The sequence below is a fragment of the Prunus mume genome, linkage group LG6 (assembly GCF_029339155.1).
Source record: "Prunus mume cultivar Tortuosa linkage group LG6, ASM2933915v1, whole genome shotgun sequence".
NCBI lineage: Eukaryota > Viridiplantae > Streptophyta > Magnoliopsida > Rosales > Rosaceae > Prunus > Prunus mume.
In genome coordinates, this window is record NC_142703.1 from 9,552,900 (window position 1) to 9,613,847 (window position 60,948).

Sequence of the window (60,948 nt, forward strand, 5' to 3'; positions counted from 1 at the left end):
GGATGTCTCCTCTGTTGCCTCTGTCGGTGGAAGTGGAGTATTGTTCGTCCCCTTCATTGCCTCTGTCGGTAGAGAAGGAGCATTATTTCCTGTTGTGCTTGGGATAATAGTAGGTCCTACTGTGTTCTCCTTTGCTTTCTGTTCATTCAAGATTGTTGGTTGGAGCACATGTGCCTTCACCTTTGCCTGGATGCTAGACACAGAATTTGTATCATTCACATTCGCTGTTGCAGCATCAAGAGTTCCAGATGGATGATCGTTTGCTTTCAACTTACTCGAGATTATAGATTGCAGCATACGTGCCTTCAATTCTGCCCTGAATGCATCTTGAGACATGGACTCTTTCTGTTTAGTTTTCTGAGCATTAATGGTTGGACCATCTACATGCCCAATATTCTTCGGACGATGCACATGCAGAGCCAATCCAAGATCATCTTTGCCCCATTTGAAGACTGCATCTAACTTTCCTTCCAAAGCTTCAAGCAGTAGATATAAATGATCGATCTGGTGACGGTAGAGGAAAACCTTGTCACTCCAAGCACAAGAACACAGTTGCTTTGCGTGTAACAGACATGAATATCTGTCTGCAGAACAAGGACAAGCTGCTGCAGAAAAATGCAGATCACGGAGACAAATGCTGCACTCCTTTTTGCTTGTAGCATCAAAATTTGATTTCATCCTCCGTGACTGTTTGGACTTGCAAAGATATTTCCGGCAAATGGCTTCAGAACTGAGACGTGACTGCATAAAAAAGAAAGGTGGAAAAGAGTTTAAAAAAGAAAAACAATCAGGTCATCGACTTTAACTATGTTTGAAGATGGTTAAATTATCTCACTAAGTGCAAAACATAAACCAGAGAAAGCAGGGGAAAAAGCAAACTTAAAAGTACAATCCCTTTAATTAAAAAAATACAACTGCTATATGAATCAATAATGTCAGTCCACCATTGTTCAAAATCATGTAGGATACAAGCAGGATCTGCAGTTGACAGTAATATGGCGGGAAATATCTGAGGAATTACCTTGAATACATGTGTTAAGATCCCATCCTTTCCATAGGCATCTTTCCAGAGGAAATGATCTGAGGTGTTCTTCCTAAACAATGAATCCCACTGTGCCCTCACAGCTTCCCTAGCTGCTCCAAGCAGCAGCTTATCATGGGATATAGATGTTTTCCTCCCCTGTTCGCAGTAAAGTTCAACAGCCTCCTGTCCATGAGGCAACCAGTCTAGGGGAGCAACACATGCCGTCTCAGAAAAATTAAAGCCACAATCAAATCCCGAATGATAAGCCCCTGGGAGGACAAGAACAAACTCCCCAGGAGACTGAATGCAACGAAAGACTGGTATTCCCTGTGATTTCAGTGTGGAGGGCGGTAATTGTTTAACCTGTACCCAAAAAAAAGAAAGATATAAAAGGTCTCTACTAACAAAAGACAACAGAGAAGTTAACATCTCTTGAAAAATATTTTACTTAAAATAAAGTTTTAACTTTAACACGAACTAGTGAATTAGGCAGGATCCTTTTGTACAGAATAACAAAGCAAAGCAGTCAATCTTGGAAAGGGAAGAATCATAAGTTTGTCAGCTCACCAGCCCATTTTGCAATTCAGGCTGTTCTGATGATGATTCTGAAAATGAGCTCCTCATGGCTGCCTCAAAATTAACACTATATTTCCCAGGGACACCATACCATATTTTAGGAGCACCCAGATGTGTGTAAGCCAATGAGTATAAATGGTGCTCTTCAACTTTCTGTTTAAAAGGACTCAAAAAATCAAAGCATGATCAACAAACTAAAAATAAGACAACCAACCACAGACATTATCCATAGAAAAGTAAAGATACTTAAAATGCATCTCAAAAGAATACAAGTTTGAGAGCCATTGATTACCTCATTTAAAGTTTCAAAGAATATATTATCCGACTATCTAAAACATATATAACGTTTTCTGCAAAAGATGCAACATGTGAGCCATATCAAATCTTACCCAGTGAAAAGATGAAAAGCACATTCCCACACGAGCCTGAGATACCAAATTATGAGAAGTGTCATGGCTTTCAAAAGAAAGAAGAGAACCAGGCAGTCTGGGTAGATTATTTAAGTTCCAGCCTGATGCTAAATATTCAGGGTGATCTGACGTTGCCAAAGGATTGGAATCTTTAGATACTGTTGGAAATCCACTGCCAAGAGCTTTAGTCTCCAAATTATCACCACAAAGCACCTTCACAGTACACCAAGACGACAATTAACAGCACAAACTGCCTCAATAGAAAAGAAGAAAATAAAGAAAAAATTAAAAAATGATCATCCCAATTTCTGAGTGTACCTCAATCTCTTCAGTTGGGTTCTCAGTAATACGTTTATATTCAGCTTCAATATTCTCCAGTGATGGAACCCACTTCTCTTGTCTGCCTGTGACTTCACTTTTGCAGAAATATTGACTCTTGAAATCAGCTGCATATCTCTTAAAATTCTCAAGAGTGAATTCTCGACCAGGTTCTGGTTCAAAGCCTTTGACATATGAATGTCCTGTTTCACCTGGACTTGAGGTAGATCCACTGTCCAAACCCACTCTCAAGATTCTTCTCTTCTTTTTTGTGCTTTCATAAAAGCCAACCATTTTCCTCGGTGAACTCTGATTTCGTAGGCCCATCAATCCGCTGAATATGGGTAGAAAATGTAGATCTTTTCCATATGGTGTATTCCTTAATAAGACATGGAGGTTTCCAGGAAGGAGGAGGAACAATACAACAAATACCATATTGCTCTGCTCTTGCACGTATAGTTGCAATATATTTAAGCATGTCTTTAAATTCCTGCAGGAAAAACTCAGACTCCTTCAGACTGATATTTTATAAGCAAAAAAGTGAGCATTCAAACAAAAGATCCAGACAACATCTATGACTCATGAAATAATGCAGTGTCACAGAAATCAGAAAAAGGTTAACCTCTTCTGTTGGGTGGAAAACAGGTGCTTCTTCAAGGACATCTATTCTTGCATCTTCAGGACGCCAACTTCCTGTTACCTATTCCAAGAATTCAATCAATAATCACAAACATTAAATGAAATAGAGAACCTGACATGGTAATGATTTTAGAAAATCAAGGGCAAATGGAAAGGTTGAAACTAGTACCTAATAACTATACAATTCAAAGGGAAGATAATCAACTTAGTGAATGAAAATCAACCTTCAGACAATCACTGCAATCTGGACATCCATGAGTAACACCTTTAGGGAGACAAGTTTTTGCAGGGGGGTCCTGGAAAAAAAAAGGGGATATAATTATAACAACTTCTAACCAGATTCAGCTGGTGATGAATCATGCAACATGAAATTATTCCTCTTTAAACATATAAACAAGCTCCTCATCAGCAGCTTATTTGCAGCATGCATAACGCAAGTTCAGATTTAAGTGCAAGCTAGTTTTATGTTTGACAGCAGCAAAAATACATTCACACCCAGACAAACAAAAAGGGAAGAAGAGAAGAATAGACCATATCAAACTGTTCAGATTCAGGTTCCTCTGAGTTGTAATCACTTTGGTCGAAAAGTATCCATGGCCTATGCTGAAGAGATCTTTTCAGTTTATCCATGTCAGTCAGGTCAGATGTGGAGTCCATCTGGATTGGCTCTTGTTTAGAAGCATTGACACCATTAGTTTCTTCAACTTTTTCCATCCTCTTCAGCACGAAGGATGTACGAGAAGCAAAACCAGGTGGAACTGAATTAAAAGCCATATTCTCACAATGGAGATAAGCCCTTGATGGGTTCTGCAACCACCGGTACTGCAAAAAGGAAAAGTGAAAACTGAAGCATTAGAACAAAAGAAAAAAGCACACCCATAAAAATGATTAGTGGATACATTTATGAACAATCTAAAATTAGCATAACGAGAAAACATCGAAGCAATAAACAAATTGTTCAACAGTCCATACAAGCTGCACTGCACCTGTTTCTAATGGATAACAAGAATAAATTATCTTTAACAAGCTAACAAGGAACGCGAACATGTAAGCTAGAACCAACTGTACTTAAGTGAAAATCAAACAAATTCAAAATCATCATTTCCATCCATCCCATGCAAACAACACTTCGCTGCCCATGTTCCCATTTGATTAAAATAAAACCCAGAGGTTTAACAAATCACTTACCCAGGTAACAGTTCTGCATCACAACCCGTCACAGAATACACCCAAAAATAAAAAATAAAAAAAATAAAACGACACTCCTATATTTTTCAGGGAATCAAATTCATGCTTACCCAGAGGCTGAAAATGCTGGGATTAGTCTGCGCTTCACTTGAAAGCCAAAATTTCCAGTGTCGGGCAACGAACAAAGAAGGAAGACGAATATGGAAAATGAAGAAAAATGTTCAGGGCTCAGCAATTACAAATTTAGAAGGGCATCCATACCCGAATGGGTTCGCAGATATTTGATTGGGTCACTGAATGCGGTTTCAATAGACCCACAAGATTGGTTTGGGTTTGGGCGATGGTGGGCTTCTCGTTTTTTTACTAACATGTATCGGCCTGTGCAGCTTTGTTCAGTATTCTCTCTCTCTGTCTCTCTTTGGGAACTTTTGCTTATCAAAATGTTCGTTTTATTCACAAGTAATAGTATAAATTAATCTAATTTATGGGAGCGGTACTTAAATTTGGGTGTAAGGGAGCGGACTCACTACTCTCAATTGGCCTTAACCCACATATGCTAAAAAGCACAAGTTTTAATACAAGAATTTTTGGCATCAACAAAATGCATGACTTATTTCTGACCGTTAGTGCATGGTGGTTTTTTTGTGGGATCTATATGCATTTATGATCATGAATTACCCAAGCTCGATTTGACAACTAATCTTGGCAGGACCTCTTGACATAAATAATTTGAGTTCTTTTTTCAATGGTTATAATTAATTTGAGTTCTTCAAGGAAAATTGTGTTGCTATGTAAAACATGGAGGATGAGAACAAAAGAGGAAATGAAAGGAGGAGCATCCAAAACTCACTCATACTCATATGCAACAATGGTAGTTGAGTTGATAATTAAGGGGATAAACAAGATGCTCTATCATTAATTATTTGTTGGACGTGCGTTGAATATGTACATATGTTAGTCTGAACTCTCTTGTGGGATTAGCAAATTCATAATTATACTTTTGAAAGATAAGTATATACGTTAATCTCCCTTTGTCATATCTCGGAGTTTGTCGCTTAGAAAAACTTGGATCTGTCATGAACAATCTTCGGTATTAATTGCTATCAAACCTAAGAAGAAGATGAAACAAGAAGATTTTTTGAATCAAATTTATTATTCCTTCGAATTATCCTATTTGTATATTTTTCGTATAATGCTTCGAGTTGTCAAAATCAACAGAAACAAAGATGGCTGTTGTTTTTAAGTTTTGAAGCAATAATTATAAACAGACAAGAGAGCCATGGTCCATTTGTGCCAGACATTCAGAATAATACTCCTGCAAACAGCAAGTCCTGAACTGTCGACTGACTGATGAAGATGGCACGCGTGAATAATATCACAGAACTTGTTACTTGGAGAAAAAGCACTGGCTAATATTAAAGAATTTATATTATTCATAATATTTATACAAATGCCAATACTGTATATATACAAGAGAGAAATATAAAAAAAAAAACCTAACCAGACTAGTTGCATGCACAAACTTCTAATTGCATTCCCAATCAAGCCAAATATATACCGCAAATATAAATATAAATATATGTTACAAATCAACAAATCGGGTATGTGTCTAATATGGAGTGTAGAATATATGTGTTCCTTCATTTAGAGCAAAACCATGCTGTTGTGATCCATCTCAAATCTCATTTCGTCCATATCTGGAGCCACCCCATTTTCGAAGCTAGTTTCTTCCAAGCTCATGTCCCATAAAAACCCATATTCGTCGTCGTTTTTAGCGCCTAATTCGGGAACGGAGTTGTTGCTGTATTTTTCCTGAGGAAAGTGGAGCAGATTCAGCAAGGAGTTGCTTTGGTTGTGGCTGTGGCGGGGTGGCGGTGTGGAAAATGAGGGGATCGGGTTGTACCCACGAGGCATGGTTTGGTCTTGAGTTGGAGGAGATGAGTATTTTTCCATGCTCAAAGGAACAGTGCAGGATGTGGTCTCCAACATAAAATCATGGGGGCTGAGTTTGGTGTTCTCTTCTCCCTTGCCTTTGTGGAAAACTCTGCACAAAACCCAGTCTTCCTGTGAAAACAAAAGGCAAAATATTTAGCTTAGTTAGCAAAATAAAGGTGAAAACATGATTAAAATCATAATCTGAGTGCTTTCGATACACCACATCAGTATGACACGTACGTAATATATTACATTTACACGATAAAATGATGTTACTATGAGTTCTAGACTCATAATACACCAATTCATAATTTCCTTCCAAATTTTGGACTATATCTACATTTTCCATGCATGATGCATGAAGCCCATACTTCCTTCCCTTCCAGTCGCAACTGGCAACATGGTGGAACAAAATGATAGGGGTGGCAGCACGTGCATGTACTTGGACATCACGTGACCGAATATGAAATTTTATATAGAGTATTTGTGGCGTGTGCATGTAGGAATAATTCAATAGTATTATAAGGAAATTAGATGTGTAAATAATAAGCTATAGGAATGTTAATGAAATTACCTTAGGAGGCATGTGTGGGGTCTCCAGCCGAAACTCATGCATAATCCAACCAGTTTTGATTCCATTGGGAGCCCTGTTCCGATAGAACACCAAAGTCTTTCTCATCCCTACAATCTCCCCTGTTCCTGGCTCCATCACCATCCGATCTTTCCCCGTTGCCTTCCAGTACCCAGATGTCGTAGCCCGATTGGTTCGAAATCCCGTGGCATACTTGCGGTCACGGAAGCTGAAGAAGTACCACTCGTTGGCATTCAGCTTTGCCACCTCTTCAATAAAATAAATTTCGAGATTAGGGTATATTAGCATACTAAGCCAACGCAATTATACATGCATGCATGTTGCTAATTAGCAATTAGGTATATAGCATTATCATTCTTGTCATTAATACCAACTTACGGCAAGAAAAAGAAGAAAAAATGTTATGAGCAAGGTCCTATCCTATCAAATGAATAACGATCGGTTGCCTGAAAATTTGTCAAAAGCAAGTGAAGTGACATTTGCTATGTAATATATATTTCTTTCAACGAATCTTAGGTTTCACATTACAAATATATATATAAAAATAAATAAAAATAAAAAAAAATTACTGTCGGCTTTTCCTTCTTGTGAATTACCAAATGTGTTGGCAAGTCAAGATCATCACTCGAGTTATGAGTTGTGTCTACGGAAAGTAGCCAAAGAAAGTGGTAGGCACCACAACATTTTAAGGAAACAGGATGCTCTAATTAAAGACAATTAGGGTTGAAAAGCAAAAATCATTCTGATTCTCTGAACTTGGAAATTTCCATGAATTTGCTAAACATTCCTGCCTAGCTGGTAGCTAGTGTGTGTGAAGTGATATGCATGCCTTGAAAAAGAATGGTCATATTTTTACTACAACGGAAAATTACGTGTAACAATTTACTTCATTTACCCCAACAAAAAAAAAAAAGGAAAAAAATTAACCATTTACCCAATTTTGTATACTGATAAATTCTTCCTTATCCGAAACTTGCCCCATAATAATTAAGGTATGAACACAATTAAGGTATAATTTATTTAAAGATCCTGTCAGATCAGGGCAAAGCAACTATATATATAATTAACGTACGGATGGATGGTAGGTGGATGATTAATCCTAATTGAAATAACAAGGATAAGGATAATTATAATTAGCCAGAAATTATGAACAGAAGATCGATCACATCTACAACTAGCTAAGCTATGTAGTCATGAACTGGAAGTCGTGGTGCACATCTGGGCCGTTCATAACTCAAGCAAGGTCCCACTTCAAATGGACGGTTGGGATGTGTGTGTGGGAACTAAAGACGAATTTTGCACATGACAGTTGGCAGGAAATGATCAAATCATAGCCACACGATTTGCATGAGAGAGAGAGAGAGAGAGAGAGAGGGGGCTGTTTTGAAATTAAGGATATGAGGAATACTTACGTATATGAACACTATCTCTCCTATATTTGCAATAAAAACTTGTATTGTGGTAACTAAACAACCTTCATAAGCATGCCTAGTGCTTGCCGTTTGTGGCAAACCCAAGAGATGAAATAAACGCAATTGCTTTTGGGTCCCTTGGATGACAAAGTACTAGAAATTCCTATAGAAATTCTTCTAATAGAAGTTACATCGATGATGGAACGAGGAAAACTCATATGCATCACGGTGTATATCTCTGATCCTACGCTTCTTATTATGATATATGTTGTAATTAATTAAATTGCTATTACCATGACTACCTACCCATTGTGTGTGTAAATGTAAATGCCTTAAGTGAAACTATAATTCTTAATATAGACGTTGAGATTGAACATTATGTGTGAACTTTGGACTTCAAAGTGCTTGAATTCTCCTAATATTTCTTGCCATTTCTATAACGAATTTAAAGGCAAGTGATTGAAGAACTAAGTCAGTAAAAAGAATTGGGAAAATAAAACAAAAATATAGCAAGAAATTGCCATTTTCTCTCTCTCTCTCTCTCTCTCTCTCTCTCTCTCTCTCTGTGTTCTGCCTAGCTAGTCCTGAAAACTCAAACACCTTCTGCTTATACGACACCCACCACGACAAAAGCACCAACAACATAAACAAATATTTGTCTTTCCGACCAACCCCCCAGCCCCCAAAAATATTTGTCTTTGGAGATGATTTGTTTCAGAGAATGATCTTTAAACGGAGCAGTTTACTTTATTGAAAAGTAGTAAAAACCATGGCCATCTCGACCAACTTGATGATATGCAAAAGATGAGAGAGGTGGTGGGGGAGGAGCAAAAAGATTCAAGAAAAAGAAGAAGAAGAATAAGGAGGAAAGCGCGTGGAAATTAATTCATAAAAGGTGATTATGGAAATAATAATGAATTAATTAACCTTAACCTACATACGTACCAGGAAGCTGCCATGGCTCGCAGATATGCAAGTCAATTTCAACCAAAGTCCCCTTCAAAGCTTCCTCATTCGTGATCTTCTTCAACAGATAGTGGCAGACCAGCTCCTCGTCGCTGGGATAGAACCGAAACCCAGGAGGCAGTGTAGCTCCAATGTCTCTAAGCCCCATAATTACACTTAATCAACTTGATTTTGTTTTAATTAAGGAAACTAATCTCAGAAAGCTAGAAAGATGGAGCTTGGAAACTAGTTCTTCAGAATGATCTTGGAAACTAGTAGTTTTGGGAAGTTGGGAAGCAAATTTAGGTTGTGTATGGTGGGAGAGAGATGGAATGTAGTAGCTGATTTAAAAAGAGGGTTTTGATTTCTAGAGGGCCAAAGGAGGGTTGGGGATTATATTTATATGGGCAAAGGGATGATATATATAATGTCCTTTCCCTATGATGGCCAGTTAAGAATTTCTTACAATATCTTTATTCTTTCTATGCAGCAGGTCATGCTTGTGTAACTAGTTAGTTATAGTAGGAAGTTTCAAGAAAAACCAAAGTTACAAGAAATCTAGTTATGGTGGGGGTCATGCCTCAAGGCTACCACACCAATGTATGGACAAGGAGCCAAATAATTTTATTGGAAACCCTCCAAAATACCCCTTTTTATTTACATTATAAAAATTGGGTACTTTCTGAATTTTTCATGAAAATGAACATTGTTATTACACTTTAGTGATATGCAAATTTTCGTTAAAACTATTTCTATCATATTTACCGATGTACCGTATTAGTGAATCTAATCCTTTTCATTATGTATTACTTTATATATACGGAGATGCTATTGAAGTTGAAGAGCGTTTAGTGGCTGCATGCCTTGTTATGATTCCCATAAAGAAGCTTTTCTGCATTGTCTTATGCTAATGACGTTGGTCCACAACATGATTTGTTAAAAATGGTAATAATTATGAATAATTAATTGTTCCGGCCGTGGCTTTAAGGAAAATATAATATAAAATATTATATATATATATATATAATTCCTTTTTATAGAAGGATCCCTCGAATGATTGAATGAATTTTTTGTAGAAATAATTTTTGAATGAATGTCTACAAAATAGACAGTTTGAATTAGTAAAATACAATGCAAACTGAGCCTCCATTATCTCTCAACGCAAGCTATATATATATATGTATATATATATATTATATAATTAGCTAAAGCCCAATCAAATTACCAAAGGCACGTGAAGAATTTCATTCATTTGGGATCGAAAATGGACAGCTCAAAGAGAGAAAAATAATAATTTAACTCGCCAATTGCCGGAAGAAAATGAAAACTGGTACTACATGAATGATGAACTTGGAAGAGTCCCATCCCATCTGTTCAAATTTCGATCACATAAGAATATTTTGGATGGATGTGAATGTGATTGTGGGGCTCACGGGCTTTTGTCTTTGAAAACTGGGTCCCACTAATGATCTACGAACGACATCAGGCCCATCATACACACTGTATGCTTATCTAAATTAATTAATTTGATTTGTTATTTTTGTTTTTAGGTTTGTATTTTTATAAAAGGCCAATAATAATTATGAAAAATGTGGACAAAAGTGCATTTGTCACAACATGTATCATTCTAATTATAATTGGTATGCTAATAATATTGTAGATGATGACTGGACTGGGGTCCAGCTCAGCATGGTTTTGCCAGCACGAACACATCCAGAGAGGAAAAAAAAAATAATGGAGCTCAAAATTTCAGTACGTGTGTGAGTGTGACTTCAAAACCCTAGGATAAATATGTTAATAAAAGGACAATTATGCCCTTTAAATTCCCATTGTAGGATTACTTGTGAAATCGGGACCTCTTCGGATGATATGTCATATTCTACCTATATATGTGGCATGAAAAAAACAAGAGAACGATGCTGACAGTCACCAAAATAGTGGTTTAATTTATGATCCTGTCGGGGAAAACAGTGATTAATTAACCCAAATTCAATAAAGTTCAAAAATAACAATGGAATGTGCGTAGCTAGATTGGTTCAAGTTTTTGGTGTGCTTTCGAATGATTATGAGTTCAAGTCCCATAATATCTATATGTGTGAGTTTTCCCCATTACCTTCCTGACTTTGGGCCAAAAAATAAAAGTTAAAACATAATCCCCGAAGATTTTCTTGTTTTAGTGTATTTATATTTAATTAGCCACAAAAGAAGGGTTATTAATGGAAAACCACCATATCTTATATATGAAAATTGAATGAATAATCTAAAAACAAAAAAAAGACAGTGATGGGTCAAGGTGGGTCCCTGACATTTCTTGCTCAAAACGTAGACTAAATTAATTAATCAAAATCCTAAAATTGAGTGCAAAAAAGATCATAGGCCAACTAGGGTTCAAAGTAGGCCAATTAGCTTATAATAATGGACACCATAAACCTAAATTAACGGGAGTAACCGGGAGACATGTGAAATCACATACTAAAGGGACACGTCACGAGGAGGGTGACGTGTAAGATTATTAATTTCAAAATCATATGATGAATATATGTATATCCATCCAAAAAAAAAACAAGGAAAGATAATGCAAATGATTGTGAATGCTAGAGTTAGGGTTTATTTCCAATGAGGGAATTTTGTTAGGTGAGGATGATGTTGGAGAATGAGTGACGGCTTGATCTTCCTCCAATGCTTTCTTTCTTGGCCCCCTCCTCCCTCCTTTCATGTATAGTGTCTTTTTACTCAAATTCACTTCCATAAGTTATGGGCTCTTTATGGGATAGCTATGCATTTACGCATATTTTACAATATTGTTTTTTGTTCTTTATAAGAGGATGCATGAAAAGATAATAATGTTTGAATATACCACTTTTCGTTTACCATGTTGGTTTCTTATCGAAAAAGAAAAGGTCGCATATTAGCAGATGACATTATGTGACGTTGATGTATCAATATAATCAAGAATATAATCAAGATAATGGTATAAAATTAGGGAAAATATCAATATAATCAAGTTATTTAAATATTTTTCTCAACCTTTGCGTTTAGAGTGGATTCTACGCGGGTTCAACAATACCAATTAGGGGGAAAAAATTATGAAAAGGAGTAGAATTTTCATGGCATATTCCTTATGTGAACTAACAACAAAATAATTGATGTAAGAAATACACATCAACCATGGTATAATAAACTAACTAATGTGATTAAAGAAAATATACGTATAAACCTTAATTGCTCGTAAATTCATAACTACGTAGGGCCTAGCCCTAGTTTTTGTGCAAGGCTTAGATCCAGTCTACATCTTCCAATCACATCCCTTCTGAATCAGTGTCAAGTGTGTATTGAGTTGATGCATACATGGCAGTCTCTTGTTTTCTTCGACAACTTTTCTTCTTTGTGTGTGATGTATAATTGGATATATATTATTAATCAGTGATCGACATCATTTCATTGCCCTACAAATTCAATACTTGAATATTCAAAATATATCATTTCAATGATTATCCTAAGAATTGCATAGTTTTCGTTGAAAATAAGTTTTTACCAGTTTAAGCATATTATTATACAACCACCATTCGGTTTAACAATATTGAGAGTATCCGACATCGAACGATAAAGGATATTGTGCATCCCCGTTACGTATTATATAAGAGAATTTTAAATACAAATTTATAAATAAACCCAATTCTAAACATATATTTATAAAAAAACCCAAACACTATTTAAACATAGAAACACACCCAAAATCAACAATTGTATATTTTTTGGGTGTGTTTATAAATGGGTTTTGAGTGTGTGTAATGATAGGTTTTGAGTGTGTTTATAAAGTGTTTTGGGTGTTGGATTTTTTTATAATTTCAACCCCCATTTTGGGTGTTTTAGTGAAACTCCCAATTTTAAATCTATAGCGAGGGAGAGATATGCGTCGCATGGCTGCTTCCGTAGTTGTAGCAGAGAAGTCGTTGTCTATGGCCAGATCGCCAATCCAAAGTCGTGCTCAAGCTAGAAAATTGGGTTCTTCGACAACTTTTACCTTTAATAAAATTGGCCAAACTTTTGTTCTTCGATTCCAGAACCACCTTTTAGAAAGATAAGTTTTCCTCTCCTAGCCTCACTTTATTTATACACTTTAGAAAAACTTGCAGTCTAGGATGAGACCTGATTGTGCTACAGCTAAACTTTATCACGTAAAATTTTGCTTTTGGAAGAAAATCTCTGTACTGTGTATGCATTGATTTGCATCTCAAGGAAGTGACAACTCGAACGAGTCATTTTGAAACCAACGGCTGCAGTTATTTCGGTTGTAGTTTTGTAAATTATGAAGGGTTTTTATATAAATACTTGTGCGTAATTAAGAATCTCAGAAGGTTGGCTTCTCTAATTAATAATGAAAAGGCCCTAGGGTCATGCAGATTGTCCTCACGTACATGATTGGAATTGTGGATGTTACAATCATAATTTGAGTGGTGTAATTTCTATATACATATATGATCAAAAGTATACTATATAAATTATGAATAATTTCAAGATGGCTTTACCCTTTATATATATATATATATATATCCAGAGCTTTCGTATAGAATTGCATGTTAATCTGTATATATCATTAAGTAACATGATTTAACACAAGCTTCAGCTACAAGATTAATCCTAATTAGGCAGTGTGATGGTAATTAACCTGATTTGATTCCTCTTTGTCAAAAAATATACGGCTGAGCGCTTCTGTGCATAGATGCTCGTCTATTCCTCTTGATTATAGTATAAAACTTTAGTTGTACCTTTTGCTTTCTTTCATAATAATATATTATTATCTCTCTTCTGTCAAAAAGAGAAAAATATATGACCATCATAGGAAATTGAATACAGTGTATTTGATTCTGTTCTGAAATAAAATGGGATTTTCAAAAGTTTATGTGATTAGAGTGTAACATGCACAATTATAAAACTTTATGTCTTTATCATACAAACTTTAGAAAATTTGTATTTAAAAAAATGTAACCAAATCAGAAAGATTCTGCTGATAGCTTGAAAACGCGGGAAATTGTTTTCTACAAGTATAAGCATCGTTGAACACGCATAGGTCGATGTGATTGGGAGTTAATCATAAATATTTAAAGATTAATTGTAGATCGATGGAGCGCAGTTAATTTATGACTATTGTAAATGTAAAAATTGATATATCATCCTCCATCCTCCATCCTCATGGTGTTTGTGATGTTAGGTTAAAGTTTCGAGTTTATATTCGTATGATGAAAAATGTTATCTTATCAGATATACATGCTAGTTTGAATCTAAATTATACGTCGAAATATATTAAATATTGTCTCTTAAAGCTTACTCACCATCCCAGGGTTTGCAACCAGAGCTAGCTAGTGATCAAGGAAGTGGGCTCTAGCCTAGTGCAAAGTTTGGGAAAAAGGAAATTTGATGCTAATTTTTAGGCACTACAGCTGATTTTACAAAAATTAGCCCAATTCATCCAAGCAAAAATTAGCATGTCCTATCCAAACAGATCTCTATTTAGCTTCAAATTTTCTCCTATGAGAAAATAAATAGAATTTTATATGGATCTTTATCCATATAAAAAATAATAGCTCACCTCTATAAAAATTTCTAGTTCTGTCATTGCTAGTGATGACTTATGTTTCTATAGAATCCATGGTGGAGTTGGTTTTGATGGCTGCTCTTCCATGAAGCTTAAAGGTCGTGAGTTTCGCAATACTAAACAGTGTGCCAACTACGTCGGTGAGGAAGATGACAACAACAACACGAAACAAATATTTGTTGGTGCTATTAACTTATTATTATTAGCAATTAATTAATTATTATTTATTGTGGGCTAAACTTCGGAGACACTCGGACACAGAAAATAATTGTGCTTCTTTGGATGTGACTCAGCACGCATCTTATGGCAACAGGTGGCAGCAGAGACTTCTGATTCTTAGAGAGAGAGAGAAAGAGAGAGAGAGAGAGAGAAAGAAAGCAGAAAGCGTGTGAGAGGAGGGTTGAAATTGAAGTGTTAGATTCCAAATTTGCATAATTCAAATCATATTCATCATATATGCATGCCTGTTATTGATTAGCGCCGCCAGGGACGAGTGCTCCCACACTCAGCCCGCGTATGTAGACATAGAGGCAATTGGAAGAGAAAAAAGAGCCATGCACAATTATCACATGAGGCTATATATAAAAAATTATTTAGGGCAATGATTGACTGATACTCCATACGAATCTACAATATTTGGTACGTTATTAATACTTGGTGGTCGATATTTTATCCAAATATCAATTAAGTATCGACAATATAAATAGTATTGTGAATTCGTATCCAGTACGTACTCATCATTCTTTTTCCAATTATTCGCACATCGATTATCATCTCAATGATACACACATCACATAACCCAAAACCACACAGCTTGTCATTTGAGTACGTGGATGCTGCTATTGCTCCATGCATTATTTCCTTGGAAATCCGGATTTTTTGAAGCCCTGCCGGTCCCTCTCTTTAAACCCTAGACCATGATCTGCAAGGCGTAGTGTGTGTGCTTGAGAGTAACTAGTGGTTGAAAGCTCTAGTTTAACTAAACCTTCTTTTAGCCTCTTCTTTTCACTGTTTATAAAAAAATCAATCTTTGAAATTCATCGACATCTCAATCTTGAACTTGGCCTTACAAATTACTTATTGTTTGTTTCCCATTTTCCCCCTTTCACCTTCCAATAATAGAGAGAAAGCAAAAAGCAGTTGCTGTCACCGTGATACCGATCCTTAGAGTCCGTGATCTTTAAGTTAAAGGCAGACATTAGACGTCTTACAGATCCCATAACATGTCAGCTCCAATACTATTTTGGAGCAAGCAAGTAAAAAACTTAGCACCTATATGAATTAAGATGACCGTTTTAACTTGGTTACAGATTTTAGAGATTATACTTTACCTGTTGTGAGACGAAGAGACACGTGCCCATCAATCTCTGGTATCATTAGCAAATCACAAGAAATTATAGAATAGTATTAAAATACGGATGGACACATATTATAACTTGTACACGTGTTATACTGGGTGGACAACTGGGTTGATATTTCAATAAATATTCACTTATATTATAACAAGTGAACAAGTTATACTACTTGCCCGTATTACGATAAATATATATTAATTTTCAATCATGTCCATATATTTATCAATCAATATTCTGAGATTCTATATATGTTTGGTGGGCTACACCCTCGTCTCGTCCCCATCATTAGCAAATAATTAATGATTTGTATGCCTTCAAGTTCTAGAGCTGCACTGCATGCCAATCGTACTGTTCGATCGCATGATTAACCAGACAGACTCGCAGTTTTGATTGGGTTTTGGAGATGGCACGGTTGCTGGGAAGCCACATATCATATATGCCTTCTCATGCCTTGCTATAGCCATGGCTGTGGCTTTGATTAAATCCAATCAATAATTTGCTCAGAATGATTCCAAAGCCAGTTTTTGTGGTGGGCACTTGGTCTGCATATATGTATGGATAGATAACTGAGCCAGAGTATACTTGCATCGCTATCAAATCCAATCTAGTACGTGAAAGTAACAACATGAACTTCAATGTGTCTAGTTTAGCTATCTGCGCTTTGGATTCCAAACTGATCGTCTTTTTTGGAGATTGGATGGTATATTCGACTTCATGCCAACTGATGATGGTGTAATAATAAATCTACTATTCATTATTGTCGTGTTAGGGATTTCTTTAGTTTCATATATTAAACGTTGAAAACGGAAACTTTCTATTTTAAGCCAGTTGTATATAACGTATACATACTAATGTAACGTTACGAATTCACTCAAATTATTATAATATCTCGGTATAATTTAGGACTAGTATTAGCGATTGTACACATTTTATATCGGGTCATAGAAAAATCTCTCCAGCTTTATATAAGTGCAGTCAGCTTGTTTTTTCTTTTTCAAATGAAAAACCTGAAAAGCGAAAAAGAATGATCTAAGGGAATAAAAAGTAGGGAGATTCACTATTATACCCAATATAGGAGCCCAAATTATAATTACCCTATATGAAATGGACTTTAGTAACACACCCATTTGCAACATAACAAAATGACTTTTAACTTTTTTTAAATTACAAAACTGCCATTAATTTCTTAAAACAAATCCAACCCCAAAAAAAACTTTTGGGTTTGTTTATAGAAATTAAATGGTGTAGGATTTATCTATATTATTAGTGCTAAAAATAAGTATATGACTAAATATCTCTAAAAGGTACTTATAAGCTAACTTCCAGGCGTCTCTTTGCTAGCTAGGTACTCAATTATTGCCCAAGCGATTTTTCATGGAAAGATATATAGAGAGTGTTGTGTCATATCAATGTTATGTACGTATTTTCTTGGGTCAATATTAGGTGATAATTTTTGCTATTTCGGGCAATCACGACATGACAGATGTGATAATTTTTCTATGTGACAATATTTGATTGGTTGAGAATAGCAAAACAGTGCTATTCCGTTTCGATACAAGTTCCTTTGCTAAAATAGTGACAGCAGACCAAAATCCAGATGTCACATGCATGTTGCATTTTGCTTGGCTCAATATACACTTAAAAGTACATACGTATAAACTCCAACTGTATGTATCAATTCTATATTTAGCATAGTCCCTTCGCATCAGTTTGTCTCTGTAATTATTGGCAACACCAATTTTCAATTTTCAGTTTAGTGGTATAATTAAGGGTTTTTTTTTTTAATTAAAAAAAATGGTGAGGGAAATTAGCTACATAATTAATTCAATTGGAGGCAGAGAGCATCAAAGGATAGAAAAAAAAAATAAAATAAAAAAATGAGAGGACCAAGATTAAAGTGAAATCTAGCCCTACATGTCAAGACAATGTTGAAGAAGACAATGTTGAAAACGTGTTTGGGTTTCCATCACGATCAAGGAAATGATGAACGTAATTAACGAAAATAATCAAAGGTAATTAAGCATTCTAAAACAAAGCTTAAACAAAGTTGGTTATCTGACCAAGGGATTAACTAAGTAAATTATTAGTAATACTTAACTTTCACGAAAAGGTTTATATCTAATCTGTATATATAACCGAGTCCAAAAGTCTCTGCCTACCAATTAATGCAAATCAAGATTTTAATTTAACCACGTAAGTGCATGTATTCTGTTCCCATTGGTTTTTGGTCAAATTCGTGTTGACCAACACAACCATTAAATTTTTTTTTTGGAGCAGTGTATATAATCACTTTTGGACTTATTTCTAAATCTACCAAAATATCTCAATCAAACTAGGTTTCCAAACTTACCTTGATACAGACTACTACAGTACAGACATATAATGCATGCACTGGAATCTCCAAAACAATTATTTCTACCCAACATTTAACCTCTGCAAAGACATTTAAATATATATTAGAGCATTTCCAAGGGAGATGTCAAATACCAAACATCAAATTTAAATTTGATGGTGATGTGACAATTCGACATCTTACATAGCTTTATTCTCCACCCGATATGTCAAATTAAATTATTACTTTATTACATTTTAGTGTTGATTCATTTTTAATTAATAAGAAAAGAAAAGAAAAATAAATAAAATATTCATTTGACATCTTGCTTTGGGATGTCAAAAATAACATCTCAACCTCTAGCATTCATTCCACATTAGCTTTGACATATCGGTTGGAGTGATGTAAGATGTTATTTTTAATGTTAAATGTCCATGTGGCACGTTTGACACATCGGTTGGAGATGCTTTTATAAGATAAAGTATCAGATTAGATAATCTGATTAATAAAACAGACATTATTAGTTTACTTGTGTGACTGGTTTTGCAGTTGAATAAACTAATTAGCAGATTAATCGTGGGTGCGCATATGAACTGTAGACACGCCGCCAGGAGGAAGCTTGCCAGATTAATAATTTCCCAACTCCGAATTGAAGACCCTGAAATTGTTAACTGGGAAGGTTCTGAAATGATTTGTTCGATCCTATAAAATGGTATATTCCCTTGGCTAGACCTGTTTATTCAAATAATTCATTCCGCTACGTGTCATTCTACGAGCTTTCTTGTCCGCTGTAGTGGTAAAGCGCTTATCTTTCGTAACCACAGTTAAGAGTTTCGGGTCTCTCTCTCTCATGTCGACAAGGAGAAAAAGTAAATGATTTTTGGACCCGTGGTCCAAAGCAATTCAACTTGGACGTTAGTTTCATAACAGAAGGGAACAAATAAGATGACAAGAAGACAATGATAGAGTGGTGTCCAAGATTACCACCAAATCTCTCCAAAAGAACTTCCCCATGTCATCAGTTCTGGCAGATTAGGTCCAAATTAATGGCCCAAAATCCAAACATAATTGTTACAAACCGTGTATTGACAAAGACAGAAATGCCTAGCAACAAGAAAACCAAAATTCTGCTCGTGACTGCAATTTACTTAATTAATTAAACATTGCACCCCTCCACAAATAATCTCAATTTGACAATTCTTACCCAATTTGTTTTCTCAGTGCTGAAAGCAATACATGAACAGAAGAATCTAAACAATTTTATTCTTTTGGGTGTTTAGAGTAGGAGAGGCTAAACTTGACCCAAGCAAGCAAATTAATCCTCTCCACACAATCGTCCATGGAAAATTATGCTTACCACTTATAGTTCTTGTGTGGTTCATGAAGATTGATCCTATTTTAGAAGTTATTCCACAATTTTATTAGCATTCAATGTAGTACGTCCGTGTATCTAATTTTTTTTGCTTCAACTAGCACGGGGATTTTGAGTGGAATCCATTGGAACGGGCACGGTATAGCGAGTTAGCACGTGTATTTCAAGTGTTAAGCACAATTATCGACCAAGATTAGGGAATTGACCCTCTCCACACATCAAGAATAGCAACAAATGTTAACATACGAGAAAGGATTAGTTAATTGTAGCTTGTTCATTTTATGTCAAAATCAGGACACAAACATTTACTTTAACCAACAAAAGCACGAAAATGCTCTCCAGGCAAGCAAGAACCAACTAAAATGCTAACTTGGTTTTTTCTGTTTCCATGAATCATTTATGTCTGACCACCAAACATATGTCGTTAATAAGTACAAAAGACACCTAACTGTTCCAAATTAGCAATCATTTGACAAAGCCTGTTTCCTAAAACAAGTCTTCTGACCCACATAGTCCTATCCCAAAAGAAAATCAGGTAGAAACCAATTAGAAGAGGTTATGGCTTGGTGAAGATTTAGCTCCAAAGCTTTGATATAACAGAATTATTAGTATTATGGGATAAAACCAAGCTGAAGATGTGTAGAAAAAGGAGCACCTAATGATAATGTAATGTATTGTAATGCATTATCCTACCGAGTTTACACGAGTCCAATGGTGAAGATGTCAAACCAAGCTGAGCAAGTACAACGTATTAAAAATAAATAAGTGGATAATCCAATCAGAAGAATTGAATTAAGAATGAATTCATATGGATGCCAAACAGTAGATAAAAATGAATTATACAAGACCTAGCTGAGAAGATACGTTATGTTTTATCCATTCTCCTTAGGCTTTGGGTTGGGCCGGTTTGCTGATATGATATCTTTGCTTGTCCACTTTGGACAGCCTGCAAAAGTTCTGGTCATGTATCTAGGAGAATTTATACGTAGCGTAATAAGGCAATGATGACCTCAAAGCATAAGTCAGTGTACCTATTTTGACAGCCAAGAGAAGAAATGCAATCTTTCCATCAATCAATGGGGAGCAAATACTCTTCTCGGTTTCAATCTTTTGAGACTCGAACAACTAAGCCTGTTGGTGTCTTGGCAGTTTTGAGATGACCTGAGCCTATCAGATCACGAAGATGAAATCTCATATCAAGTGGGGAATATCGAAGAAGCTTCTTCTCTAGAGGTGCTAGCATCATTTCTTTGTATCTCCTGCGGTTTAGAAGAGAAAGAACTTCCTTTCTTCCCTGAACAAAGAGGAAACAATTATTCTAAATTTAGACAATTTAATTGTTCAAGACTTACAAGTATATATATATATATATATATATATATATATATATATACATACACACACACATATATAATTGCAGGATTTCAAAATCACAAAGCTAACATCCCACACTCATGTTGTGTTGAACGCCAAAAGCTATGTCTCTAATCTAGGAGCCTAAGAGTTTACAAAGTTGACCCCGTATCAAAGGTGAAAACTTCCAGTCTGACGAAAGCCTATTTACATAAGGTATAGAATGAAAAAGGTGCATAAGGAATTCCATGTGAATTTGGTTTAAAAATATATTGTGACAAACTGATCATTACCTGAGAGAGGCCTTTAAGTACTGAACCGATATTTGGAATTGCGAACCAATAAATGTTTGAGTCAATAAGTTGCCGAGTCTAGAAGTAGATGCCATAGTTAGAAAGCTGGACACCATAAAAAAATTTCAACAGAAACCCAACAAACAGAAATGAGGGGAAACAGTCCCTATTAAGAAAAAGAGTTTGTGAAAGGAATCTTAAGGGGAAAATATATAAATCAAATACTGTTTAGTTTAAGCTATTTTACTAGTTTAACTGTAATAAAGTATGTTATTTCATTCTCTAAGAACAGATAAAAGAGAAGAATCTTCTAAACCAATTCAGTACTGGTGTTAGTTTCCAACACTGCAGACAAAACAACATAGGCACCAAATGCACCAGAATGAATCATGAAATTCAAACAGCAGCAACATAATAGATTAAGGAGTAACTTCCACTTACAAGGAGGCCAGAATTGATTAAAAGGGAGATGTGTTCATCCTTCACCTTTCCTCCAAGAGCTAATAGTGTACACTGGCAAAACATTTTTCAGTCAGATTGCAATTGCATTAAAACATTAAACTTCCTTAAACCCTTCATCTCCAAGTAGATATATACAGCACTTTTTGATGGGTAGAAAATGTAATAAAGAGAGTAGAAAAATAAATTAACATTCCAAGTGGACTGATATTCCAATCACTCACAAGTTCTTGATGTTCAATACTAGGTTCGAACTTGTTATCAAGGACGTGTGATTTAAACCACTTAAAAACTTCAAGAATATCACTGTCCTTCTTTTCTTCCAATCTTTTCACAACTCGTTCCATCTACACACATGTATACAGACAGCAAAAAAGTTCATCAATGCACTGTATTACAAGGTTTTGATAAGGATCAAAATTAGATGAAAACACACCAAAAACATCGAGAAAACCATGTAAGCAAACCTGGCATAGATAGTCATCAAAAAACATTATTGCATGATCATCTTGCCCAGTATTTAACTTGAAAATGCGCAGGACTTTCTCCCTTCTTAGATTCTGCACAGAGAAAAAAAAAGTAGCCTAGGTCAATCACATGAGATTCCTGAAGACAAGAGGTGCCATCTAGCTTAGTTGGTAAAGCGACACTGTCCCAAGCACCTGGAATCAAATCCCACAGTGGCTCCAAAGAAACGAAGGTCTCTAATTGGAACTTGGGAATCATGTAATTTCTAGAGTACACAAAATTTGCACAAGTCTCAGAATAAGTTATGTATTATATGATCAGTAACTGAGATGATTGATTCAAATCTTAAGCAAAAGGGATTCACAACACCATTATTACTTTCGTATAAAGCCGATAAAAAATGCACTCAAACAAATTTCTGTTATGTTCTTTCAAGTTTCACATACCTCTAGATCCCTATCCACTTGGGTTCTATCCTCTACACTGCTATACAACTGTGACCGCAAAATGAAAGGCTGAACTGATACCTGGAAAAGAAGGCATCAGTCAAATAACCATATTCAGAAAAACAAAAATAAAAGGACCACAACTAATACAACTGATTAACCACTACTTTGAGCAGTATGAAATACTTGGGACACTACAAAAAGATAAAGATACCACAATGCACAACTATTCAATGAGCTGAGCTGCTTGTGATTCAGCTTAGAGCAAAGTAGAAAGATAGCTAAAACAATCACACCAAAATTAAAACTTTAAAATCCTAACCTTGTCACTCTGGGGAAACTGAGCTCTCATTATGCGAAGCGCCACCAATGTGTCACTAAATGTAAGATTTTCCTCTGCATTTGCCAAAAGATATTAACTTTCTGATTACTATTTACTAACCAAATATAAAGAAGTTATTTTCATAATCTTCAATCACTGAAAACTGATCAATTAAAGTGTAAAACATAGTAAAGTTTATTTATTTATAAATTGTTTATAGTGGAAATAGTGAGAATATACCTAGCGATAAAATCTGATCGAAATCGCTGGCTTCGGCTTCGGTATCTGTCTCTCGCGCGCGCTTTTTACCTTTCAAAGATTCTGAAATATTATTGGCCATGGTTAATGGGTGGGAGATGAAATTCGATTTGGGATTTTAGGGAAAGTATAAAAACCCTAAAATGAATTGTCTGATTCTGGTTGGTGGTTGCGTAAAGTTTGAAGCTTTGCAGATGTCGGTTGAAGGAGCTCGTGAAGTTTGGTTTTTGACCGTTTTCACCGCGCGACAAATAACAGTTTAATTGACCAAAAACGACATCCCGTTTGAAAGGGAAAGGCTTTATTGAAAATGATTTTATAAATGATGATCCATAATTGAACCAAAAATCCACGTAAAGTGGTTTCGTTTATATTTCGTTCTTCGTCCTCTAGGGCCACTACATGCCATTTGCATTTATAGCCAGAATGTCATGAACTTCAATTGAGAGATGTAAAAAAATAGTGAAAACAATAATATATAAACTCAAAACTAAACAGTTGCGATCGACATAAGAAAACACTAGACGATTATGTAAGAAAATATAAAAAAAATTCCAATTCAATGTCATGCATTGACAAAAAACATCAAACTACTCAATTGTCAAGTGGTGGTATTAAGATAAAGTGAAGAAGTGCCAAAAACCTAATTTCAAAATCTTGTCATATATTATATGATTATGAAATAAGAAGGGTTTGGTGAAAGCTTTCCCACTGAATTTTTGTTGGTATATTAAAATTACTTTACCTACTTTAATTCTTTTTGGTAAATTGCCAACCCAGTTCATGGTAATGGAATATTAACCTCTCTATTAAGATTGTGGGCTCTTCTTGCCATCTTCATTCTTGGCCAGAGCTGCCACTTGCAACTTGCCATCAATGATTTATTCCACACAAAAAAAAAAAGGTTAAAAAGGCAAAGCCTTTCATTTTCATGCGCCAAAATTTCCCATGTGAGGTGTGGAAAGCGCGTATGCAATTCCACTCTCACTCGTCGCCTCCAAACGACAACCTGTATCTGTCGTGTTCTACACACCGTCACCGTGTCACCCGCGTTCTCTCTTCCCTGATTCTCTCTCTCTCTCTCTCTCTCTCTCTCTCTCTCTCTCTCTGTTAGTGTCTTTAGATCTCACTCTTTTTTTATTACTCGAATAGATCTCGCTCCCAGTCAAATTCTCAAATCCCATATTGTTATTAATATTCTTTATATCCGTATTTATGCTGCTCACTCATAAGCAGTAAGGACCCATCTCTCAATCTCAGATTCTCTCTCTCTCTCTCTCTCTGTGAGTCCAATCTTTGAAGCAGGTACGTCCTTTGTACAATCCTCATTGAACATTGAGCCCCATGTACGCTTCAGATCCATTAACAGTGTGCAATCTCACTTGCTCTGTTTCTGCAATGCCCATATTGAAAATTTTGAGTCTTTGTTTTGTCCAATTTTATGTATCTTCAACTTTCGTTCTGTTTGTGTTTCTTGAATAAAGATCTGATTTTGGTGTGCCCAAAACTCCATCTTGCCTTATATGTGTAAGAATTCTCATGTCGGCATAAGATTCAAATCCACCATTTTCAGCTGTGTGAGTTAATATTGCCGACCCTTTCTGTGATTTCACGAGCTGGGTCTTATCAATCTCTGTCAATTCTTGTTTGTTGAAGTTCAAGGTGTCACATTTATAGCTGGCAACTGTCAACTGTCGGTGTGCTTTAGCCTATGATAATGTTTACATTTTTATTTTCCCGCTTTTACCCTCCTCCTTCTCCACTCTTATGCTTTGTTTGGTGCCATTGGTTTATATACCATTTATGTTTCAGACATTTATTCTATGTATGCAAATCAGGTACCGGTACTTTTTCCAGATTTGTTCCTCTTTGAATGAACTGGGTCAGATTTGAATTCATTTCTAGTGTGCTGTGATTGAGTTTTAGTTGTTATTGTACTTGTTTCACTTGGTTTTTGTCTGGTGCCGGATTGTGAGTATCAACCACTACCTTTTAATTGTTATTTTATGGTTTTCTTTTTTATTAATGAAATAAAGAATATCTTAGATCACCAGTTCATACCCTTTTCCTTTTCCTATAATATGATAGATTCTTTGTTGCAAATCTTGCGGTTTTACTAAATTGAGTTATAGGGTTCTCTTCCTTCCTATTAGGAAAATAAAGTAAAGCCAAATAGACTTCTGTGGGGTTTACTTGAAGTGATGAATCGAATGGTCTTAATCTTATTTGTTAATGTTTAGAGGTTTGAATTATTGCTGCATCGTGGATAATTTTCTTTCTGTTCCGGCATTGCATCTGTAATCTAAGGGGTACCTAGTTCATTAAGTTGGAACTAACAAGTTGAAGCTTTCTTTTTGTGATTGAAGCTGCATCTAAAGTACGTTGGCTGATCATCCCTTTGCAGTGAAACTGGACCTGGCATCTTGTAGCTTGATTTGAACTCTGCATGTTGAAGTCAAAGTAGAGGGGTAATTGTCTATTGGTTACAACAATGTCGCGGGGAAGAGCTGATGGGAGCCCAAAGAAACGTTTGGTCACCTCAGTTCTAGTTTTGGTGGCCATTTGTGGTCTCCTGTATTTGTATTCTAAAAGAAATGGTTCCTCTGCGCTGGAGTATGGCAGTAAAATAAGAAAATTCGGCTCTACTTACTTGGGCGTGGATGAAGATGTTGAGGAGTCACCTTCCAGACTTGGTGAAGATGAAGAGGATGGTATTATATTGAAGAGCATACCGGTCAGTTGTCCTGGCTGACTTTTCCTCTGTCATTTCACTTTATACTAATGAATAATTTGTCTGAGTTCTCTTATATATGTATGTACATATTAAACTAATCCAAGTCTTAATCTGACTGTTTTTGATGTTGCAGGTTTGTGATGATAGACATTCAGAACTCATTCCTTGCTTGGACAGAAACCTTATTTACGAAACAAGATTGAAGTTGGATCTGTCTGTGATGGAGCATTACGAGAGACACTGCCCACTGCCTGAAAGGCGATATAATTGTTTGATTCCACCTCCACCTGGATATAAGGTGAGGTCCTGCTTAAGTCTTTATATCGAATGGAATTTTGAGTGAGGAAACTTTGTACCATAACTTTGACTTGAATTATAGTCTGAATTTGTTCATCTGTTTTTATGGAAATAGATCCCAATCAAGTGGCCTAAAAGCAGAGACGAGGTGTGGAAAGCAAATATTCCTCACACGCATCTTGCAACTGAGAAGTCTGACCAAAAGTGGATGGTTGTCAAAGGTGAAAAGATTGGATTTCCCGGAGGAGGTACTCACTTCCATTATGGAGCTGACAAGTACATTGCATCAATGGCTAATGTAAGTCAGTGGCCCTTCATACTGGGGGAAAAGTAACTAGTCATTAGTGATTGTGTAGGTTTATAATTTTTTCTTTCATGATAAAAAAATGATTACTTTTGGTTTGGATTGGCAGATGCTCAACTTTCCTAAGAACATTTTAAATAATGGAGGAAAGGTCAGGACAGTCCTTGATGTTGGCTGTGGTGTTGCTAGTTTCGGAGGATACCTGCTTTCTTCAGATATTATTGCAATGTCCTTGGCACCTAATGATGTTCATCAAAATCAAATCCAGTTTGCATTAGAGAGAGGGATTCCCGCATACCTTGGTGTTTTGGGGACCAAGAGACTCCCTTATCCTAGTAGATCTTTTGAACTGGCACATTGTTCTCGCTGTAGGATTGATTGGCTTCAAAGGGATGGGATACTTCTCCTTGAGTTGGATAGGGTACTGAGACCAGGAGGTTATTTTGCCTACTCATCTCCTGAAGCCTATGCACAGGATGAAGAGGACCTGAGAATATGGAAAGCGATGAGTGAGCTTGTGGAACGGATGTGTTGGAAAATAGCTGCTAAAAGGAACCAAACTGTTATTTGGGTCAAGCCATTGACTAATGACTGTTACATGGAAAGAGCGCCTGGTACTCGACCACCCCTCTGCAGATCAGATGATGATCCAGATGCTGTCTGGAATGTGAAAATGGAGGCTTGTATCACACCATACTCTGACCGTGAGTACTATTTCTTCCATTTTCTAAATTATTGCCATAATCTCTGTGCTTTGTTAGTGGTTTTGGGGAATCTCAAAGCAACATGCCAGAACTTTCTTCAAGTCAATCACATCTTAGTTAATTGAATTTGAGAACTACTAATTTAGAAAACAGACTCACCTGGAACTGTAGATTGATAATATTTGCGGTATCTTGTGATTTAATATCGTTTTTATTTTATTTTTTTTCAGTATAAAGTTGCACCTTATGAACTGAACTGAAATAGTCGTTTTTTTTTAATCATGTTTTTTCTTTCAAAAATTGTATCATTTTAGCCAGTCTTCAACTTGAAAGCACCATAACCCAACTCCCCTCAACCCAACACTCATCTCTCATAAGATTTCGGACTGTTATAATGTCAAATAAAAGTGTTTTACTAAAGACATTATCATGTTTCATGCACCAAGAGCTTTTCTGTGTATGGCTATTTTGGCAAGAGAAAGATATCTTTAATATTCAAGCACTACTGGCTTTTACTTTAATATGCGTCCTCTTGTTGTGTTGCATTATCATATGTGGTAATAACGTCAGTTAATTAGTTGAAATATATTTTGCTGGTGTTTTCTTTTCAGAAAACCATAGAGCAAGAGGAAGTGGTTTGGCTCCTTGGCCTGCTCGATTGACTTCACCGCCTCCCCGTCTTGGGGATTTCAGCTATTCTAATGATATATTTGAAAAGGACATGGTAATCTTCATAATTTTTGTTTTTTGATTTTTCTGTGCATAACTCATGTCTGCTCTGCCTGGGTAATATCCTAGTTTGCAAAAATACAGACATACAAATACTTGGTATATAACAGGATTGATGTGATGCAGGAAGTTTGGCAGCAAAGAGTTGACAGTTACTGGAATCTTTTGAGCCCAAAGATCAATTCTGACACACTGAGGAATGTGATGGACATGAAGGCAAACTTGGGTTCATTTGCAGCTGCTTTGAAGAACAAAGATGTTTGGGTTATGAATGTGGTGCCAGAAGACGGACCCAACACACTTAAAATAATATACGACAGAGGGCTGATAGGCACAGTACACAGTTGGTACGTTTAACAATTTTGATAAGTTAATGAAAAGTTTGATCAGAAACATATTTGATTTTCAAACCCTTGGTGGCCGTTGGTGTTTCGAAGGTATTGCAGAAATTCCCACCTATATAGTTATGCTGCCATTGCTGCCACATACAGTTTTTTATCTTTACCTTAAAATGTTTTTAGAGATGTTCTCAGGCTTACGTATAGACATGATATCAACTTTCTTTGAAATTGTAGCATTGCTTCAAAAAAATTGATATATCTTCATTGGTTGCAAACTTGTGGCAGGTGTGAAGCTTTCTCAACCTACCCACGAACCTATGATCTGCTTCATGCATGGACTGTCTTCGCTGATATTGAAAGGAAAGGATGTAGTGGCATAGATTTGTTGATTGAGATGGATCGCATCCTCCGGCCCAAAGGTTTCGTCATTTTCCGTGACAAGCGGAAGATGGTGGAGTTCATAAGCAAATATATGAAGGCATTACACTGGGAAGCAGTGGCCACTGCTGATGCCGAGGGAGGCTCTGAGCAAGATGATGACGTAGTGTTTATCGTCCAGAAAAAGATTTGGCGTACAAGCGAGAGCTTTAGGAATGTAGAATAGCCTGAGCACGATATGATCCCGGCATTTCACTGGCCCTCGGTGGTGCTGGTTTTATTTATAATTTTGTTGCATTTGCTCATGTTCGATCTGTTTTAATTTTTTTACAATTTTCTTTGTTCCTCTAATTGGCACACAGAAAGGTCACCGATATGTTTTTCATTCTATTTTATAATTCATTGGGAAATTGTAAGATACACTTTCTGCCATTAATTGGAGAAATGTAGAGGCCAATAAAAATGCTATCAACAGGTTTTGGTGAATCCAAATTCTCAGAATTTGGTCAATTTACGCCATTGGATAGACATGTTGATTAACTTGAACGTAATTAGAGAACTAAACCAAATCTTTTCATCAAGCCGGATCTCAAGTCTGGCAGAATAAATCATACCCGTTAAGATTTAGCCAATTTATCCCCATTTTATAGGCAGATTATAAAAAGAGACTGCAAAAGAAAAATGATAATTCAGACCAAAAAAGAAAAATAAAAAGAAAAATGATAATTAAAAGAGATGTAACTTGACACAGTTCCTTGCAATGAACCTTTGATATGTCAAAGTTATACCAAGCACGTGGGTACTTCTTCATTTTGCAATAAATATATGACTTTATGTTCTGGGTAATAAAAATTCTAAAGTAAGAGGTACAGGTATAACATAACAAGGAGTCCTACAAAATTGTTCTAAAAAGTGCCACCCTCTGTTTCTCTCTCCAAAGGAAAATCTCCTCATCTTTCTGGTATCTCTTTTCAGGCCCAACATCCTTTTGATTTCTCTAAACGGGAGATTTCTTCAAGTTTTTTCGGTCTTCTTTCAAGCAGATTTCAACTTGGCTGATGTAGAGGCCTGATGGGAAAGAATCCTATGTCCCACAAACAGCAAGAAAACTCCCAACAGTCCAACCCATTTCAGTGTCGTAAATAGATCCAGCTGTACATGGGAACAAACTAGTAAGCAGACCAGCCGTTTGAAAAGCTTAATCAATGTGCAAGTAAAAAAAATGCTATCTACTTTAAAATGCATTGAAAAGCCAAAATCTTCTTCAGCAAGTGTATAACATAATTACTTTGAAATCTCACTATTGTAAATACTATATATGCTAATGTAATTTTCCCGTTCTAGAACAGGTGACCCTGTAATGCTTAAAAATGGGATTGTCCAGATCATTGGGAATGTGATGTAGACAGGAACCTTCCGAAAAGTTACAGTAAAGACAAATCAACGGCATACCTTCAACCAGAAAAGCACATAGAGCAAAAGAACTGCTGCAATGCCGACATGGAATAGGATACCAAAGGTGGCTGGTATTGCTGAAGTAGGGAAGTTCTTCAGATTCACCCCTAAGCGTAATAGCTGTTTAATACATAAAATAAGGTTAACAAAGATTTTCCACTATCAAAGTACAAAATAGGCAAACATTTTAAAATGTTGACATCCCCCCAATATCTCTTTTGGTCTTTTTGTACACTAGAGAATGTCTGTTTATAAACAGCACAATCTAGTTAAACTCTTTGGATTTTCCAAGGGAGATATCAGAGCATAAAATGTAAAAAATTTCTAAGCCAAATGACAATGTAATATGGATTCGCTAAATACTCACCCCAACCAAAAATCCAATCAGTGGCAAAAACACAAGACCCAAGAAAATAAGAGAGAGCTCTTGAGAAGGACGCTTTTCTGGAACCCTAAAGATATGGCTTATCTCTGCTTTGGGGCCATATTTTGAGTAAGGATCAATGGCCGGCGTAGGAGGGCGGGATGCCTTTTCAGGTGCTTCTGGTAGATCCAAATCAATGTGGCCAATAGCCCGGAAGAAAGAGTTTTCCTGGAAGAGAAGACAAAAATTCCTCAGATAATCAGAGGGTAGAAATTATATACATTTTGAAAAATCTGAGCTAAAGTAATGCTTACCATTACAGCATCGCCAACAGTTAATTGAATGTCATAACTACCTGAAAGATAGTAAAACTTCTCAACCAATCCAAGAAAATCCTGAAAAACAAAATACCAAAAATTAGCAAAACAAATGAATTAAAATGGGTAATCCATCCAAGATGGTGAAAACTGAGTATTCATTTTATTCAAGTATTCAGACATTAATCATGGGCTTATGAGGAGTATCAGCTAAATAGGTGAATTAAAATTCTAGGTTTCCAAGGGAGCACTTACCAGTATTATCTCAAACTTTTTGCCGGAGTTCCCCACCACAAAGATATGCTCAACCTTGGTCTCATGTCTCAACTTCAAAAATACCTGCAGCCCCACAAACTTCTAAATGAACTGAACTGAACAGAGAGAAGTTAACTCAGCAGGCATGGAGAACTACAAACCTGATGTGGCTTAAAAGCATTTCCAAAAGGAGTGGTCAATTGAAAGGATAGGCGCAGCCTTTGCAGGTGGTTTGCCGATAGTGCGAGCGAATTTTCTCCAGCTAAATCTAGTCTGGTAAATGAATGATGTAGAAGTAACAAAAGATTTATATGCTTTAGAACGTGTTATAATGGAATAGGCACAATTGTGGACATGTAACAATTGTGAAACACGAGTTTGTGATTACAAGCATCCAACTTCCAAAGGAAGAACATAAACTAAAGCTGGAAACATGAACCATAAAAAATTTCAAGCACGTACTTTTTCTGGGTTTCTATGCTCCCAACATCACTATCCAGTACAACAATCTCTGCATTTTCAATTTTGATAACTCCTGTGACAAATATCTGCACTTGAGTAGAGCCTCCAGTTGCATAAACTATTTCATCTTCAGAATCATGCAGAACAACCTACAAAAAGTTTTGTTAACTCATTACAAATTGAGAGCCAAATGGAAGCTAGTCTAAATGTAAAATTTACCAAAGAAATTAAGAGTACCTCAAAGACAAATATGTAATTTCCAACATCGACACTTTTTGGCACATCCAAGAAATGGGATTCACTTTCTTTGTCAAACTTGAGTTCCTACATCACACACATTATAAGGCATTGAACCAGATGCCATTCATGCAATCAATTTGTCAGAAGAGGATAAATAAAACTAATCTTTTCAGAGGAAGGATATGTGTGACTATTGAACTGCAGATAAACTAGATACAACAAGAGAAAAAAAGTTATTACCTGGCTTTCAATTGTGGAAGCAACTTTCGAACCAGAACTCAATGCTCGCACCAACTTAACTGTCAGAGGAGGTGCACTTGAACCAAGCACAGTATTCACTTTAACCTGATTAAAATTTCGAAAGTACAAACCAACACACTTAAATTAACCAAAGTATGCAATTTGGCATAAACAACATTACTTGTTAACTCTATATTTTCCTCAATAAAATAATTAATCCACAGCAGGCTGATGCAATACCGAATATGTGCAGATCAAAATGTTAGAAAATAATACAATCATAACTGAGGAGCTTGGCGTTTTAAAAAGAAAACAAAGATAGTCAGCTTGAGGAAAAAGAAAACAGTGCAGATTTCACAAGACTTAATATATATAGACATAGCTATGCATAAAGTTAGAAAACAATACAACTTTTGCTCAATTCAAATATCTACCTCACAAGAAGAAGGAAAAGAAAACAGGAATAATTGATGATTCAACACTCATCTACAACGAAGAAATACTGTGTTGATTAATTGACAAACCTGGAGCTGGTCTTTTTTGGTCAATGAAAGCACTGTAGCTGGAAGTGATAAAATCAGTGGGATAGCAACCCTGCACCAGAAAAGTAACAACCAAAATTTAGTAGACAATAAATTAAAAGTAGAATTTAAAAAGCTGCAGTACACAGTGACATAATGAAAAATAATTGGAGATGTAATTCAATCAAAGAAGAAGAAATAGAACTTACTTATTGCTTTCCAAAGAAGCTAATGAGTCCACTTGGTTGAAGAAGTCTTTAGCTTTGCCGGGAATGCCAATTCCAAGGAAGAATTTTGCCAGACCCAATATTTTGTCCCCTGGAACCTGCAAACTCAAATCTAAAGCATTAGTATGCATTCCAACCGCCCACCACCCCCCCCTCCCAAAAGAAAATGCATTTGTAACAGAAGAGCAGGAAAGAACGCAACATTGAGTATGCTTCCAGTCACCTTTATGTTTCCAGATGTCACAGCTGCAAATGCTGTCAGTCCTCGAACAACTGACGCAGTAGTTGATAGAGGACTCTGACGCTCACGCAGATCAACAACTTTTTCATCAAAGTACATGGCCCCATCATCTAGAGAATGTAGTTACATATCTTATTAAAATAGCAGCTAACCAGAAAATGAAATGACAAAACCAAACTGAAAGCAGGGCCGGAAGAATATTAATCAACATGTTTTAAACTTAGGCAAGGTTGTGTTGTGCATTCAAACTTCAATGACAAATCGTGTTTCACAGAAATGCACAAACACACATATACATCAAAATGCATGCAGGCTAACAAACCCATCCTTATCATGCCAAACTTCCTTGGGTTACTACAAAAAAAAAAGTTCCATGATCCCATCCCGACAAGAGATGCTATTAAATCCACTTGACCCAAATTATGACCCATCATCACCAACGTTTTTGCACCACAGCCCTGGTAAAATGTGTTGATTTAAAACTTCAAATAAGGTCATGAACCATGAATTGAAAAATATTATGCAAATTTAGATTACATATGTGGGTCTGAAAACTATTTACAACTTACAAAGCAAGAGATGAAAAATATATTTAAAAAAAGAAAGAAATAAGAAGACATCTAATGTTGGGAAAAAAACCACATACCATATTTCTCAACACTGTCAAAAAGCTTCAAAATATCACTTTTCAATGTACCGATCTGCCCAAAGACAACATTATCAAATATTAACAAAATGAAGTTGAAACAACAATATTACAAAAACAGGGAACACAAATATATATATACATATATATGTGTGTGTGTGTGTGTGTGTGTGTGTACAGTAACAGAGAAGAATTACAGTATACTAATAAGATCTATAGAGCCTTACTACGCAGCTATGTAAAAAGTAAAATAAAAGCTAAATAGAATGGAAAAATAGGTCCACATATATTGGTAATGATTTGGTCAGTGTGTGAAGTATCCCAATTAGGACCAAAATCTCATAATTCAGCGTGCGAATCGGTATGGAACTTTCTGAATGGCCCAAACAAGTTCAATTTTAGATTTAAAAACATATGAAGCTTATGTTTGGTGCTTATTTAAGCAAGCTAACGAATGTACCTTGGACTGATCAATTTCGGAAGATGCTAATGAGACAACCCCCGAAAGTGCTTCAAGTGCTAATCCTGCAAGAGGAATGCCAAGCTCAAGTAGTGAATATAAGCCACATACCTACTAATAATCAATACCATGTTTAGCAAAGATTTAAATTTGATGGTAAAACAAATATTAGTCATTGTAACCAAGTGCTACTAATCCCTCTCTAGTTGAATAAAAATCTCAGATTCAACTCATGGGAGGGAAGGAATTTAGGTGTGCAGTGGGAAACCCCACTTCTTTTATCCAATAATTACCACTTAATAAGAAAAAATCAGCCATGAGAAAAGAAACAGCATAACTTTCAAATGATTCATAGAAACTCATTACCAGCAGCATAGGTACTAGACTCGGGATTATCAGAACTAAAACGCCACCTTCCATCACTCTGGCTCAGAGACTGCAATAATATTTCACCATTACTCAGACATTCAACAAAGCAATTTTTCTTGCTAGAGACATCCAAAAGGATGAAGAAGAAAAAAATTGCAAAGCAAAAGAAAATAATTGAGAGTTCGGAGTCAGAATTCCGCATCAACATTACAAGAAAAAATAAGTGCCACCAGATGCTAAGCCTTATCTGACATAGCAAGTTCTGCCGGGACCTGGAGATAGTCAAAACTGAACCTTTTTCAACTAAGAAATACCATTAGTGGCTGCTGGAACCAACCTTGATAGAATGGAAAATTCCACCAGCATCAGCAAGAAGTACATCAACTTCAGAACTTTGATCCTAAAGCGAGAAAAAAGAAAAAAAGAATTAGGAAAGAATTAATAATTCAAAAATATAAGCCCTCTAAGAAATACAGAAATGAGACCCTTGCACAACAGTTGTAACAATTAAAATAGTGACACTATTAAAAAGATCATATTTGCCCTGCACAGGGTTGAATTTTTTTTCTTAATCGCCACTGCTATATGTTGAATCTTCAGCCAAACTTAAGATTGCAAACCAAAAGGAAAATAAAACCTGAGTTGGACAGTGCAGCCAAGAGGTAGTTGTTCAATAATTTACCTTAATAAGTACCAAGCTTCCGATTGAGTGGTAGAAGTCGAGCAATGAACTTGCAGTGTTGGCAATAGCTTTAAGTCTTGCAGCAATGCCCTAGACATGGAGAATAGAATTAACCACGAACTGCAGTATTTTGCCACATGCTTCATAAGCAATGGCTTTCAAGCTGAGAACAAAGAAAAAGCGCTAAAGACTCAACCATACCTCAAATATCTTATCGTTAACCTTGCATTTCAAAATGCTGTTAACCTTTAAGGCATAAAGCAAATCCTTTGGGGCAGAAGACGATGACCCAAGTGTGTCCACAACGGACTGACAAGTAGCAGTGCGTATATCAGACTTTTTATCAATCCCAAGAATCTCAAACGATCTTAGGGCTTCATATGCCTCTTCTAAACTGTCAAAAATTTACGAAATCAAATAGTTAGATTTCTTTTTAAATTATTGGACTTGCTTGCAAGGTCAAAACAAATAGAATTAAATATAGTTACAATCCAAATTAATCTAATTAATCGTGCAAATGAAATCCAATTCAACCAAAATCAAAACTTAATGACGCATTTCGACTAAAATGTAGGAAAATAACCGAATCATGAACTTCAAATCTCAGAATTGTTAGGGGTGACGACACATACAAAATGAAATAAATCCGTTTTAATTCAATTGGATCATACAAATGATCATACCCACATCGTTTCATATTCACAGGAACCAAACAGAAAATATGAAAACAAACAAAGAAATCATTTCTTCAAGTGTTTAATTCACCTCCCGAAGGATCCATCGTTCGGCTGTGAAGAGCTCAGAGGCCGCGGATCGGTGAGAGTCAGAGATCGGCTGGAAGACGGAAGCAGCTTCGCAGATCGCAATCGCCAAAATCAGCACCAGAAATCCCCCGAGGTTTCTGGTAGCCATACCTGAAACAGCAGCAAAGTCAACAGCTTCAGATACATATAATGAGGCCTACATTTATGCACGTATGCAAGTACGCGATCTGGAAGACGCTAGGGTTTCAGATCGAGAGGAAGAACGTACTGAAAGCGTTGGAAAGTTGGTCAGTGTGGTGAGTCTCTGGGCGCGACGACTGCTGCGTAGTGAGTGACTGAGAGGAGTGGGAAGCTGAAGATAGAGAACGAGGCCGTTTTAGTGGGTTTGGTTGGTAATGGCCGATTGTGTTTTGGGCTTTGTTGACTTTTGACTTCGCTCCATCAGGAAATGGAGGCCCATGCATATAATTATTTTCTTTTTTAATTTCTTTTTTACTCTCTTGCATATAAATTAACAATCCGATCTTCTGATTGGTTGGGGCATGTCATTGTATTTTGAGCAACTGCTTTTTTTCTTCTTTAGTATTCTGGCACAAAAATGTCCTCTAATTTAACATCCAACTAATATAGTTTTGTTTCTAACCCAAAAAAAAAAAAAAACACTAATATAGTTTTGTTTAATTTGTTCATATGTGAAGTTATTCTCAACTTCTTTTCCAATTTGTCCGTCATTGTTCGAACTTAAAATATCTTCCAACCCAGAAGGTTCAAAATCAATTTCCATACCCAAAAAACTGAAATCGAAATCAATTTCCATATGAAAAAAGTGAAATCAAAAGGAAAAAATATAGAGAGAGAAGAAGAGGAGGAAAACGTAAAGGGTGCGACAACCCAATAATTTAAGTGGATGGATATATTTGGGTAGATATGGGAGCTTTACTCACAAACTTTAGTAGATATGAAGGTTGAAAGTAAATTTGCAAAGCATATTCATAGAAATCTACTACATTTTCAAAAACTTGACACATAACCAGTCTACAACCATTTGTGCTGCTTGCATACTAGCGGTAGACATATCCAGTTACAGTCCCCAATAGAAAGGTCCAACAAGATAGCACTCCTAGTAAAACCCTAAAGTCTGAGACACTTCAAACGAAGAAGCCCTTCAAAGCAGCTGAACCTTTATAAGTATCTAATACTTCAGAGGTGACTGCTGGATCGGCAACAACCCAAAGCGTTTCTTCAGGAGAAATCTTTGCCTTGAATACATGTCGTCGGGGGAGAAGCGGGCTGCAGTTGATAATAATGAACAAAGAAACAGATTAGTAACAACCAAAAAACTGGGAACCTTTTCCAAGGAAGATTATGCAGAAGACTGGTAGCCACAGATCATTCAAGAACTCTCTCCTTCAACTAGTGCGCTACCTAATAAAAACGATTCTTTTGTATACTTCTATATCATCTCAAACACTTCCAAATCATTCCAATTAATATTAGAAAACACCCGTATTCTGGGACAATCTGGTGCCAAATTTCACAGAGTTGAGTAAATAAAAGTCAACTAAATCATCAACATCAAAACTCATCACGAAAACATTTTCCTCCGAGCAAAACATTGATTTTCTTGGAACTTAATTTGGAACCCAACAGAGAAGACCTAAGTTCCTTGCAATCTTATATTTTGCATTCATTATAGCAACGTTACTAAACATGTCCCTTGGAAGATTACAATCTCAAGCAATCTAGAACTTTCTGATAGATTCATAGAAAACGACCTGCAAAGAACTTGGGACTACCGTTCATTGCAGCTGTTTCTTACCGTCATGTTAGCAAGCAGCAAACATTCAAGAACCCCAAATGGCATTAGTTTTTCGACAACTTAACAACACTAACATCTTTACTTGACAGCACGACAACGGAACAACAGGACATGATATCCTAACAACATAACCACCATTATGAAATCATATTCAGACAATCAACAAAGCTGCAACTAGGTTGCAGCCAACTTCAATAGACTGATTTTGTTCTTACCTGGATGGGCAGATTGAGTGGGAAGCCCCAGTGGTGATTCTTTCTGCATACAGAAGAGCAAGTAAAACACATCAAATTCAAATATTGACAAGTGGGTTTGTCGAATTTGTTAGCTAATGTGCTCTAAACAAGGAGCTAAATTGCAAATCATCGTCACAAACCTTAGTGGTGTAGACTTTGTCGCCATTCTCGTTTATGTAGTACTGGAGATACATATTGGCTGCTTCTTCTTCAACCTGCTGAAAATCAAAGCAATGATGCATGAAACTCCGACACAAAATCTCATATAGAACTTAACACACTGAATATTTCACAACAGTTATTCATGCTGATAAAATTTTCGATTTTATTAAAAAAGAGTTTAGCGATCTAGAACTTAGAGGTTTCGACACAAGAAAGTTGTAAATTCGCAGGGAAAGATAGCAATTTGTAATTGTAAAATATGTTAAATTCGTACCTGCTCAAAGTGTTCTGGTTATTTGGAGGAGAAGGTGCTCTGGTTATTTGTTCGAGCTAGGGTTTAAGACTGGCGAAGATGGGGGTTTTCCAAAAGATATATGCTGGGCTGATTTTCCAAAAATGCCCCTCTATGGGTGTTGAAGATAAAAACCAAGCCCAAACTCTTTGCTTTTGTTGAGATGTTGGGCTTGGGCCAATATGAACCTCTGACGTGGTAATTTTTTAGAATTCGAAGCCCCAACAAGTCCCATGAAATAGTAAATCAAATTACGAGGAATGCCTCATTCATCCTTACCTGCAAATCGCAATCTAAGAAGGGAAGAATGGCTGTTTTTCAACTATGAGAAACAATTTTTTCAAAAGTTGTAAGAATTGTTAGGTTGAGCAGCACCAAAGTGCTTTGGAGTTAATTTTTGCTTTCCTTACTGGGCCACACAGCCTAACCCCTCAAAGAGTAGTTTAATGTAAAAGAAAAGGCCACAACAATGACAAGGAAGGAAGGCCTGCTAGATGATAAGCTTGTAGCCATTAGAGAATAGTAATGGTGATTTGGCTATGTGGAAATTGCAACTAATCTAAGCTAGTAGACAGGGATCAAGCTTTGGAGGTTTGTTCAACAAAATTAATTTATCTGTTATCATTGTTTGTTGAAAAATGGTCATAATTTATATAAGATCAAGTTTTAGAGGTTGGTTTAACAAAAATATAGGGACCTAGGTTTCTCTGTTGCTATTACAGTTGAAAACCAGGGCTTATGCTTTGGCCAGGAGATTCAAATAAATAAAAGAAGTTTGAGTGAGGTAAGCTTCTTTCTATTATCGAGTTTTGTTTGTTGATAATAGCGATATTTTAAACTACTCTAATGTACGAAAAGAGAAGTTGAACTCGAGTGCAAAGAGGTTGATACTACCTTATTCAACTGTTGTAACTAACTATACTTTTTCTTTTATAGAGATAAAAAGAGGGATTTGTAGAGGTAAATTTTTGTAACAGATGTGCTTTGCAGATATTGGTTGGGCTTCTGTGGAGAATGTTTCTTGGTTTCGACTTTTTGGGAAATTGAAAATGGAAACCACCAACAGATAACTGTTGATTACAGTTTATCTCCGAGCCAAGCTTAGGCCTTGGCCAGCCCAAAAGGGTAAGGGATAAGGGCAAAATGGTAATATCTGGCCGTCTCCATTAGACAATCCAGTTGACCTTTCAAGCACTCTCCTTCGAACCCACGTTTCTGCATACTCCCATTTGAAACCTTCCCCCCACCTTCATTCCCACATCACCATTTCTTCAAATTTACGTCAAATTCGTCCCAAATTCACCTCAAATTCAATCCCCCAACTCTCTCACCATAGTTTGAAATTCCCCAACCAAAAAAATAAATAAATAAAAAATATCCCAATTATCACCCGCATTGCTCATAAGAATCCGTTAAAGCTCGAAGCTTTGCCTGCCCCTACTTCGATCCCGAAACGATGTCGTTCGAGGACGAGGAGGAGGCGTTCGAGCACACGCTGCTCGTGGTCCGCGAGGTCGCCGTCTACAAAATCCCGCCGCGGAGCACATCCGGCGGGTACAAGTGCGGCGAGTGGCTCCAGTCCGATAAGATCTGGTCGGGTCGGCTCCGGGTTGTGTCTTGCAAGGACCGGTGCGAGATCCGACTGGAGGATCCGAACTCCAGCGAGCTCTTCGCCGCCTGCTTCGTCCACCCGGGACAGCGCGAGACCTCCGTAGAGACCGTGCTCGACTCGTCGCGATACTTCGTGCTCAAGATCGAGGACGGCACCGGAAAGCACGCGTTCATTGGGCTGGGGTTTGCAGAGCGAAACGAAGCGTTTGATTTCAACGTGGCTTTGTCGGACCACGAGAAGTACGTCAAGAGAGAGCACGAGAAGGAGAGCAACGGCGGCGAGACCAGCGACGATGGCCATATCGATATTCACCCTGCCGTTAATCACAGATTGAAAGTATAAAAGATTTAAGATTTTCTTTAATTTCTCATTTTCAATGAAAAATTTCATTGATTTGTGTATTTGTTTGGGATCTGAAGGAAGGTGAGACGATAAGGATAAATGTGAAGCCGAAGCCGACGAGTGGGACTGGGATGTTGTCAGCGGCTGGGCTATCCGGGACGGTGAAGCCCAAACCGATTAGTTTGGGCCTGGCTCCGCCGCCCGGGTCTGGGAAAGTGAGGTCGGCTCTGCCGCCACCTCCTAATGATCCTGTTGCTGCTAGAATCAGCTCTGGTGGTGGCCTCAAGTCACCCCCGGATAACCCGAGGCGGAGCTCCGACCCGTTATCCGATCTTTCTCAGATTGAGGTAGGAAATGTAACTCAGTGTTGCTTTGGCATTACATTGCTTGGTTTAGCTGAATTGTTGTTCATCTTGTTGGAATTTGGAACTCAGAGAAATGATATAGTAAGAGTAAATTGTTCAAAATCAACATGGAATGAATTTGTTTGAGTTTTGGTATTCATTAGGTAATTTGTCATCAAAATTAGCTGACTAAGATACTTGGACGCTGCAATTTCAAATTTCTGTTGTCTATACATGTCGTGTGTCGTGTTACTGATTTTACCCATTCATGGCTTATGCTTGTCATCAAAATCCCAACATTTGATGGTGTCTCTGCCAGCACTATAATTCCTGATTTACTGGGAAAGTTGGTTCCTAATCCCATTCTGTTTTTTTTTTGGATGAGCGTAATCCCATTATTAGAAAGGCAAGCTGAGAATGAGTAGCTATAACCTACATTAGTTTCTGTCCAAGTTCGAACCATGTAGGAACTGATTTCAATCTGAAAGCTTAGTTCTTGCAGAATCAGTATTGTTTTTCTGTTTGTTTGAGCAACTTTTATGCCGCAGTGCACTTCTGTGCATTTGGTTGATAGATACACTTCTTCCACACACATAAAGGAAAAAAGATTACCTCTTCCAGTTCACATACGAGTGTGATTTATGGATATTTTGCTTATTGCCTTGTTTGTTTATGATTGTGATTTATGGTATTCTCATGATCATTTCCAGAGGAATCTTCCTTCAGCGACTGGATCAGGTTCAACAAAGACAACCGCTGCAGGATGGGCGGCTTTCTAATTGTGTGTGAGCATTTTGTTAATTATGATCGAGGTCTTCATTTATTTTTATTTATTTTTATCTTTTTTTAAGAGAAAAGTGAGGAAGGAATATGTGAGAAAAGAAAGAAAGCACACAAGATACCAAATACTTCCATTTATGGAAATAATGTTTCCCTGCAATATATTTTGAAGCTTCTCTTGTCCTGACATCTATGTTCTTTGTGCCGGCTAGTTGTTAACTTAAAATTTCAAGCTTTCACTTCTATATAATAGAGAAATGTTCCTTGTCTAATCCATTTGCTATTTGCTCCTTTTTTTTCTTTCCTTTTTGTTTTTATTTGGATGAAAAACTTCGCAATTTGACAGCTTCTGGTGGACTAAGATGGATTGTCATTTTGCATACATCATATTTGTTGTAATTTTGTAATCCTGAAAACGAAGGTTGCCATCCTGATAAAATGGGCACACTTCTGGACTAATGGAAACTTGCCGTGTGGATCGGAGGATTCCTTTATCGTTTTCGATTAACAAAATCTTTGCCAAAAGCCTAAAGTAATTGTCTTATTGTCTACTTTCTGCCTTCTTAACTTATTTGTGGTTTTTGTTGTGGACTGGAATAGTTCTCGAGTGCTTTGCAGGTTTCTCCTAGAATCAAAGTCATTTGGTTGTCATTGTACTCCATCATCCCTGTAGTTTTATTTGTTGGGAATCATTTACCCTCACATATGCCACTCGCCTGCTAAACTAATTCGGCAGGAAAACTTGATGAAATTACCATATTGTCCTTGAATTGTAACACTTAATAAACTACGAAGATTAAATAGCAATAACTGAACCTACATGGATCAAAATCATAACTTGGCCTAAAAGTTATAGCAGTGAAATGGGTAACATAACCTGAGCGGGTCGATACCTAATTTGAAGAAAACTAGCGGCAACCAAATAAAAGGCAGCCAAGTCTATCCATATACAAATACAAGTACGCGATCCACTCAAGTTATAGCACTAAAATGGGTAACATAACCTGAGTGGTTCACCTGTAGAGTATAATAACATAAAAGGCAGCCTAGTCTATCCATATACAAATACGAGTACGCGATGGGCCACTTTGGCATTACATAAGACGGCTAGAGCAGAAGATTTGAACTGGCCGGCGGAACAGAGTGCTTGGAAATCTGATATGTACAATCACAAACACCCAAAACGACGAAATCTGGTTCTCAAATGTTTCTGAGGCCATTTTTCAAAGAGGGGAAAAGAACTCTCTATACCGTCTATCATCTACACCCAAGTAGCCCAAAGCACTCTATCGGGCAACATTGTTCAATTGCCTCCAAAACATGGAAAGAGGAAATTCTCAGAACTCCATAAATTACTGTACAGAGAAAATGTCTCTATTCTGTGTGGTTTTGATTAAAATGGTTCGAGGACGTACCCAAAAAAAAAAATGAAATTTCTTGTCACCTTTGCCCTACTGAAGATATTAACAACAATGAGAATGGAGGAAACTGGGAGGAAAAAAAAAAGTGACCTACTAGGAAGATTTCAGGGATCACAGATGAACATTGCTCCAAATAAACTCCGGATATTTGGAGAACCCACAACTATCCACAAAAAATCAGCACTCTCATCTCAGGCAATGAATCGGAGGTTGAGATTGAGATCACTGCTGGTGAAACTCTGGCTTTAGAACCCAAACTGATCCGTTTGGGGTTTTCTCTAGTTTGGCTATTTCCTTCAGAAGATTCTTAAACAAGGGAAGATCCTTTGAGGGTATTCTGTCCTTAAAATGCTGCACTATGCTTGAAGAACTCGTACTTCCTCCGCTTTGTTGGATAAATGTACAGATCTGACGAATCAGTACTTCAGGTTGCACCCCACCTAATTTGTGAGACGACCTAGAAGGTCCAACATCTACAGATTTTGCTCTGTGAGAACTAGAAGCCAACCCAAACTGATGCTCAATTCCAGCTTCAACAGCTTTTTCCTCCTTTCCTCGAATTCTTGCCAGTAATTCAGCAGAAGATAATGCCTTCCCAGCAGATGCCCCTGCAACACCATTTGTTCCATTGTTGGAAACTTCATCTGAGCGTTTGGTATTATTGATCAACTGGGAATTCACAGTTGAACCAAATTTCCCACGGACAGATGATGGTGCGCCAGCCATTCCTGATTTCCCAGTCCATGTGGGGACAGACACACTATCACGGCTTCGAAGCATCCGTGACTGGCGCAGTGCTTCTGCTGCTCTTTGTGCAACTCGGGAAGCTTGTTCATCAAGCTTCATCTTCTCTTCATCATGCGCATTCATGATCATATCATGATTCATAGCACTCTGCAGTGGAAATTGGACACCATGTTAAAAGAAAAACGTAAACAGACTGCAGCGAGATGGAGACTGAATTGAGAATTAACAATGTCAGTCTCGTGTTACAATCAATGCATTCTTATTATATGCGCTTTACATGAATACATAGTAAAATACTACTAAATAATTTGAAATATATATTACATGACATATAATTTCCCTCCATCGTACAAGACTCTCCAACAGTGACAAATGAGATTTAATCCAAAACTCCAATCATCAGAAAATGCTTGCAATTATTTTGGGGAAGACAACCAAACAACTTGATTAGACCAAAGTTATAACATTTTATCTCAGGTTAAGTTCCACAGCTATAAAGGAATCCTAACAGACACAGGTGCAATACTACCAATGAAGAAAAATGTGTATGTGGCACACAAATTGAAGAAACTTACATGTATCCCTTGGGCGTCAAATAGGCACCTCAGAATATTTGTTTCTTCATCTACTTCATCATTGCTGTGGTCAGCTTTTTCTTTCCCATTCCTCCTGGACGGTCCAACCTCTGAGTTCTTCCCCTTGTCAGCCCCAGCACCATTGGCAAGCGGTACAGAGACTTTCTGAGATTCTTGCTTATTGTGCTTGTCATTCTGTGTACCAACAACATTGGCATCTTCAGATAACTGACCGAACAGATTAGCTGTTTCAGTAGTCCCACTCTCACCCTCATCATTCAGAGTGAAGAGATCCTTCATATCTCGAGCTTTAAAGAACCTTCTCTGCTGTGGGTTTTTTAATATCTTATTGGTGAGAAAATGCTTGTAAATCTGTCTATGATACACCTTCTCCTCTATGGTTCCACGGGTGATCAATCTATATACAGTCACATCCCGCTTCTGACCAATACGCCAAGCACGCTCTCTTGCCTGTTAAAAACATTCAGATTACAAAAATGTGTTTCCAAAGTACCCAAAAAAAAAAAAAAAATTTCAAACAAGGGTCAACAAAAAACTTGTACGTATTACTTCCATCAGAAAGACACTAGAAGGATCCTTAACCCTGAATGTTGACAATTTCACAAGACAGACCATATATATAGTAGTAACCTTTACATTTCAGACAACTAGTTTCCAAGTTCAAACATTTGCATCAAATTGCAAATTAAAAGAATAGTGAAGTCCAAAATGTACCTGCATGTCAGTGGATGGGTTCCAGTCAGGATCAAAGATGATCACCCTATTAGCACCTGTCAGATTTGTCCCTAAACCACCAACCTTAGTTGTCAGAATGAAAACAAACACATCACTTGAGTTGTTAAATTCATCTATTAAGGCCATTCTCTGTCTGATGGGAGTAAGACCATCCATCCTCCGGTAGCTATAACCACCAGAAACCAGAAATCTTTCAATAATGTCAAGCATTTGTTGCGTTTGCGTAAAAAGAAGAACACGATGACCTTGATCCTTCCAAACTTTAAGGACTTGAGAAACAACTTTCAATTTTCCACTGCGTTCGAGATTACCATAATCTGGATTCTGGCCGGAGTGTTCCCTCTCAAGCAGATCAGGGTGGTTGCAAATCTTACGCATGACATCAATTCCATAAAGCGAATTCCTATTACCATCCATAATCTGTTCCACATCAGAACTAGCCAGAAATGCTCTATATGCAGAACGTTGCTCAGCAGCGAGGCTGCAAAATATGACATGTTCAGTCTTCTTAGGAAGCTGGGCATTCACATCTGCCTTCATGCGCCGGAGGAGATACGGCATGATCAAATCTCGCAGAACCACAGCACACCTGCATAGTGAAAGGTTGAGACTGAAAAGTGTATATATATATATACAACCCTGGGAACAATTTGGAAAAAAATACCAGAAGTTTCATCTTTCATGAATGACTTTATCTTATGGGTTTTCTTTCTTAAGGGTGGTAAACCTATAAACACTCAGATAGTTTAGGAATTTCCAAAATTCAAAAGTTAACAAAAATAGATTGATAAGTACTCTGTAAGAGTCTTTAGATAGAAATAATAATCCAGTCTACTGGACGCTGAAAATTTAAATATCAGGTTGCAAATTTGAAATATATCAATCTAAACCTGTATGCTGTGGATACTTGTAATGGTGAGGCATTCGCATAACCACCAACAGATATGGGAACTGAAAACTCAGCCTCAAATATGGGCAGGACCCCCAACTTTCCAGGGAAAACAAAATCAAACAAGGACCACAGTTCAGTCAGCTTGTTCTGAATTGGTGCACCCGTCATTATTATACGATGTACTGTTTGTAACTGTTTACAAACTAGAGTAATTTCTGCATTTGGGTTCCGAATTCGGTGTCCTTCATCCAAAACTGCATAACCCCAATCAATGTCAAGCAAACTTTCCCCTACAATACGGAGTTGCTCATAAGTTGTAATTAGCAACCCAGATTCTGACCTCAAAACACGGTTAATCAAGGAATCCCATTTCTTAGTGCTTTTGGATAATGCCGGTTTCTCATAATCACTGTCCAGTGAACCTTCACTATCAGAATCACTTTCATTAGATTTGGATCGTTTTTTCCTACCGGCAGGATCCTGAGCAGAATCGTGAAGTAACTCCACATGAAAGCTTGGGTACCATTTTTGAGCCTCCCTTTTCCATTGGCGCAAAAGTGTAACTGGGCAGACAACGATGCTTGGTTTATACATGCCACTGAAATGCAATGCACCAAGGAAGGACAAGACCTGGATGGTTTTACCAAGACCCATCTCATCTCCAATAATTCCGCCTGCTTTTTGGCAATGTAGTTCCCATAGCCACTGGACGCCTACCTTTTGATAGTCAAAAAGTTGGTTAAAAATGTGCTCTGGGATTTTCAGCCCCCCTTCCAAGGTAACATAAGTATACTCATTATCATCTACATCTCCAACATCCTCTTGGTTTTCTTCTTCACAACTGGGAGTGTCTTCTGCAAGAAAAAACAAGTAGAACAAAAATGAAACAACGTACTTGCTAAGATTTGGTAGAAAAATAGATAAAACAATTAAAACAACTTTCTGTTGTACAAAACATTTAACTATGTCATGCAACTACTTAACACCACTATCAAGGACAACATTGAACATACCATTTTCATGCACGTGCGTTTCCTCGAGATTACTGAGCTTTCTCCATCTTTTATCAGGCAAAGGGCGCTTCCTTCTTAATCTTGAACTTTTATTCTTGTGTGTATCATTTTCTAGGGATTGAGGAATCTTAAGAGGTTTTTTTAGCCTCTTAAAAGGATAAGTGGGTGGATTAAGCTTTGGTAGAGCTTCTGGATCAAGCAGCTTGGTGGATGGGCGAGCTTGAGCAGCCTTCGAAATTGACTGCACTGCTCTAGCAACACTGGCTGAAGCAAAATCATTACTCCTGTGTTCTTCTGCAGGAACGTTACGCCTCTGAGATGGCCCTAGTTCTTGAAGGCGGCGTTCAAAGCCGTTGAGCTTATGGAAAGGAGTTAAAATTCCTTTTCGAACTAATTCATCCCTTTCCTGGCATATCAAAAGCGTCAACTTAGTTATCCCTGTTGTTTCTCTTCCTTTTTTTATACTTAATTAATAATGAACCATTTATAACATCTTTTACTAACGTTATACATAATAATTAATTAGGTAACCCACACCAAATTTTACAAAACACAAGGTGAGAAAGATTGAACCACTAGGTAAAGTTCAAGTGTTAAACTCACAGTTTCAACAAAGCCTGCAGATGCTGCATCCAACACAGCATCGAAGTCATCATCCTCGTCAAATGAGACTGTTTTAAGCCTCTTTTCTAGATTTTTTCCAGATTTCTTAACTTGTTTCAACTTCCTCTTGGGTGCAGGCTTTTCCTTGACAATATCTGATAAGACTTTGTCACGCTGTTTACCCTTGGAAGGTCTTTGCTTGTCCAAATCTGAAAGCTCTTTCTCAAGTTTAGCCTTTGTTTCCTTTAGACTTCTCAGTCGATCAGTAGCTAAGGCATGCTGAAGGTTCAACCCAGTAGCAGAAGCCTGATCAAGGTCCTCCTTATCCCCGGGTTCCACGCCATCATCATCACCATCACAAGCAGCGCCTTCATTCCCCGCTTGTTCAGGTTCAACAGTGGAGGCAACGGCATCAATTTCAAACTCAACTGCCCTCAATTTGTTATAGAGTTTGGCCTGGCTGGCCGCCAATGGATCGATACTTTCTGATCTCTCAAGAGGCTCCTCCTCAGTACTCCCTCCAACTTCACTGGCATTGCCATTGTTCTGCGCCTGCACTTCAAACACTGCCTACTGTCAAATTCTAGCATTTGATTAACTATTCAATCACTCTCGGTATATTTTCGCAGCTCAAAAAACATGGTTTTGATTATCTGGGCACGATGCAATTAACAATGAAGATGAAAATGATGAAACCTAGCATTTACATACCCCTGATAAAATGTCTCTCTCGATATCTTCAGGGTTTGCCGACGTTACGCCCAAACTGTCCAACAAAATCCTGTCTTCGTCTTCCTCCATGCAATTGTATATGTGTAAATTAGGGCAATTTTATCTGACAATTTCGAGAAGGAAGAGCAAGTAGGCATTCATTCGCATTGAATTAAACATAAAAATCAAACACAAAACCTGAAACCGAATTCGATCACGGATTGCGACCGAGCAATTACCGAAATTCAATTGCTTACGTACCGAATTTAGATATTACAGTGGTCAAAATGAATCAAATTCACGTATCGGAGTTTCGGATTAACTTATTCGGATTTTTCTTAAACCTAGATTCGCATAACCGAAACCCCTCTCTCTCCCGTGTGAGGGTTTTGCAGCTTTAATTGGTTGCTGTTGCTTCAGCGACAGTCCTAACGAGACTAGGGATGTTTTAGCGAAGAGGCTGTTTCTATGGCGCGCGAGGGGCACACGATTAGTTAACCCGCGCACCCTTTCTCCGTCTCCGAGAAGGAGAATTGTCTTCCACGACTTATCACTTGTAGGCTACAAGTTGTAGCGACGGGTAGGTGACCTCGGGTCCGCAGGTTTTTTTTTTTTTTTTTTTTGGGGGCCATGGGGTTCCGCGCGGTTTTGCGCAAACATGTCGCTTCATGCAAAATAACAATTACGACATGTCGGTTTAATCCTTTTGCAGGTATAGCCGCGCGGCTATACTATTTAAAAATTAAAAATAATAATCTGCCGCCTAGAGGCTAGGCGGGTCGGTTTTTTGTTTAATATAGTATAGCCGAGCGGCGATACTATTTAATTATATATTATAGCCGAGCGGCTATACTATTTAATTACATATTATAGCCGTGCGGCTATAATGGGGCCGTTTAATTTTTTTAATAAATAGTATAGCCGTGCGGCTATACGCTTTCTCATTTTAAAATTGAAAGAGTCTATTAAATTCTTGGTCACATTTTCTTTAAAGAAAATAAAAACCCAGCGTTTGGTTTGGTCAAACAAATCCAGATCCAAATACTTAATAACGACTTTGATTTTCGGTTGAGCCAATAGCTTGTGGCCACGTCTGAAAAGGGTGAAGTGGGTGGGAACTTCCAGCCAGCTCTTGACCAACTCTGGTTGGGCCATTACTTCTAAACTCGTGGCCGTTTATACACCAGATTTTATCCCTTCCGCAAGAGTATGTTACGTGGCCATTTATTTATCCGCCACGTGTGCACAAGCAGTGGGACCAACATCCACCATCGGCACCCTATTAGTATCGGCCAACTCGTATTCATAAAATGACCACAGAAACACAATCAGCTCCGTGCTACCGGATTTGCAGAGCAACCATGGCGGGCAGGGTCAGTGAAACATCCAATCCGAGAGCGGAAGGAGAAGGAGAGACGTCGAGCGGTATTAGAGTCCATGGCATGCAATTCTCGTACGATGCACAACCTCCGCTTTTCTGCGATTTCAACCTTAACATAGCCCCCGGATCGCGATGCCTTCTCGTCGGCGCCAACGGATCTGGTAATTGAAAACCAGACTTTGTTTCACCGGTTTGACCTTTTTCTTAGGTCTCTTTGGTTCCACGGAAACTCAATTTCCTGGAAAGCGGTTAAATTTGTATTTCGAAGCTAATTGGGTAGTTTTGCAGGCAAGACCACTTTGCTGAAGATTCTAGCAGGGAAGCAGATGGTGGGAGGGAGAGATGTGGTGCGGGTTTTAAATTGTTCGGCTTTTCATGACACTCATTTGGTTTGCAGCGGCGATTTAGCTTACTTGGGAGGCTCGTGGAGTAAATCTGTTGGCTCTGCTGTGAGTTCTTAAACAAACTCTGCCATAATTGAATGGTTAATTTAGGCTGAAAAGCACTTGCATTTCGCTTATTTGGGTATCATGGCCATGCATTTTAGGCTTTTTTGCCAATTTGTTTTCATTTCCTTGACTGAAACTGAAAATAAATTTGTCTTTGGAAATTTTTAGGGAGAACTTCCATTGCAGGGAGATTTCTCAGCTGAACATATGATATTTGGAGGTGGGTAATTTTGACTGGCATGCTACATTTATTTCCTTTTCATATAAATTTTTAATATAATCTTACTGTAGAAGGGTCAAGCAAAAAACTTAGTGTAGTGAATGATTTCTACTATGCAACTTCTTGAAGCTCTTGGATAATGTTATGTAACTTGTTGATACCTAATGGTTCTTTGTCCATCTATTGTTTTTAACATATGTCAAATTTTATTAGTTCCATTTTCTCAATTCATGAGCTTGTAGATCTTTCTTCATCGTATATAAGGGTGAAATTCAATCGATTGAAATTAAATTGTGTTTGCCCCCAATTTTTGGCAGTTGAAGGGACTGATCCAGTTAGGAGAGACAAGTTGATTGAGCTACTTGATATAAACCTCCAGTGGAGAATGCATAAAGTATCTGATGGGCAACGACGTCGAGTCCAAATCTGCATGGGGCTTCTTCATCCTTTCAAGGTATCTTGAAATCTTGAATATGAGTTTGTACCAAAAAATGAAATGGCTGTTTCAGTGCACGCATATGAGGATCTATAGTTTGCATTCAATTGCCCCTGAAGCGTTTCGTAATGGTCAATTTTGTATTTATATTGTGTTCTAGGGGTGTGCTTCATATTTCACCCCATTGCCTGCAAATTGGAATCTCCACCTAATTGCTGTATCATTTCGTATTCCAAGTCCGCCTGTGATTAAAAGTCCAGTAGATTATGTTGACATTTGAAACTATTTCTAACTAGAATCATTCTGTTAAATCCCAGGTTCTCTTGCTTGATGAGGTAACGGTCGACTTGGATGTTGTTGCCAGACTGGACTTATTAGATTTCTTCAAGGAAGAATGTGAACAGGTACGGACTTGCTTTATTTACTGTTATAATATTCACTTGCATGTACAGACTCCAGTTCTGATATGTGGAAGATCTTTAAATGGGGGAAACTGCATATATCATTTCATCTGGACAAATTATATGATGCATATTATTTCATCCCATTGCATGCTGCATATATCATGGTGAGGCCATTTTTTATTGTTTGGTTAAGTAGTTTAAATATTTTTAGACTCTCATCATTAAACCTGCTTACTCTGGTATAGTTTTATTAATCTTTTTGTGTTGACTGCAGAGAGGAGCGACAATTGTTTATGCAACCCATATTTTTGATGGGTTGGAGACATGGGCAACCCATCTGGCTTACATCCAAGATGGTGAGCTAAAGAGGGCTGAGAAGTTATCGGAGGTCAATGAGTTGAAGAGTTCGGCCAATCTGCTCTCTGTTGTTGAGTCCTGGCTCCGTGCTGAAACCAAGCATGAGAAAAAGAGATCCACAAATCCTCCTGCCCAAACTCAAAAGACCTCTCCTTTTGCTACATCTCCATTTATGTCATCAAGACACATGGCATATTACCGCTGATTTCAGTTAAGCTGCTAGATAAACATTTAAATTCTAAGTGAGATATGCAAGTGAGTAAAGCAACTTGATTCATCAGCAATTTTTTAATACTTCCTCGGTTGACCCCATTAAGGAGGATTTCCCCTTTTAGATTGTAGAAATAAGGTTGGCAGCAGTAAGATGAATCCCCAGTTCTAGCTTTCGGGTTTGTTGCTACAAGATGAAGCCCCAATGGCCTGACTTTGGCAGATATGTTGTACTCCATTGTTATCTAAGAAAGTTGTTACAAGATCAGTCTGCGATCTATTTCCTGGGGTGGCTTTGCCTTTTTATGGTAATGGAAAAAGAAGAGTCTTCTGATGAGAGGGGCCGTATAATAGGAGCATCAACATGTGACTGACACATGATTCATATTAGATTTGGTTGAGGATATTGTATGAAGCATTCTTTTAGTGTATGTGAAACCGTTCACTTTCAGTAATTGAGTCTGTTGGTCTTAGCATGTCTCAAAAGGTGAACAGATGGAAAAACTCGTGTTTCAACACATGATGTACAATGGCATATTTATAATAGAGATTTATTTCAAATGATATACGGCTTCAACTTTTAGTTAGTCTCAAAGATCATTTCTGCCTTTGGCATAAAAATGAGCAGAAAAGGTTTACTGTTGAAATTCATGCGATTAGCTATGTACTCTTCATGCCTAAACTGAAAAGCTCTAGGTTGATCTTTTCAACACAGATATTTGAACCACCTCACGCATCTCCATGCCAGTTGAACTAATAAGATTCATAATAAGCTAGATTCATTTGTTGATGGGAAGGTTGCTATCGTGTGATTTACACAGTTTTTGTTTTTTGTTTTTAATACAAGCAATAGTCTATATTACAAGTGGAGAGAGGGCTTCTCATACACACACATTATCAAAGTAATATAGGGGTTCAAACATGAGACTACTGGTTTGCAAGTCATGGCCTTTTTCCACTCGGCTAGACCCGTTAGCTTCTTGAGTTTGATTTGATGTTGGTGATTGAGTATTATACACTTGTTAGAGCTTCAAGGCACACAATTTTGAAGTGCAAGAGTACAAAGTATAATAATTTGGAGGAACTCATGGCAGCTTTTTGCTTTGCCCAATTGCTTGTTACAGTCACTTTCTGAGGGCAATGCTTCTCCAGTAAATGGTAGTAACATTTGAAGTGATTTGGACTTGTAGTGGTTGGTTGTGTGAGCTTAATTTACACTCTGCTTTTCTTTCTGGTTGATGTATTACTCTCAAAGGGATTGGGGATGGTCCCATGCATGTAGCCCATAATGCAAGAAACCTTGTGCTAAAGGGACTACAAGTCTGCAACTTGCCCTTTTCGAATGTTGGGTTGATCCGGACAAAAAAAGGGGATATCAATTTTCCATGGTTAAGATTTATGGATATGGTAATTCATGTTGCTCCACTTTCAACTAATATAATTTCCACAAACATTCCACAACATGCATTATGAAAACTTGACGGGTATGTTGTATCACATTTTCACGACTTATAAATTAGTTTAAATTGAGATATATCAACTGGTATTTGGTTTAATGGTTTGATTCTAGAAGTTGTGGTTGCCTATTGACGGATACAAATACGCCTTGTAAAATTAAAAAAAAAAAAAAATTTACTTTGGCGACAAACTAATTGGGCTTGAGAAGAGAGGATGCGCGCCGCCCAAGCGAATCTTTGCGGATCAATTTCTCGTGAGATTCAACGAATCTGAAACTAACACCCTTTTGAAAAAAAAATCGAATATTAAAATTTTATTTTATTAAAAATGGCAAAATGGAAAATTCGAAGGAAAACAGAAAAGCTATATCTATCAATATAAAAATGGAGGGAAGGTGTCTCTCTCTGTGCTGTGCACAACAGAGAGAGAGAGAGAGAGAGTTACGTGGATAACAAAACAAAGCAAAGAGAGTCGTCGGAGTTTCTCTGAAGCTCCGGACCCGAATGCCCGAGCGCAATTTCAAGCTCCAGCGAAAATGGCGGACTATCTTTAGGGTTTCGCGGATCACATTCTCTTTTCTTTTTCTGCCTGTCGCTAATTTTACGCGGTAACCCGATTTCTCAGCCCCATCTGTCTTGTTCCCAAGAATCTTTCCACATTCTTCGTTTTCTTTCGCTCGCCATTGTCATTGTCATTGTCAATTGTGATCGATTTTGAAATATTTTGCTTCCAAAGTTTCATTCCTGCAATGCTTGATCTACAGGCAATGTATTGCGTTCATTGTGAATTGTGATAATCGCTAGCTACAATACAGATGGCTTGCAATTGAAGAAATACATTGCGGCTTTTGGCATGGTGTGGTGCTATCTGGTCACATTGGGCTCTGCATTGTGAGGAGGGAGATGGATTCGGCACGAAGTTGGCTTCAGAAGCTTCAACCGCGCGATAAGCTGAGGAGCTCGACTAGGAAGAAGGAGCCTTGCAGTGGAGGCGAGGACGATTCGAATACGGATGAGGAAGCGCTTTCCAATGTCACCAAGCAGAAGGCTGCTGCGGCCAAGCAGTATATTGAGAACCATTACAAGGAACAGATGAAGAACCTCCAGGAGAGGAAGGAAAGGTAGATAATAATTTGATACTTTGCCCTTTTTCTTTCTTTTGCTTTGTTTTTTTTTTTTCAGAATTAGTAACGCCCAAAAAGTATTGGGAGCTGGGTTTGCAAGTTTGATGATTGCTAATTGGTAATTACAATGCAGATTGTGATCCTTTCTCATAAGGCTATTGTGATATAGGCAAACAAAATTTTAACCAGTTTTAGTGGTTTTATGATTTCTAATTGGTAATTACACTTTCTGGGGCAGACGAAATATGTTAGAAAAAAAGTTGGCTGATGCTGATGTCTCCGAGGAAGATCAAAACAACCTTCTTAAGTTCTTGGAGAAGAAAGAAACTGAATACATGCGCCTTCAGAGGCATAAAATGGGTGTTGATGATTTTGAGTTGTTGACTATGATTGGCAAGGGTGCATTTGGTGAGGTATATATCTTCTTATCAGATCTATGTTTTCACTTTCAGCCTCCCAGCAGCCACAGGGTGGGAATTTCGTCTCATGAGTTTGATATGAGATTTTAACCAGTCAAATGTTTCTTTTATGGTGCAGGTTCGTGTCTGCAGGGAAAAGACAACAGGTTCTGTTTATGCCATGAAAAAGCTCAAGAAATCAGAGATGCTTCGTAGAGGCCAGGTATTTAGTCAACTGTTCTTCCATTTGAATTACCGAGGTGATTTAAACTGTAGTTACTGTCAGTTGACTTGTATTACATTCTTTTTAGGTTGAGCATGTCAAAGCTGAAAGGAATTTGCTTGCTGAGGTGGACAGCAATTGCATTGTGAAGCTGTACTGTTCTTTTCAAGATGATGAGTTTCTTTATCTTATAATGGAATACTTACCTGGAGGAGATATGATGACTTTGCTTATGAGAAAGGATATTTTGACTGAAGATGAAGCTAGATTTTATGTTGCCGAAACAGTTTTGGCTATTGAGTCTATCCATAAACACAATTACATTCACAGGTTTGTGGTACAATATCAACACTGACTCTTTTGACAGATTAAATAATACAATTTATTGGACTGCAAAAATGGATGTTAACATAGTCTGTTTTGCATATTGCAGGGATATCAAGCCTGACAATTTACTACTTGATAGATATGGACACTTAAGACTGTCAGATTTTGGGTTGTGTAAACCTTTAGACTGCAGTACAATCCGAGAAGACTTTTCAATAGCACCCAATGTTAATGGTGGTCCACAGAATGATGAACGCCCTGCAGCTCCAAAAAGAACACAACAAGAGCAACTGCAACATTGGCAGAAGAATAGGAGAATGCTTGTAAGTTATACACCATTATGCAATTAAATTATCTCTCCCTCTCTCCCCACTGCCTCCTCTCTTTCTAGTGCAATGACTGTGGCGTAGATAAAAGAGGAACTGTTATCTCTCCCTACCTCCCCACTGCCTCCTCACTTTCTAGTGCAATGACTGTGGCGTAGATAAAAGAGTTTCTTTTTGGATGTATAACATTGCCATTCATGACCTTTTGGTTGAACATTGCGAAGGTATCATTCCTTTAATTTTTGATATATGGCCACTGCAGGCTTATTCCACTGTTGGTACACCTGACTATATTGCTCCAGAAGTTCTTTTGAAAAAAGGTTATGGGATGGAATGCGATTGGTGAGTATTATGCATTTTAGCAATTGGTTATTTTTTTCAACGACCTAGCATTCACCATTTTTCCTACCATTCATATTGTAATGGGACCATTTTGGAAATTGGTACTTACCATGGTACTATTATGGACAACGAACTGAAGAGCTACTTTGTTTTTGGATGCCTGGATTGACAAGGTTATGATTTTCGTCGATGAGCAGGTGGTCACTTGGTGCCATTATGTATGAAATGCTTGTGGGTTACCCACCCTTCTATTCTGATGATCCGATGTCAACATGCAGGAAGGTAAATTTTAGAAATATTGAACATTTTATTTTAATATATCTCTTTTTTAAAGCCTCAAGCGTAATTTCCGAGGGCATGCCTCTTTGGCTTGTGACATCTCTTTTCATCATTTACAGAGCTTACGTGTTTCTGAAAATTTAGTTAATCAATCTGCATCCTTCAATTTGTAGATTCCAATGCATGTGTTTGATTTTAATAACGAGCTGGTTCCTGGATTGTTTGTGCACTTTGGTGAAGTGTAGTTAATTGCTCTCATTCGGTGTTGCAGTAATGAAACTTTTACGTGCTCTTCTTCTTCTTTAATTATTGTTTTCATAATTTTGGAGCTTAAATGATTCATATCATAAGCCCTGCTCAACTCCATGGCTTCCTTTGTGGTAGAAGTTGATATACTATGGTTCTTTTTGATAACTAATTATATGACTTGGGACATTTGTAGACTCCCCTGACTCGACATGACACGCTGTTGATGATGCCACTTATGTTTTAACTGTAGTGAACCACACTTGTCCGTAACTGACTATTTGCGTAATAATGTTTTTTGTCTTGCCCGTCTCTTGCAGATTGTAAACTGGAGAACTCATTTGAAGTTTCCAGAAGAAGCAAAGCTATCTCCAGAGGCAAAAGATCTTATCAGTAAACTCTTGTGTAATGTCAACCAAAGGTTGGGAACAAACGGGGCAGATGAAATAAAGGTGTTGTATGGTGTGTCCTGTTCTAAATTTCTTCAATTTGTTCATGAACTTGTGGCATATAATGGGAATTACGTTGCTGCTGATTCCTTTTTCAGGTTCATCCTTGGTTCAATGGTACTGAATGGGAGAAGCTTTATCAAATGGATGCTGCATTTATTCCTGAGGTCAATGATGATTTGGATACTCAAAATTTTGAAAAGTTCGAAGAGGTATGTATAGATATGCCTCAATTTTTGTGGAGTTGTGAAGCTACCTGTGTCGAGCACATCATATTTCTGATAATTTGATTTATACTAATTTTTGGTCTGCAGTCTGACTCCCAAACTCAGAGTTCATCCAAAACTGGTCCCTGGAGAAAGGTTAGCTTTTGAGTTTTGTCTATTCTTAGCTTTTGTCACTAAGTTGTATATACAATTTGCTACCCCCAAATCTTTCCATTATTTTCTCTCCATTTTGCAGATGCTCTCCTCTAAGGACATTAATTTTGTGGGCTACACATATAAAAACTTCGAAATCGTTAATGATTATCAAGTGCCTGGGATGGGTATATATATCTCTTGCTCTCCCATAAACTTGCCTTAAAACTTTATCTTTTGTTACATTTTGGTTTAAGTTCACAGTTTGTGTTATATTTGTGTGTGTAGATATATAGATTTTGAGGGTTCATGTAATGCATGGGTTAATCTAGAAAATGTTAATGGTTGTTCGAATGGGAGATGCCGTACACAGATTATTGTTAAGTTATTGATCAATGACAGTCAAGTGACCAAAATAACTGGGAAACAGAGGAAGCATGTACTAACTTGCTGGATTTTGATTATATAGAGTATCCTGTCTGGTTAAGGCCACCCATCCATCCTGATGTTGGCTTTGGAAGAACATTATTTTAGCTGGTTATACTGCAATGTTTATATTATAAGTACTCTTAGTGTGGCATTTTCTTTCTTTGTAAACTGATTCGGTCTCTTGTCTCTACGTAAGCCTCGTTGAAGAAGAAAAGCACCAAACCAAAGAGACCGTCTGTAAAAACACTATTTGGTAAACTTATACCTTTATCCATTTAAATTTAGAGCAAATGTCTTTTACTTTTCTCACCTTTTTGTGTTCACTTGAAGCAGATGAAGAGTCAGAGACATCGGAGACATCAGAGATATCTGACAGCGGAAGCAGTCATCCTGTGCAAGGGAGCTTTTTGAACCTCTTGCCTCCCCAGTTAGAAGTATCTCAACATCGGGACGACTCTCTCTGACCTTGCCAATCCGTCAGATGGTCTAGGAGCTTGTTCCCAATTGTATTTTGACTTTGAAGCCGAAAGTAGGGGCAAGTTCTACCCATGGGTCCTTAACAGATGCTGCCTTCTGTGCCTGTATTTTTTTCGTTGGCTATACAGGCTGGAGCTTTGAGGTATGATTGAAAACCAAACCCAGGCTCTAAGGCCTGAAGAAAGGCACTGATTTTGAAGCCACTAATTCTCACTGGGCGTCCTGTAAGTTTTTCTGTCTTGAAAGTTAAAGAAAAACTCCAGAGTAAATATCAATTCATTTACCACTAACGCTGTAATGTAATTTTCTTCTTCTTCTTTGTTGTCATTCTACCAAAATACTGTACAAAAGACGCTCAAATTCATTCACTGTATACATGTGCCATTCACTGTATTAAATAATGACAGCAAAAATACAATTTGTTCACTCTGTATTTCTTTTTATTTTATTTTCTGTTTCTTGTAGCTTAGAAACCAATTGATCAAATTCAGTTAACGTCATGCTTGCGAGATTTTTCACGCATGCTCGAGCCAACAAAATACAAAACGTGTGTGACCCCGTCTTAAGTTTTTAATTAATTTTCGGTTAGAATATAGTTTTCTGATTTGTTAATTACCAATCAACTAAAAAGTTCTGAACTAGAATATAATTAAGGGTGGGTAGCAGCAAAACAATATAATTAAGGGTCAACTACAAAAGAACCCTCCAAACTAGACATATTTTCAAATTCATACATGAACTATCCATTTTCAAGTTCATACATGAACTATCCGTTGGTGAAACCGTTAGTGGATATGTTAAATGCTTATGTGGCAGAAGTTGCTCCAAACCCCCTGGAATCTCTTAGTCCACCCAACACCCACCCAGACCCAGTCCCTTCTCTCTCAACCCAACACCCAGCCAAATGATGAAGCATACTCCTTTCCTCAACAGAGCAAACTGTATTGAGATTTGATTTTGAAATATCAGCAAGGCGTCTGCGGGAAGGAAGGCCTGGCCTTCATCAACATGATTCACGTGGTCTAAAATTTGCTGCAGATTAGATGACTAGGACGTGTATGCAAATTGCAATGCAAACCAGTTAGGTGGGTGTGCTGAAGATTGATGAATTAATAACTTCTGATATGTCATGCATGCATGAGCATGATTAAAAACAACCATTGCAGCGTGAACCAAGACTCTTTACGTATGAGAACGAGGAAGGAAGGGTATCCAAGCATTGTGTAATGGGCAAAATGTTGCTTATAAAAAATAAAACATATCTAGAATAGATGGAATGGGAAACCAATTCCTTTTCCGATCCGAGTCAGCATTAATTTATTTATTCAGGACATGAAAAATACTAGACATGTTCAAGCCAAGCCAACCACTTGATCTCTCTCTCTCTCTCTCTCTCTCTCTCTCTCTCTCTCTTGTCTTCTTCAAAATTTCCGTCCAATTGCTTCTGCAAATCCAAATGTCAAAGATGAAAAGTGAATTACAACATTTTCAAAGAAGCTATTATAGCATGCATCCCATCCCAAACAATGACATATCAACTTGATTTTGCATATATATATCAAAGAAGTATCACTTTGGATAATGCATTTTACCAAATTTTACTTCCTCACCTGCTACTCTGCGAAATTCCTCATATCCTCCTGTTCCTGTTGGTAACAATAGTCCCACATCTGCAAAAATCCAGAACAAAACTGTTTCAGTACAAAAACTACAGCAATTTTTTGACTCCATTAACAATCCCTCCCCATATCACATTAGAATAACATTCTTAAAGATGACCAGCAGAACCTGATATTTCCAGATCAAGACCTAGACGACATTGTGTTAAGGAGCGAAATATACACAGCAAGACCAGTCAAAACGAGGAATTACTTACTATTTACCATATATCAGGTTCATAGTCAACCAACAACAATCAAGACAAGCTAATAAAGTTTACCAAATACATGGTTATTATTTCCTCACCTCTTCTGTCCAGTCGGCGGGATCCTCAGGGATCAATGCCTCGAAATCTTCACGACTAGCAACCTACAACAATCATAGATGCAAAATTAAATTCCAAAGTGATATTACGACATTTACGAACAAACAAGTGAAGGCATGCATCTCAACATCGGCTTATCTACTTGATTGCATAATGCTTTTTGACTCCTGGAATAATATTAATCCCCCAACTATATAGAATTAGAACAAACCCAGATGTGCTTAATATGAAAAGAAGATGACGAAAACTGGGAATCACACTGGTTATTTACCTTATCAGGAATGGTTGTACCAACATCTGAACTTGCAGCATCGTCCTGCGACACTCAAAAAAAAAAAAAAAAACTTATTAATAAATAACAAGAGCAGGAGAAGAAAAAGGAAAAAAGTAAAAGACATACGCTGAAAACTTTCATTAGGTCAGCAAATCGAGGGTCTGCAAACGATTGGGTGACGAATCTATTAAGGGTATCACGATCGAAGCCCATGTGAGAATTGAACTTCACTTAGTCTTCAATAGCATCATGGAAAAAAGCAAGAATAGAATTGGCATGCCTGCAGAATTAACATCATACATGAGGACACGTTAAAAACTACAAGAATAGAGTCCAAACTAAATAAGTGAGGATTTTTACTTGATCGGATCATGCTCTCCCTCCTGCTGCCGTCGAGGAGATTCTTCCGTTTTCTTTTCTATATCGAGATTTGAAGGGGAGGTAACTGAATGGAAAATTGGATAGAATT

At 37.4% G+C, this 60,948-nt stretch overlaps 10 protein-coding genes across 22 annotated transcripts in view; 4 read left to right on the forward strand and 6 right to left on the reverse strand.

Moving 5' to 3' along the window:
• LOC103334466 (putative lysine-specific demethylase JMJ16) overlaps positions 1-4,420 on the reverse strand; it is a 6,394-nt gene extending 1,974 nt beyond the window's left edge. Inside the window, 10 exon segments of the mRNA XM_008237442.3 lie at positions 1-741; positions 1,022-1,387; positions 1,592-1,753; positions 1,990-2,223; positions 2,329-2,652; positions 2,654-2,818; positions 2,951-3,028; positions 3,192-3,263; positions 3,499-3,789; positions 4,266-4,420. The exon segment at positions 1-741 is cut by the window's left edge and continues 1,974 nt beyond it. Of these exon segments, the coding sequence (XP_008235664.2) occupies positions 1-741; positions 1,022-1,387; positions 1,592-1,753; positions 1,990-2,223; positions 2,329-2,652; positions 2,654-2,818; positions 2,951-3,028; positions 3,192-3,263; positions 3,499-3,741 (2,385 nt within the window). The 5' untranslated portion in view covers positions 3,742-3,789; positions 4,266-4,420.
• Positions 4,421-5,565: 1,145 nt separating this feature from the next.
• On the reverse strand, positions 5,566-9,409 carry LOC103334464 (NAC domain-containing protein 21/22-like). The gene is made up of 3 exons (XM_008237440.2): positions 9,040-9,409; positions 6,665-6,930; positions 5,566-6,219 (listed from the first exon to the last, which is right to left on the reverse strand). Exons 1-3 carry the CDS (start codon positions 9,206-9,208, stop codon positions 5,800-5,802), a joined length of 855 nt encoding a protein of 284 aa, XP_008235662.1. The 5' UTR covers positions 9,209-9,409; the 3' UTR covers positions 5,566-5,799.
• Positions 9,410-20,332: 10,923 nt separating this feature from the next.
• Positions 20,333-23,517, reverse strand: LOC103334463 (Serine/Threonine-kinase). 3 transcript variants are annotated; one of them, XR_514267.3, is made up of 9 exons: positions 23,276-23,511; positions 23,036-23,109; positions 22,714-22,794; positions 22,267-22,359; positions 22,024-22,146; positions 21,782-21,853; positions 21,341-21,418; positions 20,726-20,988; positions 20,333-20,640 (listed from the first exon to the last, which is right to left on the reverse strand). XR_514267.3 is itself a non-coding variant. In XM_008237438.3 (8 exons), exons 1-8 carry the CDS (start codon positions 23,373-23,375, stop codon positions 20,797-20,799), a joined length of 813 nt encoding a protein of 270 aa, XP_008235660.1. In that variant the 5' UTR covers positions 23,376-23,512; the 3' UTR covers positions 20,333-20,796. The 3 variants fall into 3 exon arrangements, 2 of the variants coding, with proteins under 2 accessions (XP_008235660.1, XP_008235661.1); XM_008237438.3 differs by having other exon boundaries at positions 20,333-20,988; positions 23,276-23,512; XM_008237439.3 differs by lacking the exon at positions 21,341-21,418 and having other exon boundaries at positions 20,333-20,988; positions 23,276-23,517.
• A 708-nt stretch (positions 23,518-24,225) lies between these two features.
• LOC103334462 (putative methyltransferase PMT3) lies at positions 24,226-29,266 on the forward strand. 9 transcript variants are annotated; one of them, XM_008237437.2, is made up of 8 exons: positions 24,226-24,598; positions 25,698-26,027; positions 26,161-26,325; positions 26,440-26,622; positions 26,738-27,332; positions 27,944-28,056; positions 28,188-28,408; positions 28,688-29,266. In XM_008237437.2, the coding sequence occupies exons 2-8, from the start codon at positions 25,785-25,787 to the stop codon at positions 29,004-29,006; spliced, it is 1,839 nt and encodes a 612-aa protein (XP_008235659.1). In that variant the 5' UTR covers positions 24,226-24,598; positions 25,698-25,784; the 3' UTR covers positions 29,007-29,266. The 9 variants fall into 9 exon arrangements, with proteins under 9 accessions (XP_008235659.1, XP_088910608.1, XP_008235657.1 ...); XM_089054482.1 differs by having other exon boundaries at positions 24,229-24,870; XM_008237435.2 differs by having other exon boundaries at positions 24,274-24,598; positions 25,660-26,027.
• Positions 29,267-29,482: 216 nt separating this feature from the next.
• On the reverse strand, positions 29,483-36,172 carry HAP6 (ribophorin II (RPN2) family protein). The gene is given in 20 exon segments (XM_008237434.2): positions 29,483-29,932; positions 30,233-30,355; positions 30,603-30,827; positions 30,914-30,994; positions 31,172-31,255; positions 31,333-31,444; positions 31,634-31,782; positions 31,871-31,957; positions 32,114-32,218; positions 32,638-32,707; positions 32,844-32,959; positions 33,085-33,212; positions 33,749-33,803; positions 34,209-34,273; positions 34,575-34,644; positions 34,915-34,977; positions 35,260-35,349; positions 35,461-35,653; positions 36,025-36,050; positions 36,052-36,172. Coding segments are annotated over 20 exon segments (2,079 nt in total). The 5' UTR covers position 36,172; the 3' UTR covers positions 29,483-29,815.
• Positions 36,173-37,012: 840 nt separating this feature from the next.
• On the reverse strand, positions 37,013-38,642 carry NOP10 (nucleolar RNA-binding Nop10p family protein). 2 transcript variants are annotated; one of them, XM_008237432.3, is made up of 4 exons: positions 38,515-38,642; positions 38,219-38,296; positions 38,058-38,100; positions 37,013-37,313 (listed from the first exon to the last, which is right to left on the reverse strand). In XM_008237432.3, the coding sequence occupies exons 2-4, from the start codon at positions 38,270-38,272 to the stop codon at positions 37,216-37,218; spliced, it is 195 nt and encodes a 64-aa protein (XP_008235654.1). In that variant the 5' UTR covers positions 38,273-38,296; positions 38,515-38,642; the 3' UTR covers positions 37,013-37,215. The 2 variants fall into 2 exon arrangements, with proteins under 2 accessions (XP_008235654.1, XP_008235655.1); XM_008237433.2 differs by having other exon boundaries at positions 38,219-38,293; positions 38,515-38,595.
• Positions 38,643-39,735: 1,093 nt separating this feature from the next.
• Positions 39,736-41,797, forward strand: ABCI18 (non-intrinsic ABC protein 4). The gene is made up of 3 exons (XM_008237431.2): positions 39,736-40,480; positions 40,564-40,833; positions 41,541-41,797. Exons 1-3 carry the CDS (start codon positions 39,989-39,991, stop codon positions 41,607-41,609), a joined length of 831 nt encoding a protein of 276 aa, XP_008235653.2. The 5' UTR covers positions 39,736-39,988; the 3' UTR covers positions 41,610-41,797.
• A 1,165-nt stretch (positions 41,798-42,962) lies between these two features.
• CHR8 (chromatin remodeling 8) lies at positions 42,963-48,851 on the reverse strand. The gene is made up of 8 exons (XM_008237430.2): positions 48,590-48,851; positions 48,329-48,452; positions 47,618-48,169; positions 47,015-47,420; positions 46,000-46,855; positions 45,089-45,698; positions 44,354-44,824; positions 42,963-43,925 (listed from the first exon to the last, which is right to left on the reverse strand). The coding sequence occupies exons 2-8, from the start codon at positions 48,416-48,418 to the stop codon at positions 43,254-43,256; spliced, it is 3,657 nt and encodes a 1,218-aa protein (XP_008235652.2). The 5' UTR covers positions 48,419-48,452; positions 48,590-48,851; the 3' UTR covers positions 42,963-43,253.
• Positions 48,852-49,635: 784 nt separating this feature from the next.
• Positions 49,636-52,349, forward strand: ABCI19 (P-loop containing nucleoside triphosphate hydrolases superfamily protein). Its single transcript, XM_008237429.2, has 6 exons — positions 49,636-49,870; positions 49,998-50,158; positions 50,327-50,378; positions 50,696-50,832; positions 51,132-51,218; positions 51,493-52,349. The coding sequence occupies exons 1-6, from the start codon at positions 49,639-49,641 to the stop codon at positions 51,778-51,780; spliced, it is 957 nt and encodes a 318-aa protein (XP_008235651.2). The 5' UTR covers positions 49,636-49,638; the 3' UTR covers positions 51,781-52,349.
• Positions 52,350-53,626: 1,277 nt separating this feature from the next.
• LOC103334455 (uncharacterized) lies at positions 53,627-58,647 on the forward strand. 2 transcript variants are annotated; one of them, XM_008237428.3, is made up of 14 exons: positions 53,627-53,850; positions 54,007-54,363; positions 54,605-54,779; positions 54,904-54,987; positions 55,076-55,317; positions 55,421-55,637; positions 55,903-55,982; positions 56,180-56,264; positions 56,828-56,959; positions 57,055-57,168; positions 57,271-57,318; positions 57,419-57,503; positions 57,941-57,997; positions 58,078-58,647. In XM_008237428.3, the coding sequence occupies exons 2-14, from the start codon at positions 54,146-54,148 to the stop codon at positions 58,206-58,208; spliced, it is 1,668 nt and encodes a 555-aa protein (XP_008235650.1). In that variant the 5' UTR covers positions 53,627-53,850; positions 54,007-54,145; the 3' UTR covers positions 58,209-58,647. The 2 variants fall into 2 exon arrangements, with proteins under 2 accessions (XP_008235650.1, XP_088910611.1); XM_089054485.1 differs by having other exon boundaries at positions 53,633-53,850; positions 54,058-54,363.
• The last annotated feature ends 2,301 nt before the right edge of the window (positions 58,648-60,948 follow it).

What these genes read in the sequence shown, in the direction of transcription:
- LOC103334464 (XM_008237440.2), bottom strand. Translation starts at nt 9,208, where the DNA reads ATGGGGCTTAGAGACATTGGAGCTACACTGCCTCCTGGGTTTCGGTTC. An exon ending in CGAGCCATGGCAGCTTCCTG is followed by an intron (nt 6,931 to 9,039) that starts GTACGTATGTAG and finishes ATTTTATTGAAG; the next exon opens with AGGTGGCAAAGCTGAATGCC. An exon ending in CCCCACACATGCCTCCTAAG is followed by an intron (nt 6,220 to 6,664) that starts GTAATTTCATTA and finishes TTGTTTTCACAG; the next exon opens with GAAGACTGGGTTTTGTGCAG.
- LOC103334463 (XM_008237438.3), bottom strand. Translation starts at nt 23,375, where the DNA reads ATGGCCAATAATATTTCAGAATCTTTGAAAGGTAAAAAGCGCGCGCGA. An exon ending in AAGTGGATAGGGATCTAGAG is followed by an intron (nt 22,360 to 22,713) that starts GTATGTGAAACT and finishes TTCTCTGTGCAG; the next exon opens with AATCTAAGAAGGGAGAAAGT. An exon ending in GTATTGAACATCAAGAACTT is followed by an intron (nt 21,854 to 22,023) that starts GTGAGTGATTGG and finishes ATGTTTTGCCAG; the next exon opens with TGTACACTATTAGCTCTTGG.
- LOC103334462 (XM_008237437.2), top strand. Translation starts at nt 25,785, where the DNA reads ATGTCGCGGGGAAGAGCTGATGGGAGCCCAAAGAAACGTTTGGTCACC. An exon ending in TTATATTGAAGAGCATACCG is followed by an intron (nt 26,028 to 26,160) that starts GTCAGTTGTCCT and finishes TTGATGTTGCAG; the next exon opens with GTTTGTGATGATAGACATTC. An exon ending in CACCTCCACCTGGATATAAG is followed by an intron (nt 26,326 to 26,439) that starts GTGAGGTCCTGC and finishes TTATGGAAATAG; the next exon opens with ATCCCAATCAAGTGGCCTAA.
- NOP10 (XM_008237432.3), bottom strand. Translation starts at nt 38,272, where the DNA reads ATGTATCTCCAGTACTACATAAACGAGAATGGCGACAAAGTCTACACC. An exon ending in ACAAAGTCTACACCACTAAG is followed by an intron (nt 38,101 to 38,218) that starts GTTTGTGACGAT and finishes TTCTGTATGCAG; the next exon opens with AAAGAATCACCACTGGGGCT. An exon ending in CACTCAATCTGCCCATCCAG is followed by an intron (nt 37,314 to 38,057) that starts GTAAGAACAAAA and finishes TATCAACTGCAG; the next exon opens with CCCGCTTCTCCCCCGACGAC.
- ABCI18 (XM_008237431.2), top strand. Translation starts at nt 39,989, where the DNA reads ATGTCGTTCGAGGACGAGGAGGAGGCGTTCGAGCACACGCTGCTCGTG. An exon ending in CCGTTAATCACAGATTGAAA is followed by an intron (nt 40,481 to 40,563) that starts GTATAAAAGATT and finishes TGGGATCTGAAG; the next exon opens with GAAGGTGAGACGATAAGGAT. An exon ending in CCGATCTTTCTCAGATTGAG is followed by an intron (nt 40,834 to 41,540) that starts GTAGGAAATGTA and finishes GATCATTTCCAG; the next exon opens with AGGAATCTTCCTTCAGCGAC.
- CHR8 (XM_008237430.2), bottom strand. Translation starts at nt 48,418, where the DNA reads ATGGAGGAAGACGAAGACAGGATTTTGTTGGACAGTTTGGGCGTAACG. An exon ending in AACGCACGTGCATGAAAATG is followed by an intron (nt 46,856 to 47,014) that starts GTATGTTCAATG and finishes TTTTTCTTGCAG; the next exon opens with AAGACACTCCCAGTTGTGAA. An exon ending in ACCCATCCACTGACATGCAG is followed by an intron (nt 44,825 to 45,088) that starts GTACATTTTGGA and finishes TGTTTTTAACAG; the next exon opens with GCAAGAGAGCGTGCTTGGCG.
- ABCI19 (XM_008237429.2), top strand. Translation starts at nt 49,639, where the DNA reads ATGACCACAGAAACACAATCAGCTCCGTGCTACCGGATTTGCAGAGCA. An exon ending in CGTCGGCGCCAACGGATCTG is followed by an intron (nt 49,871 to 49,997) that starts GTAATTGAAAAC and finishes GTAGTTTTGCAG; the next exon opens with GCAAGACCACTTTGCTGAAG. An exon ending in GTAAATCTGTTGGCTCTGCT is followed by an intron (nt 50,159 to 50,326) that starts GTGAGTTCTTAA and finishes GGAAATTTTTAG; the next exon opens with GGAGAACTTCCATTGCAGGG.
- LOC103334455 (XM_089054485.1), top strand. Translation starts at nt 53,747, where the DNA reads ATGCCCGAGCGCAATTTCAAGCTCCAGCGAAAATGGCGGACTATCTTT. An exon ending in AGATGCTTCGTAGAGGCCAG is followed by an intron (nt 54,988 to 55,075) that starts GTATTTAGTCAA and finishes CATTCTTTTTAG; the next exon opens with GTTGAGCATGTCAAAGCTGA. An exon ending in GTCTGTAAAAACACTATTTG is followed by an intron (nt 57,998 to 58,077) that starts GTAAACTTATAC and finishes CACTTGAAGCAG; the next exon opens with ATGAAGAGTCAGAGACATCG.